Source organism: Oncorhynchus keta, unplaced genomic scaffold (assembly GCF_023373465.1).
Source record: "Oncorhynchus keta strain PuntledgeMale-10-30-2019 unplaced genomic scaffold, Oket_V2 Un_contig_1480_pilon_pilon, whole genome shotgun sequence".
Lineage (NCBI taxonomy): Eukaryota > Metazoa > Chordata > Actinopteri > Salmoniformes > Salmonidae > Oncorhynchus > Oncorhynchus keta.
The window spans coordinates 1-70,000 of record NW_026278963.1 but is presented as its reverse complement, the minus strand read 5'-3'; the positions used below and the strand labels follow the sequence as shown (position 1 = coordinate 70,000).

The window sequence follows — 70,000 nt, the reverse complement described above, 5'->3', positions numbered from 1 at the left end:
GGCCTCTCAGAAAGAACCCTAAACACTGTCCCAAACTGGCCTCTCAGAAAGAACCCTAAACACTGTCCCAAACTGGCCTCTCAGAAAGAACCCTAAACACTGTCCCAAACTGGCCTCTCAGAAAGAACCCTAAACACTGTCCCAAACTGGCCTCAGAAAGAACCCTAAACACTGTCCCAAACTGGCCTCTCAGAAAGAACCCTAAACACTGTCCCAAACTGGCCTCTCAGAAAGAACCCTAAACACTGTCCCAAACTGGCCTCTCAGAAAGAACCCTAAACACTGTCCCAAACTGGCCTCTCAGAAAGAACCCTAAACACTGTCCCAAACTGGCCTCTCAGAAAGAACCCTAAACACTGTCCCAAACTGGCCTCTCAGAAAGAACCCTAAACACTGTCCCAAACTGGCCTCTCAGAAAGAACCCTAAACACTGTCCCAAACTGGCCTCTCAGAAAGAACCCTAAACACTGTCCCAAACTGGCCTCTCAGAAAGAACCCTAAACACTGTCCCAAACTGGCCTCTCAGAAAGAACCCTAAACACTGTCCCAAACTGGCCTCTCAGAAAGAACCCTAAACACTGTCCCAAACTGGCCTCTCAGAAAGAACCCTAAACACTGTCCCAAACTGGCCTCTCAGAAAGAACCCTAAACACTGTCCCAAACTGGCCTCTCAGAAAGAACCCTAAACACTGTCCCAAACTGGCCTCTCAGAAAGAACCCTAAACACTGTCCCAAACTGGCCTCTCAGAAAGAACCCTAAACACTGTCCCAAACTGGCCTCTCAGAAAGAACCCTAAACACTGTCCCAAACTGGCCTCTCAGAAAGAACCCTAAACACTGTCCCAAACTGGCCTCTCAGAAAGAACCCTAAACACTGTCCCAAACTGGCCTCTCAGAAAGAACCCTAAACACTGTCCCAAACTGGCCTCTCAGAAAGAACCCTAAACACTGTCCCAAACTGGCCTCTCAGAAAGAACCCTAAACACTGTCCCAAACTGGCCTCTCAGAAAGAACCCTAAACACTGTCCCAAACTGGCCCCTCAGAAAGAACCCTAAACACTGTCCCAAACTGGCCTCAGAAAGAACCCTAAACACTGTCCCAAACTGGCCTCTCAGAAAGAACCCTAAACACTGTCCCAAACTGGCCTCTCAGAAAGAACCTAAACACTGTCCCAAACTGGCCTCAGAAAGAACCCTAAACACTGTCCCAAACTGGCCTCTCAGAAAGAACCCTAAACACTGTCCCAAACTGGCCTCTCAGAAAGAACCCTAAACACTGTCCCAAACTGGCCTCTCAGAAAGAACCCTAAACACTGTCCCAAACTGGCCTCTCAGAAAGAACCCTAAACACTGTCCCAAACTGGCCTCTCAGAAAGAACCCTAAACACTCTCCCAAACTGGCCCCTCAGAAAGAACCCTAAACACTGTCCCAAACTGGCCTCTCAGAAAGAACCCTAAACACTGTCCCAAACTGGCCTCTCAGAAAGAACCCTAAACACTGTCCCAAACTGGCCTCTCAGAAAGAACCCTAACACTGTCCCAAACTGGCCTCTCAGAAAGAACCCTGAACACTGTCCCAAACTGGCCTCAGAAAGAACCCTAAACACTGTCCCAAACTGGCCTCTCAGAAAGAACCCTAAACACTGTCCCAAACTGGCCTCAGAAAGAACCCTAAACACTGTCCCAAACTGGCCTCTCAGAAAGAACCCTAAACACTGTCCCAAACTGGCCTCTCAGAAAGAACCCTAAACACTGTCCCAAACTGGCCTCTCAGAAAGAACCCTAAACACTGTCCCAAACTGGCCTCTCAGAAAGAACCCTAAACACTGTCCCAAACTGGCCTCTCAGAAAGAACCCTAAACACTGTCCCAAACTGGCCTCTCAGAAAGAACCCTAAACACTGTCCCAAACTGGCCTCAGAAAGAACCCTAAACACTGTCCCAAACTGGCCTCTCAGAAAGAACCCTAAACACTGTCCCAAACTGGCCTCTCAGAAAGAACCCTAAACACTGTCCCAAACTGGCCCCTCAGAAAGAACCCTAAACACTGTCCCAAACTGGCCTCTCAGAAAGAACCCTAAACACTGTCCCAAACTGGCCTCTCAGAAAGAACCCTAAACACTGTCCCAAACTGGCCTCTCAGAAAGAACCCTAAACACTGTCCCAAACTGGCCTCTCAGAAAGAACCCTGAACACTGTCCCAAACTGGCCTCAGGGAGAACCCTAAACACTGTCCCAAACTGGCCTCTCAGAAAGAACCCTAAACACTGTCCCAAACTGGCCTCAGAAAGAACCCTAAACACTGTCCCAAACTGGCCTCTCAGAAAGAACCCTAAACACTGTCCCAAACTGGCCTCTCAGAAAGAACCCTAAACACTGTCCCAAACTGGCCTCTCAGAAAGAACCCTAAACACTGTCCCAAACTGGCCTCTCAGAAAGAACCCTAAACACTGTCCCAAACTGGCCTCTCAGAAAGAACCCTAAACACTGTCCCAAACTGGCCTCTCAGAAAGAACCCTAAACACTGTCCCAAACTGGCCCCTCAGAAAGAACCCTAAACACTGTCCCAAACTGGCCTCTCAGAAAGAACCCTAAACACTGTCCCAAACTGGCCTCTCAGAAAGAACCCTAAACACTGTCCCAAACTGGCCTCAGGGAGAACCCTAAACACTGTCCCAAACTGGCCTCTCAGAAAGAACCCTAAACACTGTCCCAAACTGGCCTCAGAAAGAACCCTAAACACTGTCCCAAACTGGCCTCTCAGAAAGAACCCTAAACACTGTCCCAAACTGGCCTCAGAAAGAACCCTAAACACTGTCCCAAACTGGCCTCTCAGAAAGAACCCTAAACACTGTCCCAAACTGGCCTCTCAGAAAGAACCCTAAACACTGTCCCAAACTGGCCTCTCAGAAAGAACCCTAAACACTGTCCCAAACTGGCCTCTCAAAAGAACCCTAAACACTGTCCCAAACTGGCCTCTCAGAAAGAACCCTAAACACTGTCCCAAACTGGCCTCTCAGAAAGAACCCTAAACACTGTCCCAAACTGGCCTCTCAGAAAGAACCCTAAACACTGTCCCAAACTGGCCTCTCAGAAAGAACCCTAAACACTGTCCCAAACTGGCCTCTCAGAAAGAACCCTAAACACTGTCCCAAACTGGCCTCTCAGAAAGAACCCTAAACACTGTCCCAAACTGGCCTCTCAGAAAGAACCCTGAACACTGTCCCAAACTGGCCTCTCAGAAAGAACCCTGAACACTGTCCCAAACTGGCCTCAGGGAGAACCCTAAACACTGTCCCAAACTGGCCTCTCAGAAAGAACCCTAAACACTGTCCCAAACTGGCCTCAGAAAGAACCCTAAACACTGTCCCAAACTGGCCTCTCAGAAAGAACCCTAAACACTGTCCCAAACTGGCCTCAGAAAGAACCCTAAACACTGTCCCAAACTGGCCTCTCAGAAAGAACCCTAAACACTGTCCCAAACTGGCCTCTCAGGAAGAACCCTAAACACTGTCCCAAACTGGCCTCAGGAAGAACCCTAAACACTGTTTCCTGATGGATAATGTAGTGTCTGTCTGTCTGTCGGTTTCCTGATGGATAATGTAGTGTCTGTCTGTCTGTCGGTTTCCTGATGGATAATGTAGTGTCTGTCTGTCTGTCTTTTTCCTGATGGATAATGTAGTGTCTGTCTATCTTTCTGTTTCCTGATGGATAATGTAGTGTCTGTCTGTCTGTCTGTCTGTTTCCTGATGGATAATAAACTATTTTATTATATTCTTCTCTCTCTAATGTCCATGATTTGGTATCATTCAATAGAGGTGTAATAGAAAAGGATGGACAGTTGAAGTCAGAAGTTTACATACACTTAGGTTGGAGTCTTTAAAACTTGTTTTTCAACCACTGCACACATGTCTTGTTGACAAGCTACAGTTTTGGCAAGTCGGTTAGGACATCTATTTTGTGCATGACACAAGTAATTTTTCCAACAATTGTTTACAGAAAGATTATTTCACTAATAATTCACTGTATCGCTATTCCATGGGGGTCAGAAGTTTACATACACTAAGTTGACTGTGTCTTTAAATGGCTTGGAAAATTACAGAAAATTATGTCATGGTTTTAGAAGCTTCTGATAGGCTAATTGACATCATTTGAGTCAATTGGAGGTGGACTTGTGGGTGTATTTCAAGGCTTACCTTCAAACTCAGTGTCTCTTTGCTTGACATCATGGGAAAATCAAAAGAAATCAGCAAAGACCTCAGAAACAAAATTGTAGACCTCCACAAGTCTGGTTCATCCTTGGGAGCAATTTCCAAATGCCTGAAGGTACCACATTCATCTGTACAAACAATAGTACGCAAGTATAAACACCATGGGACCACGCAGCCATCATACCACTCAGGAAGCAGACACGTTCTGTCTCCTAGAGATGAACATACTTAGTCGCAGCTATTTGTCGTCCTTAACGTAGGAGACTCTGCTAGCTAGCCAACAGCTAGCCAACAGCTAGCCAACAGCTAGCCGACAGCTAGCCAACGTCTACCGAATAGGACCCAACAACCTAACGTCTACCGAATAGGACTCAACAACCCGGTCGCATTCACAGGTAGTATCACATTTTCATTTCATTTCATTACAGTACAACGGTTTGATTTGTTTGATCGTAGCTAGCTACACAGCTAGCTACATAGCCGTCTTTGTATCAAAGATAATTGTGTAGTCTAGAGCGATTTTCTAGGTTAGCTAGCCAGCTATTGTCGTTCTTTTAACGCAACGTAACGTAAACAACACTGCTAGCTAGCCAGCTAGCCCCCGAATAGCAGCACTGCAGAAACTATTACACTCAACGGAACGACTTGATTAGTGTAGTGTAAACAACGCAGCCACTGCCAGCTAGCCTACAAAGTCAACAACGCAGCCACTGCCAGCTAGCCTACTTCAGCAATACTGTATCATTTGAATCATTTTAGTCAATAAGATTCTTGCTACGTAAGCTTAACTTTCTGAACATTCGAGACGTGTAGTCCACTTGTCATTCCAATCTCCTTTGCATTAGCGTAGCCTCTTCTGTAGCCTGTCAACTATGTGTCTGTCTATCCCTGTTCTCTCCTCTCTGCACAGACCATACAAACGCTCCACACCGCGTGGCCGCGGCCACCCTAATCTGGTGGTCCCAGCGCGCACGACCCACGTGGAGTTCCAGGTCTCCGGTAGCCTCTGGAACTGCCGATCTGCGGCCAACAAGGCAGAGTTCATCTCAGCCTATGCCTCCCTCCAGTCCCTCGACTTCTTGGCACTGACGGAAACATGGATCACCACAGACAACACTGCTACTCCTACTGCTCTCTCTTCGTCCGCCCACGTGTTCTCGCACACCCGAGAGCTTCTGGTCAGCGGGGTGGTGGCACCGGGATCCTCATCTCTCCCAAGTGGTCATTCTCTCTTTCTCCCCTTACCCATCTGTCTATCGCCTCCTTTGAATTCCATGCTGTCACAGTTACCAGCCCTTTCAAGCTTAACATCCTTATCATTTATCGCCCTCCAGGTTCCCTCGGAGAGTTCATCAATGAGCTTGATACCTTGATAAGCTCCTTTCCTGAGGACGGCTCACCTCTCACAGTGCTGGGCGACTTTAACCTCCCCACGTCTACCTTTGACTCATTCCTCTCTGCCTCCTTCTTTCCACTCCTCTCCTCTTTTGACCTCACCCTCTCACCTTCCCCCCCTACTCACAAGGCAGGCAATACGCTCGACCTCATCTTTACTAGATGCTGTTCTTCCACTAACCTCATTGCAACTCCCCTCCAAGTCTCCGACCACTACCTTGTATCCTTTTCCCTCTCGCTCTCATCCAACACCTCCCACACTGCCCCTACTCGGATGGTATCGCGCCGTCCCAACCTTCGCTCTCTCTCCCCCACTACTCTCTCCTCTTCCATCCTATCATCTCTTCCCTCTGCTCAAACCTTCTCCAACCTATCTCCTGATTCTGCCTCCTCAACCCTCCTCTCCTCCCTTTCTGCATCCTTTGACTCTCTATGTCCCCTATCCTCCAGGCCGGCTCGGTCCTCCCCTCCCGCCCCGTGGCTCGACGACTCATTGCGAGCTCACAGAACAGGGCTCCGGGCAGCCGAGCGGAAATGGAGGAAAACTCGCCTCCCTGCGGACCTGGCATCCTTTCACTCCCTCCTCTCTACATTTTCCTCCTCTGTCTCTGCTGCTAAAGCCATTTTCTACCACTCTAAATTCCAAGCATCTGCCTCTAACCCTAGGAAGCTCTTTGCCACCTTCTCCTCCCTCCTGAAGCCTCCTCCCCCCCCCCCTCCTCCCTCTCTGCAGATGACTTCGTCAACCATTTTGAAAAGAAGGTCGACGACATCCGATCCTCATTTGCTAAGTCAAACGGCACCGCTGGTTCTGCTCACACTGCCCTACCCTGTGCTCTGACCTCTTTCTCCCCTCTCTCTCCAGATGAAATCTCGCGTCTTGTGACGGCCGTCCGCCCAACAACCTGCCCGCTTGACCCTATCCCCTCCTCTCTTCTCCAGACCATTTCCGGAGACCTTCTCCCTTACCTCACCTCGCTCATCAACTCATCCCTGACCGCTGGCTACGTCCCTTCCGTCTTCAAGAGAGCGAGAGTTGCACCCCTTCTGAAAAAACCTACACTCGATCCCTCCGATGTCAACAACTACAGACCAGTATCCCTTCTTTCTTTTCTCTCCAAAACTCTTGAACGTGCCGTCCTTGGCCAGCTCTCCCGCTATCTCTCTCTGAATGACCTTCTTGATCCAAATCAGTCAGGTTTCAAGACTAGTCATTCAACTGAGACTGCTCTTCTCTGTATCACGGAGGCGCTCCGCACTGCTAAAGCTAACTCTCTCTCCTCTGCTCTCATCCTTCTAGACCTATCGGCTGCCTTCGATACTGTGAACCATCAGATCCTCCTCTCCACCCTCTCCGAGTTGGGCATCTCCGGCGCGGCCCACGCTTGGATTGCGTCCTACCTGACAGGTCGCTCCTACCAGGTGGCGTGGCGAGAATCTGTCTCCTCACCACGCGCTCTCACCACTGGTGTCCCCCAGGGCTCTGTTCTAGGCCCTCTCCTATTCTCGCTATACACCAAGTCACTTGGCTCTGTCATAACCTCACATGGTCTCTCCTATCATTGCTATGCAGACGACACACAATTAATCTTCTCCTTTCCCCCTTCTGATGACCAGGTGGCGAATCGCATCTCTGCATGTCTGGCAGACATATCAGTGTGGATGACGGATCACCACCTCAAGCTGAACCTCGGCAAGACGGAGCTGCTCTTCCTCCCGGGGAAGGACTGCCCGTTCCATGATCTCGCCATCACGGTTGACAACTCCATTGTGTCCTCCTCCCAGAGCGCTAAGAACCTTGGCGTGATCCTGGACAACACCCTGTCGTTCTCAACTAACATCAAGGCGGTGGCCCGTTCCTGTAGGTTCATGCTCTACAACATCTTCTCACCCCCTTTAAGATTTAGATGCACTATTGTAAAGTGACTGTTCTACTGGATGTCATAAGGTGAATGCACCAATTTGTAAGTCGCTCTGGATAAGAGCGTCTGCTAAATGACTTAAATGTAAATGTAAATGTAATCAATCCCAGAACAACAGCAAAGGACCTTGTGAAGATACTGGAGGAAACAGGTACAAAACTATCTATATCCACAGTAAAACGAGTCCTATATCGATATAACCTGAAAGGCCGCTCAGCAAGGAAGAAGCCACTGCTCCAAAACCACCATAAAATAGCCAGACTACAGTTTGCAACTGCACATGGGGACAAAGATCGTACTTTTTGGAGAAATGTCCTCTGGTCTGATGAAACAAAAATAGAACTGTTTGGCCCTAATGACCATTGTTATGTTTGGAGGAAAAGGGGAGGCTTGCAAGCCGAAGAACACCATCCCAACCGTGAAGCACGGGGGTGGTAGCATCATGTTGTGGCGGTGCTTTGCTGCAGGAGGGACTGGTGCACTTCACAAAATAGATGGCATCATGAGGATGGAAAATTATGTGGATATACTGAAGCAACATCTCAAGATATTAGTTAGGAAGTTAAAGCTTAGTCGCAAATGGGTCTTCCAAATGGTCAGAGAAGTAGTTGGTAAACCAGGCAAGGCAATCATTTGAGAAACCAAGGCTGTCGAGTCTGCCAATAAGAATGTTGTGATTGACAGAGTGGGCCTTCCAAATGGACAATGACCCCAAGCATACTTCCAAAGTTGTGGCAAAATGGCTTCAACAAAGTCAAGGTATTGGAGTGGCCATCACAAAGCTCTGACCTCAATCCTATAGAACATTTGTGGGCAGAACTGAAAAAGTGTTTGCGAGTAAGGAGGCCTACAAACCTGACTCAGTTACACCAGCTCTGCCAGGAGGAATGGGCCAAAATTCACCCAACTTATTGTGGGAAGCTGGTTGATGGCTACCTGAAATGTTTGACCTAAATTAAACAATTTAAAGGCAATGCTACCAAATATTAATTGAGTGTATGTAAACTTCTGACCCACTGGGAATGTGATGAAAGAAACCAAAGCTGAAATTAATCATTCTCTCTACTATTATTCTGACATTTCACATTCTTTAAATAAAGTGGTGATCCTAACTGACCTAAGACAGGGAATTTTCTAGGATTAAATGTCAGGAATTGTGAAAAAACTGAGTTTAAATGTATTTGGCTAAGGTGTATGTAAACTTCCCACTTCAACTGTATGTGACGATGTAAATTCGATGTTGGTTAATCCGAAATACCACTATTGTGTTTTAACCTGCCTTGTGTCTCTGAGGAGGCTGCAATACTGTTGATGACCACTAGGTGGTACCAATACCCTGTATCTATCTGAGTCTGTAGTACTGTTGATCACCTCTAGGTGGTTCCAATACCCTGTATCTGTCTGAGTCTGTAGTACTGTTGATCACCCCTACCTAGGTGGTTCCAATACCCTGTATCTATCTGAGTCTGTAGTACTGTTGATCACCTCTAGGTGGTTCCAATACCCTGTATCTATCTGAGTCTGTAGTACTGTTGATCACCTCTAGGTGGTTCCAATACCCTGTATCTGTCTGAGTCTGTAGTACTGTTGATCACCTCTAGGTGGTTCCAATACCCTGTATCTATCTGAGTCTGTAGTACTGTTGATCACCCCTAGGTGGTTCCAATACCCTGTATCTGTCTGAGTCTGTAGTACTGTTGATCACCCCTAGGTGGTTCCAATGCCCTGTATCTATCTGAGTCTGTAGTACTGTTGATCACCCCTAGGTGATTCCAATACCCTGTATCTATCTGAGTCTGTAGTACTGTTGGTGTCCACTAGGTGGTTCCAATACCCTGTATCTATCTGAGTCTGTAGTACTGTTGATCACCCCTAGGTGGTTCCAATACCCTGTATCTATCTGAGTCTGTAGTACTGTTGATCACCTCTAGGTGGTTCCAATACCCTGTATCTATCTGAGTCTGTAGTACTGTTGATCACCTCTAGGTGGTTCCAATACCCTGTATCTATCTGAGTCTGTAGTACTGTTGATCACCTCTAGGTGGTTCCAATACCCTGTATCTGTCTGAGTCTGTAGTACTGTTGATCACCCCTAGGTGGTACCAATACCCTGTATCTTTCTGGGGGTGTAGTAGTGTTGATGACCACTAGGTGGTACCAATACCCTGTATCTTTCTGGGGGTGTAGTACTGTTGATGACCACTAGGTGGTACCAATACCCTGTATCTAGCTGAAACTGTAGTACTGTTGATGACCACTAGGTGGTGCCAATACCCTGTGTCTCTCTGGGACTGTAGTGCTGTTGATGACCACTAGGTGGTACCATAATATAATAATAATAATAATATATGCCATTTAGCAGACGCTTTTATCCAAAGCGACTTACAGTCATGTGTGCATACATTCTACGTATGGGTGGTCCCGGGGATCGAACCCACTACCCTGGCGTTACAAGCGCCATGCTCTACCAACTGAGCTACAGAAGGACCAATAGGGTACCAATACCCTGTATCTCTCTGAGACTGTAATACTGTTGATGACCACTAGGTGGTAACAACACCCTGTATCTCTCTGGGGGTGTAGTAGTGTTGATGACCACTAGGTGGTACCAATACCCTGTATCTCTCTGGGGGTGTAGTAGTGTTGATGACCACTAGGTGGTGCCAATACCCTGTATCTCTCTGAGGAGACTGTAATACTGTTGATGACCACTAGGTGGTACCAATACCCTGTATCTCTCTGAGGAGACTGTAATACTGTTGATGACCACTAGGTGGTACCAATACCCTGTATCTCTCTGAGGAGACTGTAATACTGTTGATGCCCACTAGGTGGTACCAATACCCTGTATCTCTCTGAGGAGACTGTAATACTGTTGATGCCCACTAGGTGGAACCAATACCCTGTATCTCTCTGGGGGTGTAGTAGTGTTGATGACCACTAGGTGGTACCAATACCCTGTATCTCTCTGGGGGTGTAGTAGTGTTGATGACCACTAGGTGGTACCAATACCCTGTATCTCTCTGAGGAGACTGTAATACTGTTAATGACCACTAGGTACCAATATCTGTCTGGGGGTGTAGTAGTGTTGATGACCACTAGGTGGTACCAATACCCTGTATCTCTCTGGGGGTGTAGTAGTGTTGATGACCACTAGGTGGTACCAATACCCTGTATCTTTCTGGGGGTGTAGTAGTGTTGATGACCACTAGGTGGTACCAATACCCTGTATCTCTCTGGGGGTGTAGTAGTGTTGATGACCACTAGGTGGTACCAATACCCTGTATCTTTCTGGGGGTGTAGTAGTGTTGATGACCACTAGGTGGTACCAATACCCTGTATCTCTCTGGGGGTGTAGTAGTGTTGATGACCACTAGGTGGTACCAATACCCTGTACCTCTCTGAGGAGACTGTAATGCTGTTGATGACCACTAGGTGGTACCAATACCCTGTATCTTTCTGGGGGTGTAGTAGTGTTGATGACCACTAGGTGGTACCAATACCCTGTATCTCTCTGGGGGTGTAGTACTGTTGATGACCACTAGGTGGTACCAATACCCTGTATCTCTCTGGGGGTGTAGTACTGTTGATGACCACTAGGTGGTACCAATACCCTGTATCTCTCTGGGGGTGTAGTAGTGTTGATGACCACTAGGTGGTACCAATACCCTGTATCTCTCTGAGGAGACTGTAATGCTGTTGATGACCACTAGGTGGTACCAATACCCTGTATCTCTCTGGGGGTGTAGTAGTGTTGATGACCACTAGGTGGTGCCAATACCCTGTATCTCTCTGAGGAGACTGTAATACTGTTGATGACCACTAGGTGGTACCAATACCCTGTATCTCTCTGGGGGTGTAGTAGTGTTGATGACCACTAGGTGGTGCCAATACCCTGTATCTCTCTGGGGGTGTAGTAGTGTTGATGACCACTAGGTGGTGCCAATACCCTGTATCTCTCTGAGGAGACTGTAATACTGTTGATGACCACTAGGTGGTACCAATACCCTGTATTTCTCTAGGGGTGTAGTAGTGTTGATGACCACTAGGTGGTACCAATACCCTGTATTTCTCTGGGGGTGTAGTAGTGTTGATGACCACTAGGTGGAACCAATACCCTGTATCTCTGGGGTGTAGTAGTGTTGATGACCACTAGGTGGTGCCAATACCCTGTATCTCTCTGAGGAGACTGTAATACTGTTGATGACCACTAGGTGGTACCAATACCCTGTATCTCTCTGGGGGTGTAGTAGTGTTGATGACCACTAGGTGGAACCAATACCCTGTATATCTCTGGGGGTGTAGTACTGTTGATGACCACTAGGTGGTACCAATACCCTGTATATCTCTGGGGGTGTAGTACTGTTGATGACCACTAGGTGGTACCAATACCCTGTCACCGATTTGAGATCATAACAATTAACAGCCTCCTAATCACAAAAGGTAGATTTTTTTTCTAAATAAAAACAGTTGGCAATGTTAAGAATCAATAACATCTTTTAATGTACAATCAACAATGTCTGTTAAAATAAAATAAAAATATTATTTCACAAATATCGACTTGACAATATCACTTACTTTTTATAACTAATTGTTGATCCTTGTGTCTTGTGGTACTTTTACAGCGATTTAACGTTTAAATAGTAAATAATGTGACATTGATATGATTATTATATCATTATATATATATTTTATATTTTATATTTTATATATATTTATATATATACGCACATTCAATACGTACAGACACACAGACACATACAGACTCGATACACACAGTCTGAGATTTCATACCAACTATATAGTAATATATATATATACCTGACCACTGTGACTGACCCAAATTTAAGGAAGGCTTTGACTATGTACAGACTCAGTGAGCATAGCCTTGCTATTGAGAAAGGCCGCCGTAGGCATGCCGTTTAGTGGACAGACATGACTCTCAATGAATCGAACCCACTACCCTGACAGGCTATGTGCTCACTGCCCACAAAATGAGGTGGAACTGAGCTGCACTTCCTAACCTCCTGCCCAATGTATATATATATATATTACTATATAGTTGGTATGAAATCTCAGACTGTGTGTATCGAGTCTGTATGTGTCTGTGTGTCTGTACGTATTGAATGTGCGTCTATTGGTTTCTGTATTGGCCAATCAGAGATGAAGGGTCTTAAGACTCATTAGCCTGACTAGGCCCCTTGACAATAGTTAGGACTGACGCCCTTGTTGGCAGGACAACAGCAGCACTCTGAGCCTAATGATGGGGAATCGGACTGGCCCATCTGACCACAATCAACACACACACACACACACACACACACACACACACACACACACACACACACACACACACACACACACACACACACACACACACACACACACACACACACACACACACACACACACACACACACACACAGGAGTTAGCTGACAGACAGCGTTCTCTAAGGCTCACACACAATCTGACTGGCTGAGTAGGTTAGAAACTAAAGAGGGGTCAAAGGGCAGGTGTGGGGGTCAGAGCTGTGTGTGTGTGTGTTCTGCAGCCGTGGGGAGTGTTTGAGAAGTCAGAGTAATCCCTGTAAGGATGTCTAATCCCTTCGGAGAGCAAACATTACAACACACACACAATCTCTATACGTGTATAGAGGGAGGGAGGGAGGGAGGGAGGGAGAAGGGAAGAGAGCGAGGGAGGGAGGGAGGGAGGGAGGGAGAAGGGAAGAGAGCGAGGGAGAGAGGGAGGGAAAGAAAGGAAGGAGAAGGGAGGAGAGAGAGGGAGGAAGAGAGAGAGGGAGAGAGAGAGGAAGAAGAAGGGAAGAGAGAGAGGGAGAGAGAGCCCATTGCGCTTTATGGTTGTGAGGTCTGGGGTCCGCTCACCAACTAAGAATTCACAAAATTGGACAAACACCAAATTGAGACTCTGGATACAGAAATCTGCAAAAATATCCTCAGTGTACAACGTAAAACACCAAATAATGCAGAGCAGAAAAGAGCCATTAAATTCTATAACTAAAAGGAAGCGATTCCCAAACCTTCCATAACAAAGAGATGACTGAGAGATGAACGTGGAAAATAGTGCCTAAGCAAGCTGGTCCTGGGGCTCTGTTCACAAACAGACCCCACAGAGCCCCAGGACAGCAACACAATTAGACCCAACCAAATCATGAGAAAACAAACAGATAATTACTTGACACATTGGAAAGAATTAACAAAAAAAACAGAGCAAACTAGAATGCTATTTGTCCCTAAACAGAGAGTACACAGCGGCAGAATACCTGACCACTGTGACTGACCCAAATTCAAGGAAAGCTTTGACTATGTACAGACTCAGTAACCATAGCCTTGCTATTGAGAAAGGCCGCTGTAGGCAGAGATGGCTCTCAAGAGAAGACAGGCTATGTGCTCACTGGCCACAAAATGAGGTGGAACTGAGCTGCACTTCCTAACCTCCTGCCCAATGTATATTAGAGACACATATTTCCCTCAGATTACTCAGAACCACAAAGAATTCCAAAACAAATCCAATTTTGATAAACTACCATATCTACTGGGTGAAACTCCACAGTGTGACATCACAGCAGCAAGATGTGTGACCTGTTGCCACGAGAAAAGGGCAACCAGTGAACAACAACCCATATTTATGTTTATTTATTTTACCTTTTGTAATTTAACTATTTGCACATCATTACAACACTGTATAGAGAGAGAGAGAGAGAGAGAGAGAGAGAGAGAGGAGACAGGGACACAGAGAGAGAAAAAGAGAGAGAGAGACAGGGACACAGAGAGAGAGAGAGAGAGAGAGAGAGAGAGAGAGAGAGAGAGAGAGAGAGAGGGACACACACACAGAGAGAGAGAGAGAGACAGAGACACACAGAGAGAGAGAGAGAGAGGAGAGAGAGAGAGAGAGAGAGAGAGAGAGAGAAAGAGAGAGAGAGAGAGAGAGAGAAAAAGAGAGAGAGAAAGAGAGAGAGAGGAGAGAAACATTTGGCAATGTTAACACGTTTCTCATGCCAATAAAGCCCTTGAATTGAATTGAGAGAGAGAAAGAGAGAAAGAGAGAGAGAGAGAGCGAGAGAGAGACACACAGAGAAAGAGAGATTACCAGTGAGGTCCTCATTGATACCAGGTGGTTCTGAATTACAAAGATGTCTCATTAACATATGCAAATTAGGGAATATAAACGTTTTCAAGACAAAAGCTTCTCTGTAGCACAGCCTCAGTGTGTGTGTGTGTGTGTGTGTGTGTGTGTGTGTGTGTGTGTGTGTGTGTGTGTTCAGTTCCATGAGGAATGTGTGGCAGTCAGAGCAACATTTTTGCAAACATCATCAAGTAATAAAAATGCCAATCTCCTTGGGAAACATTCCCTCTAGGTGATCTACCATAGGTGACTCCCTCCCTCTAGGTGATCTACCATAGGTGACTCCCTCCCTCTAGGAGATCTACCATAGGTGACTCCCTCCCTCTAGGTGATCTACCATAGGTGACTCCCTCCCTCTAGGTGATCTACCATAGGTGACTCCCTCCCTCTAGGTGATCTACCATAGGTGACTCCTCCTCTAGGTGATCTACCATAGGTGACTCCCTCCCTCCCTCTAGGTGATCTATCATAGGTGACTCCCTCCCTCCCTCTAGGTGATCTACCATAGGTGACTCCCTCCCTCTAGGTGATCTACCATAGGTGACTCCCTCCCTCTAGGTGATCTACCATAGGCGACTCCCTCCCTCTAGGTGATCTACCATAGGTGACTCCCTCCCTCTAGGTGATCTATCATAGGTGACTCCCTCCCTCTAGGTGATCTACCATAGGTGACTCCCTCCCTCTAGGTGATCTATCATAGGTGACTCCCTCCCTCTAGGTGATCTATCATAGGTGACTCCCTCCCTCTAGGTGATCTACCATAGGTGACTCCCTCCCTCTAGGTGATCTACCATAGGTGACTCCCTCCCTCCCTCTAGGTGATCTACCATAGGTGACTCCCTCCCTCCCTCTAGGTGATCTATCATAGGTGACTCCCTCCCTCTAGGTGATCTACCATAGGTGACTCCCTCCCTCTAGGTGATCTACCATAGGTGACTCCCTCCCTCTAGGTGATCTACCATAGGTGACTCCCTCCCTCTAGGTGATCTACCATAGGTGACTCCCTCCCTCTAGGTGATCTACCATAGGTGACTCCCTCCCTCTAGGTGATCTATCATAGGTGACTCCCTCCCTCTAGGTGATCTACCATAGGTGACTCCCTCCCTCTAGGTGATCTACCATAGGTGACTCCCTCCTCCCTCTAGGTGATCTACCATAGGTGACTCCCTCCCTCCCTCTAGGTGATCTACCATAGATGACTCCCTCCCTCTAGGTGATCTACCATAGGTGACTCCCTCCCTCTAGGTGATCTACCATAGGTGACTCCCTCCCTCCCTCTAGGTGATCTACCATAGGTGACTCCCTCCAACCCTCTAGGTGATCTACCATAGGTGACTCCCTCCCTCTAGGTGATCTACCATAGGTGACTCCTCCCTCTAGGTGATCTACCATAGGTGACTCCCTCCCTCTAGGTGATCTACCATAGGTGACTCCGTCCTTCTAGGTGATCTACCATAGGTGACTCCCTCCCTCTAGGTGATCTACCATAGGTGACTCCCTCCCTCTAGGTGATCTACCATAGGTGACTCCCTCCCTCTAGGTGATCTACCATAGGTGACTCCCTCCCTCTAGGTGATCTACCATAGGTGACTCCCTCCCTATAGGTGATCTATCATAGGTGACTCCCTCCCTCTAGGTGATCTACCATAGGTGACTCCCTCCCTCTAGGTGATCTACCATAGGTGACTCCCTCCCTCTAGGTGATCTACCATAGGTGACTCCCTCTAGGTGATCTATCATAGGTGACTCCCTCCCTCTAGGTGATCTACCATAGGTGACTCCCTCTCTAGGTGATCTATCATAGGTGACTCCCTCCCTCTAGGTGATCTATCATAGGTGACTCCCTCCCTCTAGGTGATCTACCATAGGTGACTATCATAGGTGACTCCCTCTAGGTGATCTATCATAGGTGACTCCCTCCCTCTAGGTGATCTACCATAGGTGACTCCCTCCCTCTAGGTGATCTACCATAGGTGACTCCCTCCCTCTAGGTGATCTACCATAGGTGACTCCCTCCCTCCCTCTAGGTGATCTACCATAGGTGACTCCCTCCCCTCTAGGTGATCTACCATAGGTGACTCCCTCCCTCCCTCTAGGTGATCTACCATAGGTGACTCCCTCCCTCCCTCTAGGTGATCTACCATAGGTGACTCCCTCCCTCCCTCTAGGTGATCTAACATAGGTGACTCCCTCCCTCTAGGTGATCTACCATAGGTGACTCCCTCCCTCCCTCTAGGTGATCTACCATAGGTGACTCCCTCCCTCTAGGTGATCTACCATAGGTGACTCCCTCCCTCTAGGTGATCTACCATAGGTGACTCCCTCCCTCTAGGTGATCTACCATAGGTGACTCCCTCCCTCTAGGTGATCTACCAAAGGTGACTCCCTCCCTCTAGGTGATCTACCATAGGTGACTCCTCCCTCTAGGTGATCTACCATAGGTGACTCCCTCCCTCTAGGTGATCTACCATAGGTGACTCCCTCCCTCTAGGTGATCTACCATAGGTGACTCCCTCCCTCTAGGTGATCTACCATAGGTGACTCCTCCCTCCCTCTAGGTGATCTACCATAGATGACTCCCTCCCTCTAGGTGATCTACCATAGGTGACTCCCTCCCTCTAGGTGATCTACCATAGGTGACTCCCTCCCTCCCTCTAGGTGATCTACCATAGGTGACTCCCTCCCTCCCTCTAGGTGATCTACCATAGGTGACTCCCTCCCTCCCTCTAGGTGATCTACCATAGATGACTCCCTCCCTCCCTCTAGGTGATCTACCATAGGTGACTCCCTCCCTCCCTCTAGGTGATCTACCATAGATGACTCCCTCCCTATAGGTGATCTACCATAGGTGACTCCCTCCCTCTAGGTGATCTACCATAGGTGACTCCCTCCCTCTAGGTGATCTACCATAGGTGACTCCCTCCCTATAGGTGATCTACCATAGGTGACTCCCTCCCTCTAGGTGATCTACCAGGGGTTGATGGTAGGTGACTCCCTCCCTCTAGGTGATCTACCATAGGTGACTCCTCCCTCTAGGTGATCTACCATAGGTGACTCCCTCCTCTAGGTGATCTACCATAGGTGACTCCCTCCCTCTAGGTGATCTACCATAGGTGACTCCCTCCCTATAGGTGATCTACCATAGGTGACTCCTCCCTCTAGGTGATCTACCATTGGTGACTCCTCCCTATAGGTGATCTACCATAGATGACTCCCTCCCTCTAGGTGATCTACCATAGGTGACTCCCTCCCTCTAGGTGATCTACCATAGGTGACTCCCTCCCTCCCTCTAGGTGATCTACCATAGGTGACTCCTCCCTCTAGGTGATCTACCATAGGTGACTCCCTCCCTCTAGGTGATCTACCATAGGTGACTCCCTCCCTCTAGGTGATCTACCATAGGTGACTCCCTCCCTCTAGGTGATCTACCATAGGTGACTCCCTCCCTCTAGGTGATCTACCATAGGTGACTCCCTCCCTCCCTCTAGGTGATCTACCATAGGTGACTCCCTCCCTCCCTCTAGGGTGTATTGATGGTACAGGGTGTATTGATAGTACAGGGTGTATTGATAGTACAGGGTGTATTGATGGTACAGGGTGTATTGATGGTACAGGGTTTATTGATGGTACAGGGTTAAGGGTGTATTGATGGTACAGGGTGTATTGATGGTACAGGGTGTATTGATGGTACAGGGTATATTGATAGTACAGGGTGTATTGATGCTACAGGGTGTATTGATGGTACAGGGTGTATTGGTGGTACAGGGTGTATTGATGGTACAGGGTTAAGGGTGTATTGTTAGTACAGGGTGTATTGATGGTACAGGGTGTATTGATGGTACAGGGTATATTGATGGTACAGGGTTAAGGGTGTATTGATGGTACAGGGTTATGGGTGTATTGATAGTACAGGGTGTATTGATGGTACAAACGCTCCACACCGCGTGGCCGCGACCACCCTATCCTGGTGGTCCCAGCGCGTATTGACCCACGTGGAGTTCCAGGTCTCCGGTAGCCTCTGGAACTGCCAATCTGATGGCCAACAAGGCAGAGTTCATCTCAGCCTATGCCTCCCTCCAGTCCCTTGACTTCTTGGCACTGACGGAAACATGGATCACCACAGATAACACTGCTACTCCTACTGCTCTCTCCTCGTCCGCCCACGTGTTCTCGCACACCCCGAGAGCTTCTGGTCAGCGGGGTGGTGGCACCGGGATCCTCATCTCTCCCAAGTGGTCTTTCTCTCTTTCTCCCCTTACCCATCTGTCTATTGCCTCCTTTGAATTCCATGCTGTCACAGTTACCAGCCCTTTCAAGCTTAACATCCTTATCATTTATCGCCCTCCAGGTTCCCTTGGAGAGTTCATCAATGAGCTTGATGCCTTGATAAGCTCCTTTCCTGAGGACGGCTCACCTCTCACAGTTCTGGGCGACTTTAACCTCCCCACGTCTACCTTTGACTCATTCCTCTCTGCCTCCTTCTTTCCACTCCTCTCCTCTTTTGACCTCACCCTCTCACCTTCCCCCTACTCACAAGGCAGGCAATACGCTTGACCTCATCTTTACTAGATGCTGTTCTTCCACTAACCTCATTGCAACTCCCCTCCAAGTCTCCGACCACTACCTTGTATCCTTTTCCCTCTCGCTCTCATCCAACACTTCCCACACTGCCCCTACTCGGATGGTATCGCGCCGTCCCAACCTTCGCTCTCTCTCCCCCGCTACTCTCTCCTCTTCCATCCTATCTTCTCTTCCCTCTGCTCAAACTTTCTCCAACCTATCTCCTGATTCTGCCTCCTCAACCCTCCTCTCCTCCCTTACTGCATCCTTTGACTCCCTATGTCCCCTATCCTCCAGGCCGGCTCGGTCCTCCCCTCCCGCTCCGTGGCTCGACGACTCATTGCGAGCTCACAGAACAGGGCTCCGGGCAGCCGAGCGGAAATGGAGGAAAACTCGCCTCCCTGCGGACCTGGCATCCTTTCACTCCCTCCTCTCTACATTTTCCTCCTCTGTCTCTGCTGCTAAAGCCACTTTCTACCATTCTAAGTTCCAAGCATCTGCCTCTAACCCTAGGAAGCTCTTTGCCACCTTCTCCTCCCTCCTGAATCCTCCCCCCTCCCTCCTCCCTCTCTGCAGATGACTTCGTCAACCATTTTGAAAAGAAGGTCGATGACATCCGATCCTCGTTTGCTAAGTCAAACGACACCGCTGTTCTGCTCACACTGCCCTACCCTATGCTCTGACCTCTTTCTCCCCTCTCTCTCCAGATGAAATCTCGCGTCTTGATGACGGGGTGCCCAACAACCTGCCCGCTTGACCCTATCCCCTCCTCTCTTCTCCAGACCATTTCCGGAGACCTTCTCCCTTACCTCACCTCGCTCATCAACTCATCCCTGACCGCTGGCTACGTCCCTCCCGTCTTCAAGAGAGCGAGAGTTGCACCCCTTCTGAAAAACCTACACTCGATCCCTCCGATGTCAACAACTACAGACCAGTATCCCTTCTCTCTTTTCTCTCCAAAACTCTTGAGCGTGCCGTCCTTGGCCAGCTCTACCGCTATCTCTCTCAGAATGACCTTCTTGATCCAAACCAGTCAGGTTTCAAGACTAGTCATTCAACTGAGACTGTCTTCTCTGTATCACGGAGGCGCTCCGCACTGCTAAAGCTAACTCTCTCTCCTCTGCTCTCATCCTTCTAGACCTATCGGCTGCCTTGATACTGTGAACCATCAGATCCTCCTCTCCACCCTCTCCGAGTTGGGCATCTCCGGCGCGGATGGTACGCTTGGATTGATTGCGTCCTACCTGACAGGTCGCTCCTACCAGGTGGCGTGGCGAGAATCTGTCTCCTCACCACGCGCTCTCACCACTGGTGTCCCCCAGGGCTCTGTTCTAGGCCCTCTCTTATTCTCGCTATACACCAAGTCACTTGGCTCTGTCATAACCTCACATGGTCTCTCCTATCATTGCTATGCAGACGACACACAATTAATCTTCTCCTTTCCCCCTTCTGATGACCAGGTGGCGAATCGCATCTCTGCATGTCTGGCAGACATATCAGTGTGGATGACGGATCACCACCTCAAGCTGAACCTCAGCAAGACGGAGCTCCTCTTCCTCCCGGGTGAAGGACTGCCCGTTCCATGATCTCGCCATCACGGTTGACAACTCCATTGTGTCCTCCTCCCAGAGCGCTAAGAACCTTGGCGTGATCTGGACAACACCCTGACGTTCTCAACTAACATCAAGGCGGTGTCCCGTTCCTGTAGGTTCATGCTCTACAACATCCGCAGATGGTACGACCCTGCCTCACACAGGAAGCGGCGCAGGTCCTAATCCAGGCACTTGTCATCTCCCGTCTTGATTACTGCAACTCGCTGTTGGCTGGGCTCCCTGCCTGTGCCATTAAACCCCTACAACTCATCCAGAACGCCGCAGCCCGTCTGGTGTTCAACCTTCCCAAGTTCTCTCACGTCACCCCGCTCCTCCGCTCTCTCCACTGGCTTCCAGTTGAAGCTCGCATCCGCTGGACCATGGTGCTCGCCTACGGGCTGTGAGGGGAACGGCACCTCAGTACCTCCAGGCTCTGATCAGGCCCTACACCCAAACAAGGGCACTGCGTTCATCCACCTCTGGCCTGCTCGCCTCCCTACCACTGAGGAAGTACAGTTCCCGCTCAGCCCAGTCAAAACTGTTCGCTGCTCTGGCCCCCAATGGTGGAACAAACTCCCTCACGACGCCAGGACAGCGGAGTCAATCACCACCTTCCGGAGACACCTGAAACCCCACCTCTTCAAGGAATACCTAGGATAGGGTAAGTAAGGGTAGGTAATCCTTCTCCCCCCCAACAAGATTTAGATGCAAGTGGCTGTTCCACTGGTTGTCATAAGGTGTATGCACCAATTTGTAAGTCGCTCTGGATAAGAGCGTCTGCTAAATGACTTAAATGTAAATGTAAATGTACAGGGTGTATTGATGGTACAGGGTGTATTGATGGTACAGGGTGTATTGATGGTACAGGGTGTATTGATGGTACAGGGTTAAGGGTATATTGATGGTACAGGGTTAAGGGTGTATTGATAGTACAGGGTGTATTGATGGTACAGGGTGTATTGATGGTACAGGGTTAAGGGTGTATTGATGCTACAGGGTGTATTGATGGTACAGGGTGTATTGATGGTACAGGGTGTATTGATGGTACAGGGTGTATTGATGGTACAGGGTTAAGGGTGTATTGATGGTACAGGGTGTATTGATGGTACAGGGTGTATTGATGGTACAGGGTGTATTGATAGTACAGGGTGTATTGATGGTACAGGGTGTATTGATGGTACAGGGTGTATTGATGGTACAGGGTGTATTGATAGTACAGGGTGTATTGATGGTACAGGGTGTATTGATGGTACAGGGTGTATTGATGGTACAGGGTGTATTGATGGTACAGGGTGTATTGATGGTACAGGGTGTATTGATAGTACAGGGTTAATGGTGTATTGATAGTACAGGGTGTATTGATAGTACAGGGTTAATGGTGTATTGATGGTACAGGGTGTATTGATGGTACAGGGTGTATTGATAGTACAGGGTTAATGGTGTATTGATGGTACAGGGTGTATTGATAGTACAGGGTTAATGGTGTATTGATGGTACTGGGTGTATTGATGGTACAGGGTGTATTGATGGTACAGGGTTAAGGGTGTATTGATGGTACAGGGTGTATTGATAGTACAGGGTTAGGGGTGTATTGATGGTACAGGGTGTATTGATGGTACAGGGTGTATTGATGGTACAGGGTGTATTGATGGTACAGGGTGTATTGATGGTACAGGGTGTATTGATGGTACAGGGTGTATTGATGGTACAGGGTGTATTGATGGTACAGGGTGTATTGATGGTACAGGGTGTATTGATGGTACAGGGTGTATTGATGGTACAGGGTTAAGGGTGTATTGATGGTACAGGGTGTATTGATGGTACAGGGTGTATTGATGGTACAGGGTGTATTGATGGTACAGGGTTAAGGGTGTATTGATGGTACAGGGTGTATTGATGGTACAGGGTGTATTGATGGTACAGGGTTAAGGGTGTATTGATGGTACAGGGTGTATTGATGGTACAGGGTGTATTGATGGTACAGGGTGTATTGATGGTACAGGGTGTATTGATGGTACAGGGTGTATTGATGGTACAGGGTTAAGGGTGTATTGATGGTACAGGGTTAAGGGTGTATTGATGGTACAGGGTTAAGGGTGTATTGATGGTACAGGGTGTATTGATGGTACAGGGTGTATTGATGGTACAGGGTTAAGGGTGTATTGATGGTACAGGGTTAAGGGTGTATTGATGGTACAGGGTGTATTGATGGTACAGGGTTAAGGGTGTATTGATGGTACAGGGTTAAGGGTGTATTGATGGTACAGGGTGTATTGATGGTACAGGGTTAAGGGTGTATTGATGGTACAGGGTGTATTGATGGTACAGGGTGTATTGATGGTACAGGGTGTATTGATGGTACAGGGTTAAGGGTGTATTGATGGTACAGGGTGTATTGATGGTACAGGGTTAAGGGTGTATTGATGGTACAGGGTGTATTGATGGTACAGGGTGTATTGATGGTACAGGGTGTATTGATGGTACAGGGTGTATTGATGGTACAGGGTGTATTGATGGTACAGGGTGTATTGATGGTACAGGGTGTATTGATGGTACAGGGTGTATTGATGGTACAGGGTTAAGGGTGTATTGATGGTACAGGGTTAAGGGTGTATTGATGGTACAGGGTGTATTGATGGTACAGGGTGTATTGATGGTACAGGGTGTATTGATAGTACAGGGTGTATTGATGGTACAGGGTGTATTGATGGTACAGGGTATATTGATGGTACAGGGTGTATTGATGGTACAGGGTTAAGGGTGTATTGATGGTACAGGGTGTATTGATGGTACAGGGTGTATTGATGGTACAGGGTGTATTGATGGTACAGGGTGTGTATTGATAGTACAGGGTGTATTGATGGTACAGGGTGTATTGATGGTACAGGGTGTATTGATGGTACAGGGTGTATTGATGGTACAGGGTGTATTGATGGTACAGGGTGTATTGATGGTACAGGGTGTATTGATGGTACAGGGTTAAGGGTGTATTGATGGTACAGGGTGTATTGATGGTACAGGGTATATTGATGGTACAGGGTTAAGGGTGTATTGATGGTACAGGGTGTATTGATGGTACAGGGTGTATTGATGGTACAGGGTGTATTGATGGTACAGGGTGTATTGATGGTACAGGGTGTATTGATGGTACAGGGTATATTGATGGTACAGGGTGTATTGATGGTACAGGGTTAAGGGTGTATTGATGGTACAGGGTATATTGATGGTACAGGGTGTATTGATGGTACAGGGTGTATTGATGGTACAGGGTGTATTGATGGTACAGGGTGTATTGATGGTACAGGGTGTATTGATGGTACAGGGTTAAGGGTGTATTGATGGTACAGGGTTAAGGGTGTATTGATGGTACAGGGTGTATTGATGGTACAGGGTTAATGGTGTATTGATTTTGTAGAGCGGTCTAATGGTTCCAGGTATTTGTTCAAAGTCTTGTCGGGCATCTTGTGTCTGAGATCCATTAGTGTCCTGCGGTTTCTCTAATCCTCATTCACATGTAATGGGACATATAGCATGTGAATGGACAGCCACAAACTGCAGAGCCGGCCGTTAGCACACACGCTAATGAACCCTCACTTTGCATAGGTATTAATATGGCTAGCACTAGGCTTTAACACCACAAAATGATGAAAAAGTCAAGGGGTGTGAAAACTTTCTGAAGGCACATGTGGGGGTGGGGGCTTCCTGTCAGCATCACCTACTACATGTGGTGTCAATAGAAGGAACAGTCGGGGGCAGGGCAGGCTGTATAAGAGGCAGAGGGGTGGAGGGAGCTTTGTCACTTTGCTCTCATTCACAGAGACAATCACTCTCTGGACAAACACCCACGACGGACACACACACTGAAGACACACATTCATTAACAGAGAAGAGATCCTGAGAGGGACCCACAGCATCCTGCCCAGAGAGAGAGAGACTGATTCCTGGGTAGAGAGAGGAGCTCCAGACCCTTCCTATCCTGAGAGGGACCCACAGCACCACAGCATCCTGCCCAGAGAAAGAGAGACTGATTCCTGGGTAGAGAGAGGAGCTCCAGACCCTTCCTATCCTGAGAGGGACCCACAGCACCACAGCATCCTGCCCAGAGAGAGAGAGACTGATTCCTGGGTAGAGAGAGGAGTTCCAGACCCTTCCTATTCAGCCATGAGGATCATCAGCCTACTGTACCTGCTGCTGCTAGTAACTGTTCTAGGATCAATTTCTGCAGTGAGACCAGGTAGGACAGCACAAAGACATTACAATACACTCCACTATAGAACTATATTACACTATAGAACTATATTACACTATAGAACTATATTACATCACACTATAGAACTCTATTACATCACACTATAGAACTATATTACACTATAGAACTATATTACACTATAGACCTCTATTACATCACACTATAGAACTATATTACACTATAGAACTATATTACATCACACTATAGAACTATATTACATCACACTATAGAACTATATTACACTATAGACCTCTATTACATCACACTATAGAACTATATTACACTATAGACCTCTATTACATCACACTATAGAACTATATTACACTATAGAACTATATTACATCACACTATATTACACTATAGAACTATATTACATCACACTATATTACATTCCACTATAGACCTATATTACATCACACTATAGAACTATATTACACTATAGAACTATATTACATCACACTATAGAACTATATTACACTATAGAACTCTATTACATCACACTATATTACACTATAGAACTATATTACATCACACTATATTACATTCCACTATAGACCTATATTACATCACACTATAGAACTATATTACACTATAGACCTCTATTACATCACACTATAGAACTATATTACACTATAGACCTCTATTACATCACACTATAGAACTATATTACACTATAGACCTATATTACATCACACTATAGAACTATATTACACTATAGACCTATATTACATCACACTATATTACACTCTGCTATAGAACTATATTACACTATAGACCTATATTACATCACACTATAGAACTATATTACACTATAGACCTATATTACATCACACTATAGAACTATATTACACTATAGACCTATATTACATCACACTATAGAACTATATTACATCACACTATAGAACTATATTACACTATAGAACTATATTACATCACACTATATTACACTATAGAACTATATTACATCACACTATATTACATTCCACTATAGACCTATATTACATCACACTATAGAACTATATTACACTATAGACCTATATTACATCACACTATATATACATACACTCTGCTATAGAACTATATTACACTATAGACCTATATTACATCACACTATATTACATTCCACTATAGACCTATATTACATCACACTATATTACATTCCACTATAGACCTATATTACATCACACTATATTACATTCCACTATAGACCTATATTACATCACACTATAGAACTATATTACACTATAGACCTATATTACATCACACTATAGAACTATATTCCACTATAGACCTATATTACATCACACTATATTACATTCCACTATAGACCTATATTACATCACACTATATTACATTCCACTCTAGACCTATATTACATCACACTATATTACACTCTGCTATAGAACTATATTACACTATAGACCTATATTACATCACACTATATTACACTCTGCTATAGAACTATATTACACTATAGACCTATATTACATCACACTATATTACATTCCACTATAGACCTATATTACATCACACTATATTACATTCCACTCTAGACCTATATTACATCACACTATAGAACTATATTACATCACACTATATTACATTCCACTATAGACCTATATTACATCACACTATAGAACTATATTACACTATAGAGCCTATACAACATCATCTGGTCTTCTGATTGGATGGATTTCAATCTAAAGTTTACATAACACAACAATAATTGGAGCGTAGGCCTATAGAATTAGGGCCGAGTGATGGAAACACAGCTGCAGCGTGCGCTATACCGCCACGGGTTTACGACCTCGGGTGATTTAGTGCGTGCAGTCACTGCAGTAATGAGTCGAGATTTGGCTGAAGTGCGTTAATTCACCAGAACACTCTGCGACCCGATACTTTACAGGGCCTTTATGACTGGGTGGGGGTGAGTGAGAGAGACCGGGGCTCAGCCGCAGGTCCACCGGTCTATTGTCTGGTCGGCGGAGTTCCCGCGCGCTGCGATATTGTTAATCACGGTGTATAACGGAATGCTAATGCGCGAGCCTGATTAACACGGAGCGCCTGGAAAGGAGAATAATCCGGGGAGGGGTACGGGGGTGGGGTGGGGGGAGAAGGGAAGAGAGGGAGGGAGGGAGGAGAAGGGAAGAGAGGGAGGGGTACGGGGGGTGGGGTGGGGGTGGGGGGGGGTAGAAGGGAAGAGAGGGAGGGAGGGAGGGAGGGAGGAGAAGGGAAGAGAGGGGAGGGGTACGGGGGTGGGGTGGGGGGGTAGAAGGGAAGAGATGGAGGGAGGGAGGAGAAGGGAAGAGAGGGGAGGGGTACGGGGGTGGGGGGGGTAGAAGGGAAGAGAGGGAGGGAGGGAGGAGAAGGGAAGAGAGGGGAGGGGTACAGGGGGTGGGGTGGGGGTGGGGAAGGAAGGAAGGAAAAGGGAAGAGGGGGAGGAAGAGAGGAAGGGAGGGAGGGAGGGAGGGAGGGAGAGAGGGAGGGAGAGAGAGCCCATTGGGGGGGAAGAAGAAGGAAGAGAGGGAGGGAGAGAGAGCCCATTGGGGGGGAGGAAGAAGAAGGGAAGAGAGGGAGGGAGAGAGAGCCCATTGGGGGGGGGAAGAAGAAGGGAAGAGAGAGAGGGAGAGAGAGCCCATTGCGGGGGGTCCATTGAGTTTTTATCTCTTCCTGCCGGTCTGTCCTCGGAACAGGCGGTAGAAAGGCGCTTTATGGCAGCGGGAGGTTTAAAGTCATCATTAAAACGGTGGTTTATTAGAGAAAGAGACCGCTGGTTATCTTCAGAGGTCAATGGGCTTATAGCCTACACTATAGTAGCTATATCCTAATAGGGGAATACAGGTGGTCCACCGGGCAGGTACAATTACCCTACAGAGGTTCCCTGCAGGTGAGGCAGGATGTGGAAGGAAGGATACAAAGGAACTAAGAGGTTTATGGGCAGGTAGACTGAACCTGGCTGATAAATTAACAACAGGCAGGTAGACTGAACCTGGCTGATAAATTAACAACAGGCAGGTAGACTGAACCTGGCTGATAAATTAACAACAGGCAGGTAGACTGAACCTGGCTGATAAATTAACAACAGGCAGGTAGACTGAACCTGGCTGATAAATTAACAACAGGCAGGTAGACTGAACCTGGCTGATAAATTAACAACAGGCAGGTAGACTGAACCTGGCTGGTAAATTAACAACAGGCAGGTAGACTGAACCTGGCTGATAAATTAACAACAGGCAGGTAGACTGAACCTGGCTGATAAATTAACAACAGGCAGGTAGACTGAACCTGGCTGATAAATTAACAACAGGCAGGTAGACTGAACCTGGCTGATAAATTAACAACAGGCAGGTAGACTGAACCTGGCTGATAAATTAACAACAGGCAGGTAGACTGAACCTGGCTGATAAATTAACAACAGGCAGGTAGACTGAACCTGGCTGGTAAATTAACAACAGGCAGGTAGACTGAACCTGGCTGATAAATTAACAACAGGCAGGTAGACTGAACCTGGCTGATAAATTTACAACAGGCAGGTAGACTGAACCTGGCTGATAAATTAACAACAGGCAGGTAGACTGAACCTGGCTGATAAATTAACAACAGGCAGGTAGACTGAACCTGGCTGGTAAATGAACAACAGGCAGGTAGACTGAACCTGGCTGATAAATTAACAACAGGCAGGTAGACTGAACCTGGCTGGTAAATTAACAACAGGCAGGTAGACTGAACCTGGCTGGTAAATTAACAACAGGCAGGTAGACTGAACCTGGCTGATAAATTAACAACAGGCAGGTAGACTGAACCTGGCTGATAAATTAACAACAGGCAGGTAGACTGAACCTGGCTGATAAATTAACAACAGGCAGGTAGACTGAACCTGGCTGATAAATCAACAACAGGCAGGTAGACTGAACCTGGGTGGTAAATTAACAACAGGCAGGTAGACTGAACCTGGCTGATAAATTAACAACAGGCAGGTAGACTGAACCTGGCTGATAAATTAACAACAGGCAGGTAGACTGAACCTGGCTGATAAATTAACAACAGGCAGGTAGACTGAACCTGGCTGATAAATTAACAACAGGCAGGTAGACTGAACCTGGCTGATAACAGGTAGACTGAACCTGGCTGATAAATTAACAACAGGCAGGTAGACTGAACCTGGCTGATAAATTAACAACAGGCAGGTAGACTGAACCTGGCTGATAAATTAACAACAGGCAGGTAGACTGAACCTGGCTGATAAATTAACAACAGGCAGGTAGACTGAACCTGGCTGATAAATTAACAACAGGCAGGTAGACTGAACCTGGCTGATAAATTAACAACAGGCAGGTAGACTGAACCTGGCTGATAAATTAACAACAGGCAGGTAGACTGATAAACTAAGACTAGTTGTAGTAGCCTAGCTATAACTGGAGAACTTACAACAGCTCAGTGACCAACCTGTCTCTGGCCTTAACCATCAAATCAAATGTATTTATATAGCCCTTCGTACATCAGCTGATATCTCAAAGTGCTGTACAGAAACCCAGCCTCAAACCCCAAACAGCAAGCAATGCAGGTGTAGAAGCACGGTGGCTAGGAAAAACTCCCTAGAAAGGCCAAAACCTAGGAAGAAACCTAGAGAGGAACCAAGCTATGTGGGGTGGCCAGTCCTCTTCTGGCTGTGCCGGGTGGAGATTATAACAGAACATGGCCAAGATGTTCAAATGTTCATAAATGACCAGCATGGTCAAATAGTAATAAGGCAGAACAGTTGAAACTGGAGCAGCAGCACAGTCAGGTGGACTGGGGACAGCAAGGAGTCATCATGTCAGGTAGTCCTGGGGCATGGTCGTAGGGCTCAGGTCCTCCGAGAGAGAGAAAGAAAGAGAGGAGGAGAGAATTAGAGAACGCACACTTAGATTCACACAGGAGAAGTACTCCAGATATAACAAACTGACCCTAGCCCCCCGACACATAAACTACTGCAGCATAAATACTGGAGGCTGAGACAGGAGGGGTCAGGAGACACTGTGGCCCCATCCGAGGACACCCCCAGACAGGGCCAAACAGGAAGGATATAACCCCACCCACTTTGCCAAAGCACAGCCCCCACACCACTAGAGGGATATCTTCAACCACCAACTTACCATCCTGAGACAAGGCTGAGTATAGCCCACAAAGATCTCTGCCATGGCACAACCCAAGGGGGGGCGCCAACCTAGACAGGATGACCACATCAGTGACTCACCCCTTCCAGGGACGGCATGAGAGAGCCCCAGTAAGCCAGTGACTCAGCCCCTGTAATAGGGTTAGAGGCAGAGAATCCCAGTGGAAAGAGGGGAACCGGCCAGGCAGAGACAGCAAGGGCGGTTCGTTGCTCCAGAGCCTTTCCGTTCACCTTCCCACTCCTGGGCCAGACTACACTCAATCATATGACCCACTGAAGAGATGAGTCTTCAGTAAAGACTTAAAGGTTGACAACAGGCAGGTAGCGTCTCTTACATGGGTAGGCAGATCATTCCATAAAAATGGAGCTCTTTAGGAGAAAGCCCTGCCTCCAGCTGTTTGCTTAGAAATTCTAGGGACAATTAGGAGGCCTGCGTCTTGTGACCGTAGCGTACGTGTAGGTATGTACGGCAGGACCAAATCAGAGAGGTAGGTAGGAGCAAGCCCATGTCATGCTTTGCAGGTTAGCAGTAAAACCCTGAAATCAGCCCTTGCTTTGACAGGAAGCCAGTGTAGAGAGGCTAGCACTGGAGTAATATGATCACATTTTTTGGTTCTAGTCAGGATTCTAGCAGCCGTATTTAGCACTAACTGAAGTTTATTTAGTGCTTTATCCGGGTAGCCGGAAAGTAGAGCATTGCAGTAGTCTAACCTAGAAGTGACAAAAGCATGGATTAATTTTTCTGCATCATTTTTGGACAGAAAGTTTCTGATTTTTGCAATGTTACGTAGATGGAAAAAAAGCTGTTGACATGCTCAAATGGACTACAGAAGGTAGAGTGCAGGCCAGGCAGCGACTACGTGGTATTTCTGACCTTTAGTCCTAATTCAAATGGACCCTTAATCTCTCTCTCTCTCCAGACATGTTGAACATACGCAGAAGGTACCACAGACACCACTGCCCCCACCGACGCTGCATGCCCCTGCACTCCAGAGTACCATTCCCCTGAGGTAAGAACCACGTCATCACCAACGCCACCTGTGGGCGTGTCCAGGGATGTCAGGGGTCAAAGGGTGAAACACCCGCTGCGGCTGCAGTGTGTGATTAAGACCAGAGGTTTGTGTTCACACAGTCCTGTAGAAGACGGGGTGGCAGGTAACCTAGTGGTTAGAGTGTAGAGGAGGCAGGTAACCTAGTGGTTAGAGTGTAGAGGAGGCAGGTAACCTAGTGGTTAGAGTGTAGAGGAGGCAGGTAACCTAGTGGTTAGAGTGTAGAGGAGGCAGGTAACCTAGTGGTTAGAGTGTAGAGGAGGCAGGTAACCTAGTGGTTAGAGTGTAGAGGAGGCAGGTAACCTAGTGGTTAGAGTGTAGAGGAGGCAGGTAACCTAGTGGTTAGAGTGTAGAGGAGGCAGGTAGTCTAGTGGTTAGAGTGTAGAGGAGGCAGGTAGTCTAGTGGTTAGAGTGTAGAGGAGGCGGTCCTTCTGTAGCTCAGTTGGTAGAGCATGGCGCTTGTAACGCCAGGGTAGTGGTTAGACCACCCATACGTGAATGTAGCAGACTGTAGTCGCTTTGGATAAAAGCGTCTGCTAAATGTGGTTAGAGTGTAGAGTTGGTATGGGCGCTTGTAACGCCAGGGTAGTGGGGTTCGAGGGACCACCCATACGTAGAATGTATGCACACATGACTGTAAGTCGCTTTGCAGGTAGCCTAGTGGTTAGAGTGTAGAGGAGGTAGGTAGTCTAGTGGTTAGAGTGTAGAGGAGGCAGGTAACCTAGTGGTTAGAGTGTAGAGGAGGCAGGTAACCTAGTGGTTAGAGTGTAGAGGAGGCAGGTAACCTAGTGGTTAGAGTGTAGAGGAGGCAGGTAACCTAGTGGTTAGAGTGTAGAGGAGGCAGGTAACCTAGTGGTTAGAGTGTAGAGGAGGCAGGTAACCTAGTGGTTAGAGTGTAGAGGAGGCAGGTAGTCTAGTGGTTAGAGTGTAGAGGTGGCAGGTAACCTAGTGGTTAGAGTGTAGAGGAGGCAGGTAGCCTAGTGGTTAGAGTGTAGAGGAGGCAGGTAACCTAGTGGTTAGAGTGTAGAGGAGACAGGTAACCTAGTGGTTAGAGTGTAGAGGAGGCAGGTAACCTAGTGGTTAGAGTGTAGAGGAGGCAGGTAACCTAGTGGTTAGAGTGTAGAGGAGGCAGGTAACCTAGTGGTTAGAGTGTAGAGGAGGCAGGTAACCTAGTGGTTAGAGTGTAGAGGAGGCAGGTAACCTAGTGGTTAGATCGTTGGGCCAGTAACCGAAAGGTTTCTGGACCGAATCCCAGAGCTGACAAGGTAAACATCTGTCGTTCTGCCCCTGAACAAGGCAGTTAACCCACTGTTCCCCTGAACAAGGCAGTTAACCCACTGTTCCCCTGAACAAGGCAGTTAACCCCACTGTTCCCCTGAACAAGGCAGTTAACCCACTGTTCCCCTGAACAAGGCAGTTAACCCACTGTTCCCCTGAACAAGGCAGTTAACCCACTGTTCCCCTGAACAAGGCAGTTAACCCACTGTTCCCCTGAACAAGGCAGTTAACCCACTGTTCCCCTGAACAAGGCAGTTAACCCACTGTTCCCCTGAACAAGGCAGTTAACCCACTGTTCCCCTGCACAAGGCAGTTAACCCACTGTTCCCCTGAACAAGGCAGTTAACCCACTGTTCCCCTGAACAAGGCAGTTAACCCACTGTTCCCCTGAACAAGGCAGTTAACCCACTGTTCCCCTGAACAAGGCAGTTAACCCACTGTTCCCCTGAACAAGGCAGTTAACCCACTGTTCCCCTGAACAAGGCAGTTAACCTGTTCCCTGGTAGGCCGTCATTGTAATTAAGAATTTGTTCTTAACTGACGAGAGAGAGAGAATCATTCTCAAACAACATTATTTAAACTGAGGAGGGCCACTGGCCCCTCTTTCTCACATGCACACTGCTAAAATGTTCCTGCCCCATGACACTGTCTATATTCTCTCTGCCTGACCCACTGTCTATATTCTCTCTGCCTGACCCACTGTCTATATTCTCTCTGCCTGACCCATAACACTGTCTATATTCTCTCTGCCTGACCCATAACACTGTCTATATTCTCTCTGCCTGACCCATAACACTGTCTATATTCTCTCTGCCTGACCCATAACACTGTCTATATTCTCTCTGCCTGACCCACTGTCTATATTCTCTCTGCCTGACCCACTGTCTATATTCTCTCTGCCTGACCCACTGTCTATATTCTCTCTGCCTGACCCACTGTCTATATTCTCTCTGCCTGACCCACTGTCTATATTCTCTCTACCTGACCCACTGTCTATATTCTCTCTACCTGACCCATAACACTGTCTATATTCTCTCTGCCTGACCCATAACACTGTCTATATTCTCTCTACCTGACCCATAACACTGTCTATATTCTCTCTACCTGACCCACTGTCTATATTCTCTCTACCTGACCCATAACACTGTCTATATTCTCTCTGCCTGACCCACTGTCTATATTCTCTCTGCCTGACCCATAACACTGTCTATATTCTCTCTGCCTGACCCATAACACTGTCTATATTCTCTCTACCTGACCCATAACACTGTCTATATTCTCTCTACCTGACCCACTGTCTATATTCTCTCTACCTGACCCACTGTCTATATTCTCTCTGCCTGACCCATAACACTGTCTATATTCTCTCTACCTGACCCATAACACTGTCTATATTCTCTCTGCCTGACCCACTGTCTATATTCTCTCTGCCTGACCCATAACACTGTCTATATTCTCTCTACCTGACCCACTGTCTATATTCTCTCTACCTGACCCATAACACTGTCTATATTCTCTCTGCCTGACCCACTGTCTATATTCTCTCTACCTGACCCATAACACTGTCTATATTCTCTCTACCTGACCCACTGTCTATATTCTCTCTACCTGACCCATAACACTGTCTATATTCTCTCTGCCTGACCCACTGTCTATATTCTCTCTACCTGACCCATAACACTGTCTATATTCTCTCTGCCTGACCCACTGTCTATATTCTCTCTGCCTGACCCATAACACTGTCTATATTCTCTCTACCTGACCCACTGTCTATATTCTCTCTGCCTGACCCACTGTCTATATTCTCTCTACCTGACCCATAACACTGTCTATATTCTCTCTACCTGACCCACTGTCTATATTCTCTCTACCTGACCCATAACACTGTCTATATTCTCTCTACCTGACCCACTGTCTATATTCTCTCTGCCTGACCCATAACACTGTCTATATTCTCTCTTCCTGACCCATAACACTGTCTATATTCTCTCTGCCTGACCCACTGTCTATATTCTCTCTTCCTGACCCATAACACTGTCTATATTCTCTCTACCTGACCCACTGTCTATATTCTCTCTGCCTGACCCACTGTCTATATTCTCTCTGCCTGACCCATAACACTGTCTATATTCTCTCTGCCTGACCCATAACACTGTCTATATTCTCTCTGCCTGACCCATAACACTGTCTATATTCTCTCTGCCTGACCCACTGTCTATATTCTCTCTGCCTGACCCATAACACTGTCTATATTCTCTCTACCTGACCCATAACACTGTCTATATTCTCTCTACCTGACCCATAACACTGTCTATATTCTCTCTACCTGACCCATAACACTGTCTATATTCTCTCTGCCTGACCCATAACACTGTCTATATTCTCTCTGCCTGACCCATAACACTGTCTATATTCTCTCTGCCTGACCCATAACACTGTCTATATTCTCTCTACCTGACCCATAACACTGTCTATATTCTCTCTACCTGACCCATAACACTGTCTATATTCTCTCTACCTGACCCACTGTCTATATTCTCTCTACCTGACCCACTGTCTATATTCTCTCTGCCTGACCCATAACACTGTCTATATTCTCTCTACCTGACCCATAACACTGTCTATATTCTCTCTGCCTGACCCATAACACTGTCTATATTCTCTCTGCCTGACCCATAACACTGTCTATATTCTCTCTACCTGACCCATAACACTGTCTATATTCTCTCTGCCTGACCCATAACACTGTCTATATTCTCTCTGCCTGACCCACTGTCTATATTCTCTCTACCTGACCCACTGTCTATATTCTCTCTACCTGACCCACTGTCTATATTCTCTCTACCTGACCCACTGTCTATATTCTCTCTGCCTGACCCATAACACTGTCTATATTCTCTCTCCCTGACCCATAACACTGTCTATATTCTCTCTGCCTGACCCATAACACTGTCTATATTCTCTCTCCCTGACCCATAACACTGTCTATATTCTCTCTGCCTGACCCATAACACTGACTATATTCTCTCTACCTGACCCATAACACTGTCTATATTCTCTCTACCTGACCCACAACACTGACTATATTCTCTCTACCTGACCCACTGTCTATATTCTCTCTGCCTGACCCATAACACTGACTATATTCTCTCTACCTGACCCACTGTCTATATTCTCTCTACCTGACCCATAACACTGTCTATATTCTCTCTACCTGACCCACTGTCTATATTCTCTCTGCCTGACCCATAACACTGACTATATTCTCTCTACCTGACCCACTGTCTATATTCTCTCTACCTGACCCATAACACTGTCTATATTCTCTCTACCTGACCCACTGTCTATATTCTCTCTGCCTGACCCATAACACTGTCTATATTCTCTCTACCTGACCCACTGTCTATATTCTCTCTACCTGACCCATAACACTGTCTATATTCTCTCTACCTGACCCATAACACTGTCTATATTCTCTCTACCTGACCCACAACACTGTCTATATTCTCTCTACCTGACCCACTGTCTATATTCTCTCTACCTGACCCATAACACTGTCTATATTCTCTCTACCTGACCCACTGTCTATATTCTCTCTGCCTGACCCATAACACTGTCTATATTCTCTCTGCCTGACCCATAACACTGTCTATATTCTCTCTGCCTGACCCATAACACTGTCTATATTCTCTCTACCTGACCCATAACACTGTCTATATTCTCTCTACCTGACCCATAACACTGTCTATATTCTCTCTGCCTGACCCACTGTCTATATTCTCTCTACCTGACCCATAACACTGTCTATATTCTCTCTGCCTGACCCACTGTCTATATTCTCTCTGCCTGACCCACTGTCTATATTCTCTCTACCTGACCCATAACACTGTCTATATTCTCTCTACCTGACCCACTGTCTATATTCTCTCTACCTGACCCATAACACTGTCTATATTCTCTCTGCCTGACCCATAACACTGTCTATATTCTCTCTACCTGACCCACTGTCTATATTCTCTCTACCTGACCCACAACACTGTCTATATTCTCTCTACCTGACCCACTGTCTATATTCTCTCTACCTGACCCATAACACTGTCTATATTCTCTCTACCTGACCCACTGTCTATATTCTCTCTGCCTGACCCACTGTCTATATTCTCTCTACCTGACCCATAACACTGTCTATATTCTCTCTACCTGACCCACTGTCTATATTCTCTCTGCCTGACCCATAACACTGTCTATATTCTCTCTACCTGACCCACTGTCTATATTCTCTCTACCTGACCCACTGTCTATATTCTCTCTACCTGACCCACTGTCTATATTCTCTCTACCTGACCCACTGTCTATATTCTCTCTGCCTGACCCATAACACTGTCTATATTCTCTCTACCTGACCCACTGTCTATATTCTCTCTACCTGACCCACTGTCTATATTCTCTCTACCTGACCCACTGTCTATATTCTCTCTACCTGACCCACTGTCTATATTCTCTCTGCCTGACCCACTGTCTATATTCTCTCTACCTGACCCATAACACTGTCTATATTCTCTCTACCTGACCCACTGTCTATATTCTCTCTGCCTGACCCACTGTCTATATTCTCTCTGCCTGACCCATAACACTGTCTATATTCTCTCTGCCTGACCCATAACACTGTCTATATTCTCTCTACCTGACCCATAACACTGTCTATATTCTCTCTACCTGACCCACTGTCTATATTCTCTCTACCTGACCCACTGTCTATATTCTCTCTACCTGACCCACTGTCTATATTCTCTCTGCCTGACCCACTGTCTATATTCTCTCTGCCTGACCCATAACACTGTCTATATTCTCTCTGCCTGACCCATAACACTGTCTATATTCTCTCTACCTGACCCATAACACTGTCTATATTCTCTCTGCCTGACCCATAACACTGTCTATATTCTCTCTGCCTGACCCATAACACTGTCTATATTCTCTCTACCTGACCCACTGTCTATATTCTCTCTACCTGACCCACTGTCTATATTCTCTCTACCTGACCCACTGTCTATATTCTCTCTGCCTGACCCATAACACTGTCTATATTCTCTCTGCCTGACCCATAACACTGTCTATATTCTCTCTGCCTGACCCACTGTCTATATTCTCTCTGCCTGACCCACTGTCTATATTCTCTCTACCTGACCCATAACACTGTCTATATTCTCTCTGCCTGACCCACTGTCTATATTCTCTCTGCCTGACCCACTGTCTATATTCTCTCTGCCTGACCCATAACACTGTCTATATTCTCTCTGCCTGACCCACTGTCTATATTCTCTCTACCTGACCCACTGTCTATATTCTCTCTACCTGACCCACTGTCTATATTCTCTCTACCTGACCCATAACACTGTCTATATTCTCTCTGTTTAGGTGTAACAGAGTGAACATGGAGGTAAGAGAGAAGAGGAGAATATCTGTGACATCCTCCCCCACAGGACACCACACACACCTGTGGGGACACACCTGTGGGGACACACCTGTGGGCACACACCTGTGGGGACACACCTGTGGGGACACACCTGTGGGGACACACCTGTGGACAAGAGACACGGAGTGAGGAAACACGGCGCTGAAAGACTGAACACTGAGCGAGAGACATCAGCCTGCGCTGAGACTGGGAGTTTGGGTAGAGAGGAGAGAGAGGACTACTGCTGCTGCTGTCGAACAGACATAGATCTGAACTGGAGTCACTAGACTACCTGCCTTCCTGCTCACATCACTAGACTACCTGCCTTCCTGCTCACATCACTAGACTACCTGCCTTCCTGCTCACATCACTAGACTACCTGCCTTCCTGCTCACATCACTAGACTACCTGCCTTCCTGCTCACATCACTAGACTACCTGCCTTCCTGCTCACATCACTAGACTACCTGCCTTCCTGCTCACATCACTAGACTACCTGCCTTCCTGCTCACATCACTAGACTACCTGCCTTCCTGCTCACATCACTAGACTACCTGCCTTCCTGCTCACATCACTAGACTACCTGCCTTCCTGCTCACATCACTAGACTACCTGCCTTCCTGCTCACATCACTAGACTACCTGCCTTCCTGCTCACATCACTAGACTACCTGCCTTCCTGCTCACATCACTAGACTACCTGCCTTCCTGACTCACATCTAGCCTTTCCTGCTCACATCACTAGACTACCTGCCTTCCTGCTCACATCACTAGACTACCTGCCTTCCTGCTCACATCACTAGACTACCTGCCTTCCTGCTCACATCACTAGACTACCTGCCTTCCTGCTCACATCACTAGACTACCTGCCTTCCTGCTCACATCACTAGACTACCTGCCTTCCTGCTCACATCACTAGACTACCTGCCTTCCTGCTCACATCACTAGACTACCTGCCTTCCTGCTCACATCACTAGACTACCTGCCTTCCTGCTCACATCACTAGACTACCTGCCTTCCTGCTCACATCACTAGACTACCTGCCTTCCTGCTCACATCACTAGACTACCTGCCTTCCTGCTCACATCACTAGACTACCTGCCTTCCTGCTCATCATCTACCTGCCTTCCTAGACATCACCTGCCTTCCTGCTCACATCACTAGACTACCTGCCTTCCTGCTCACATCACTAGACTACCTGCCTTCCTGCTCACATCACTAGACTACCTGCCTTCCTGCTCACATCACTAGACTACCTGCCTTCCTGCTCACATCACTAGACTACCTGCCTTCCTGCTCACATCACTAGACTACCTGCCTTCCTGCTCACATCACTAGACTACCTGCCTTCCTGCTCACATCACTAGACTACCTGCCTTCCTGCTCACATCACTAGACTACCTGCCTTCCTGCTCACATCACTAGACTACCTGCCTTCCTGCTCACATCACTAGACTACCTGCCTTCCTGCTCACATCACTAGACTACCTGCCTTCCTGCTCACATCACTAGACTACCTGCCTTCCTGCTCACATCACTAGACTACCTGCCTTCCTGCTCACATCACTAGACTACCTGCCTTCCTGCTCACATCACTAGACTACCTGCCTTCCTGCTCACATCACTAGACTACCTTCCTGCTCACCACTAGACTACCTTTCCTGCTCACATCACTAGACTACCTGCCTTCCTGCTCACATCACTAGACTACCTGCCTTCCTGCTCACATCACTAGACTACCTGCCTTCCTGCTCACATCACTAGACTACCTGCCTTCCTGCTCACATCACTAGACTACCTGCCTTCCTGCTCACATCACTAGACTACCTGCCTTCCTGCTCACATCACTAGACTACCTGCCTTCCTGCTCACATCACTAGACTACCTGCCTTCCTGCTCACATCACTAGACTACCTGCCTTCCTGCTCACATCACTAGACTACCTGCCTTCCTGCTCACATCACTAGACTACCTGCCTTCCTGCTCACATCACTTCATGTACCACCGCCATCTATCTGGGTACTGAGACATTTATACTATATACCACAGTACCAAAACATTTATACTATATACCACAGTACCAAAACATGTATACTATATAACACAGTACCAAAACATTTATACTGTATACCACAGTACCAAAACATTTGTACTATATACCACAGTACCAAAACATGTATACTATATAACACAGTACCAAAACATTTATACTATATACCACAGTACCAAAACATTTATACTATATACCACAGTACCAAAACATTTATACTATATACCACAGTACCAAAACATGTATACTATATAACACAGTACCAAAACATTTATACTATATACCACAGTACCAAAACATTTATACTATATACCACAGTACCAAAACATTTATACTATATACCACAGTACCAAAACATGTATACTATATACCACAGTACCAAAACATTTATACTATATACCACAGTACCAAGACATTTATACTATATACCACAGTACCATAAAAACTACAGCTCAGACTAATACAATATACAGAATAAGTGTTTTTATGGGAGAAATGCACTTCAAATGTACAGTATGTTCCAGTTAATGACCTTTTAATAATAAAACAATCTGTTTATACTCTTTTCAGTCTGGTGTAATGCTTGACCATCTCAGTCCATCCCATTAGGAATGGTAGGGGTCTCAGTCCAGCCCATTAGGAATGGTAGGAGTCTCAGTCCAGCCCATTAGGAATGGTAGGAGTCTCAGTCCAGCCCATTAGGAATGGTAGGAGTCTCAGTCCATCCCATTAGGAATGGTAGGAGTCTCAGTCCAGCCCATTAGGAATGGTAGGGGTCTCAGTCCAGCCCATTAGGAATGGTAGGGGTCTCAGTCCATCCCATTAGGAATGGTAGGGGTCTCAGTCCATCCCATTAGGAATGGTAGGAGTCTCAGTCCATCCCATTAGGAATGGTAGGAGTCTCAGTCCAGCCCATTAGGAATGGTAGGAGTCTCAGTCCATCCCATTAGGAATGGTAGGAGTCTCAGTCCAGCCCATTAGGAATGGTAGGGGTCTCAGTCCAGCCCATTAGGAATGGTAGGAGTCTCAGTCCATCCCATTAGGAATGGTAGGAGTCTCAGTCCAGCCCATTAGGAATGGTAGGAGTCTCAGTCCAGCCCATTAGGAATGGTAGGAGTCTCAGTCCATCCCATTAGGAATGGTAGGAGTCTCAGTCCATCCCATTAGGAATGGTAGGAGTCTCAGTCCATCCCATTAGGAATGGTAGGAGTCTCAGTCCATCCCATTAGGAATGGTAGGAGTCTCAGTCCATCCCATTAGGAATGGTAGGAGTCTCAGTCCATCCCATTAGGAATGGTAGGAGTCTCAGTCCATCCCATTAGGAATGGTAGGGGTCTCAGTCCATCCCATTAGGAATGGTAGGAGTCTCAGTCCATCCCATTAGGAATGGTAGGAGTCTCAGTCCATCCCATTAGGAATGGTAGGAGTCTCAGTCCATCCCATTAGGAATGGTAGGAGTCTCAGTCCATCCCATTAGGAATGGTAGGAGTCTCAGTCCATCCCATTAGGAATGGTAGGAGTCTCAGTCCATCCCATTAGGAATGGTAGGAGTCTCAGTCCATCCCATTAGGAATGGTAGGAGTCTCAGTCCATCCCATTAGGAATGGTAGGAGTCTCAGTCCAGCCCATTAGGAATGGTAGGAGTCTCAGTCCAGCCCATTAGGAATGGTAGGAGTCTCAGTCCATCCCATTAGGAATGGTAGGAGTCTCAGTCCATCCCATTAGGAATGGTAGGAGTCTCAGTCCATCCCATTAGGAATGGTAGGAGTCTCAGTCCAGCCCATTAGGAATGGTAGGAGTCTTAGTCCAGCCCATTAGGAATGGTAGGAGTCTCAGTCAATCCCATTAGGAATGGTAGGAGTCTCAGTCCATCCCATTAGGAATGGTAGGAGTCTCAGTGGCCGTTACAACATGGTACAGTTAGAGATATCATGTTGTCTAGGCAACTACAGAAGGTAACTACAGAAGACAACACAGCTGTTTTCATTTACACTTCCATTTATTAACCTCAGTTACACATTAAGTCACGAGGACTAAACTCAGCAAAAAAGAAACGTCCCCTTTTCAGGACCCTGTCTTTCAAAGACAATTTGTAAAAATCCAAATAACTTCACAGATCTTCATTGTAAAGGGTTTAAACACTGTTTCCCATGCTTGTTCAATGAACCATAAACAGTTCATGAACATGCACCTGTGGAACGGTCGTTAAGACACTAACAGCTTACAGACGGTAGGCAATTAAGGTCACAGTTATGAACAACTAGTACACTAAAGAGGCCTTTCTACTGACTCTGAAAAACACCAAAAGAAAGATGCCCAGTGTCCCTGCTCATCTGTTTAAATGTGCCTTAGGCATGCTGCAAGGAGGCATGAGGACTGCAGATGTGGCCAGGGCAATAAATTGCAATGTCCGTACTGTGAGATGCCTGAGACAGCGCTACAGGGAGACAGGACGGACAGCTGATCGTCCTCGCAGTGGCAGACCACGTGTAACAACACCTGCACAGGATCGGTACATCCGAACATCATACCTGCGGGACAGGTACAGGATGGCAACAACAACTGCCTGAGTTACACCAGGAACACACAATCCCTCCATCAGTACTCAGACTGTCCGCAAAAGGCTGAGAGAGGCTGGACTGAGGGCTTGTAGGCCTGTTGTAAGGCAGGTCCTCACCAGACATCATGGTCAACAACGTCGCTGGACCAGACAGGAGAGGCAAGAAGGTCTCTTCACTGACGAGTGTCGGTTTGGTCTCACCAGGGGTGATGGTCGGATTCACGTTTATCGTCAAAGGAATGAGCGTTACGACGAGGCCTGTACTCTGGAGCGGGATCGATTTGGAGGTGGAGGGTCCGTCATGGTCTGGGGTGTCACAGTATCGGACTGAGCTTGTTGTTGAGATTGCCCTCAATGACGCTGTGCGTAACAGGGAAGACATCCTCCTCCCTCATGTGGTACCCTTCCTGCAGGCTCATCCTGACATGACCCTCCAGCATGACAATGCCACCAGCCATACTGCTCATTCTGTGCGTGATTTCCTACAAGACACACACCATGGCCAGCGAAGAGCCCGGATCTCAATCCCATTTAGCACATCTGGGACCTGTTGGATCGGAGGGTGAGGGCTAGGGCCATTCCTCCCAGAAATGTCCGGGAACTTGCAGGTGCCTTGGTGGAAGAGTGGGGTAACATCTCACAGCAAGAACATCTGGTGTCCATGAGTCCATGAGGAGGAGATGCACTGCAGTACTTAATGCAGCTGGTGGCCACACCAGATACTGACTGTTACTTTTTACTTTGACCCCCCTTTGTTCAGGGACACATTATTCCATTTCTGTTAGTCACATGTCTGCGGAACTTGTTCAGTTTATGTCTCAGTTGAAGAATCTTATGTTCATACAAATATTTCCACGGTAAGTTTGCTGAAAATAAATGCAGTTGACAGTGAGAGAACGTTTCATTTTCTGCTGAGTTTATATAAAATCACACTGCAGGGAGAAAACACACGTAAAACATTTCTGTGGAACACACACACACACACACACACACACACACACACACACACACACACACACACACACACACACACACACACACACACACACACACACACACACACACACACACACACACACACACATCAGCCCCCTGATAACATGGTTCCCCATCATCTCTCCCTCGTCTCATCTCTCCTCTTTTCTCATCTCTCCCTTCTCCCTCCATCATCTCTCCTCCCATTCTTCCTCCATCATCTCTCCTCCCTCCATCTCCCTCCATCATCTCTCCTCCTCCCTTCTCCCTCCATCATCTCTCCTCCCCATCATCTCTCCTCCCTCTCCCTCCATCATCTCCCTCCCTTCTCCCTCCATCATCTCTCCTCCCTCTCTCCCTCCATCATCATCTCCTCCCTTCTCCCCTCATCATCATATCATCTCTAATGACTACCCTTTTCACACACAATCATCTATCATCACAGACACACAATCTCTACACAGACACACAATCTCTACACAGACACACAATCTCTACACAGACACACAATCTCTACACAGACACACAATCTCTACACAGACACACAATCTCTACACAGACACACAATCTCTACACAGACACACAATCTCTACACAGACACACAATCTCTACACAGACACACAATCTCTACACAGACACACAATCTCTACACAGACACACAATCTCTACACAGACACAGACACACAATCTCTACACAGACGCACACACACACACCCAGAGGTCACTTCTACACAGTGGTCACAGAGAAATAAAACTCGAGGCCTCTAATCTGTGACACTCTTCTCTTCTTCCATCCTCCTCTCTCTGTCTCTTGTGGTTGTGGTTGTATCTGTGGTCAGTGCTGAACAGTCATGTTGAGCAGTCTCTTGCTCAGTAAGGTGTTGTGTTGCTTCAGGTAGTCGATGAGATCAGCTTGTTTCTCCACTACCTCCTCCAGACTGGAGCCCTCTCTGGAGAGGAACAGGACAACAAGGACAGGACAACGTTAGAACAATGAAAAGGCAACATTAGGACACACAATTAACATAAGGGTCAGGGTTAGGTGTGTGTATATATACCAGAAGTCAGTCCAGGGTTAGGTGTGTATATATACCTGAACAGACCAGTCCAGGGTTAGGTGTGTATATATACCTGAAGTCAGTCCAGGGTTAGGTGTATATATATATATATATATACCTGAAGTCAGTCCAGGGTTAGGTGTGTATATATATATACCTGAAGTCAGTCCAGGGTTAGGTGTGTATATATATACCTGAAGTCAGTCCAGGGTTAGGTGTGTATATAGACCTGAAGCCAGTCCAGGGTTAGGTGTGTATATATACCTGAAGCCAGTCCAGGGTTAGGTGTGTATATATACCTGAAGTCAGTCCAGGGTTAGGTGTATATATATATATATACCTGAAGCCAGTCCAGGGTTAGGTCAGTGTATATGTATATATACCTGAAGCCAGTCCAGGGTTAGGTGTGTATATATACCTGAAGCCAGTCCAGGGTTAGGTGTGTATATATACCTGAAGCCAGTCCAGGGTTAGGTGTGTATATATACCTGAAGCCAGTCCAGGGTTAGGTGTGTATATATACCTGAAGCCAGTCCAGGGTTAGGTGTGTATATATACCTGAAGCCAGTCCAGGGTTAGGTGTGTATATATACCTGAAGTCAGTCCAGGGTTAGGTGTGTATATATACCTGAAGCCAGTCCAGGGTTAGGTGTGTATATATATATATAAGCCAGTCCAGGGTTATATACCTGAAGTCAGTCCAGGGTTAGGTGTGTATATATACCTGAAGCCAGTCCAGGGTTAGGTGTGTATATATACCTGAAGCCAGTCCAGGGTTAGGTGTGTATATATACCTGAAGCCAGTCCAGGGTTAGGTGTGTATATATACCTGAAGTCAGTCCAGGGTTAGGTGTGTATATATACCTGAAGCCAGTCCAGGGTTAGGTGTGTATATATACCTGAAGCCAGTCCAGGGTTAGGTGTGTATATATACCTGAAGTCAGTCCAGGGTTAGGTGTGTATATATACCTGAAGCCAGTCCAGGGTTAGGTGTGTATATATATATATATATATATATATATACCTGAAGTCAGTCCAGGGTTAGGTGTGTGTATATATATATATATATACCTGAAGTCAGTCCAGGGTTAGGTGTGTATATATATATATATATACCTGAAGTCAGTCCATGGTTAGGTGTGTATATATACCTGAAGCCAGTCCAGGGTTAGGTGTGTATATATATATATACCTGAAGCCAGTCCAGGGTTAGGTGTGTATATATACCTGAAGTCAGTCCAGGGTTAGGTGTGTATATATACCTGAAGTCAGTCCAGGGTTAGGTGTGTATATATACCTGAAGCCAGTCCAGGGTTAGGTGTGTATATATATCTGAAGTCAGTCCAGGGTTAGGTGTGTATATATACCTGAAGTCAGTCCAGGGTTAGGTGTGTATATATATCTGAAGTCAGTCCAGGGTTAGGTGTGTATATATACCTGAAGCCAGTCCAGGGTTAGGTGTGTATATATACCTGAAGCCAGTCCAGGGTTAGGTGTGTATATATATATACCTGAAGTCAGTCCAGGGTTAGGTGTGTATATATACCTGAAGCCAGTCCAGGGTTAGGTGTGTATATATATATATACCTGAAGTCAGTCCAGGGTTAGGTGTGTATATATACCTGAAGTCAGTCCAGGGTTAGGTGTGTATATATACCTGAAGTCAGTCCAGGGTTAGGTGTGTATATATACCTGAAGTCAGTCCAGGGTTAGGTGTGTATATATACCTGAAGCCAGTCCAGGGTTAGGTGTGTATATATACCTGAAGCCAGTCCAGGGTTAGGTGTGTATATATATATATACCTGAAGTCAGTCCAGGGTTAGGTGTGTATATATACCTGAAGCCAGTCCAGGGTTAGGTGTGTATATATATCTGAAGTCAGTCCAGGGTTAGGTGTGTATATATATATATACCTGAAGTCAGTCCAGGGTTAGGTGTGTATATATACCTGAAGTCAGTCCAGGGTTAGGTGTGTATATATATATATACCTGAAGTCAGTCCAGGGTTAGGTGTGTATATATATACCTGAAGTCAGTCCAGGGTTAGGTGTATATATATATATATATATATACCTGAAGTCAGTCCAGGGTTATGTGTGTATATATACCTGAAGCCAGTCTAGGGTTAGGTGTGTATATATATATATACCTGAAGCCAGTCCAGGGTTAGGTGTATATATATATACCTGAAGTCAGTCCAGGGTTATGTGTGTATATATACCTGAAGCCAGTCCAGGGTTAGGTGTGTATATATATATATACCTGAAGTCAGTCCAGGGTTAGGTGTGTATATATACCTGAAGTCAGTCCAGGGTTAGGTGTGTATATATACCTGAAGTCAGTCCAGGGTTAGGTGTGTATATATACCTGAAGCCAGTCCAGGGTTAGGTGTGTATATATATATACCTGAAGCCAGTCCAGGGTTAGGTGTGTATATATATATATACCTGAAGCCAGTCCAGGGTTAGGTGTGTATATATACCTGAAGCCAGTCCAGGGTTAGGTGTGTATATATACCTGAAGCCAGTCCAGGGTTAGGTGTGTATATATATATACCTGAAGTCAGTCCAGGGTTAGGTGTGTATATATATATACCTGAAGTCAGTCCAGGGTTAGGTGTGTATATATACCTGAAGTCAGTCCAGGGTTAGGTGTGTATATATACCTGAAGCCAGTCCAGGGTTAGGTGTGTATATATACCTGAAGCCAGTCCAGGGTTAGGTGTGTATATATACCTGAAGTCAGTCCAGGGTTAGGTGTGTATATATATATATACCTGAAGCCAGTCCAGGGTTAGGTGTGTATATATATATATACCTGAAGCCAGTCCAGGGTTAGGTGTGTATATATACCTGAAGCCAGTCCAGGGTTAGGTGTGTATATATACCTGAAGCCAGTCCAGGGTTAGGTGTGTATATATACCTGAAGCCAGTCCAGGGTTAGGTGTGTATATATACCTGAAGCCAGTCCAGGGTTAGGTGTGTATATATACCTGAAGCCAGTCCAGGGTTAGGTGTGTATATATACCTGAAGCCAGTCCAGGGTTAGGTGTGTATATATACCTGAAGCCAGTCCAGGGTTAGGTGTGTATATATACCTGAAGCCAGTCCAGGGTTAGGTGTGTATATATACCTGAAGCCAGTCCAGGGTTAGGTGTGTATATATACCTGAAGTCAGTCCAGGGTTAGGTGTGTATATATACCTGAAGCCAGTCCAGGGTTAGGTGTGTATATATACCTGAAGCCAGTCCAGGGTTAGGTGTGTATATATACCTGAAGTCAGTCCAGGGTTAGGTGTGTATATATACCTGAAGCCAGTCCAGGGTTAGGTGTGTATATATATATATATATACCTGAAGTCAGTCCAGGGTTAGGTGTGTGTATATATATATATATATACCTGAAGTCAGTCCAGGGTTAGGTGTGTATATATATATATATATACCTGAAGTCAGTCCATGGTTAGGTGTGTATATATACCTGAAGCCAGTCCAGGGTTAGGTGTGTATATATATATATACCTGAAGCCAGTCCAGGGTTAGGTGTGTATATATACCTGAAGTCAGTCCAGGGTTAGGTGTGTATATATACCTGAAGCCAGTCCAGGGTTAGGTGTGTATATATATCTGAAGTCAGTCCAGGGTTAGGTGTGTATATATACCTGAAGTCAGTCCAGGGTTAGGTGTGTATATATATCTGAAGTCAGTCCAGGGTTAGGTGTGTATATATACCTGAAGCCAGTCCAGGGTTAGGTGTGTATATATACCTGAAGCCAGTCCAGGGTTAGGTGTGTATATATATATATACCTGAAGTCAGTCCAGGGTTAGGTGTGTATATATACCTGAAGCCAGTCCAGGGTTAGGTGTGTATATATATATATATATACCTGAAGTCAGTCCAGGGTTAGGTGTGTATATATACCTGAAGTCAGTCCAGGGTTAGGTGTGTATATATACCTGAAGTCAGTCCAGGGTTAGGTGTGTATATATACCTGAAGTCAGTCCAGGGTTAGGTGTGTATATATACCTGAAGCCAGTCCAGGGTTAGGTGTGTATATATACCTGAAGCCAGTCCAGGGTTAGGTGTGTATATATATATATACCTGAAGTCAGTCCAGGGTTAGGTGTGTATATATACCTGAAGCCAGTCCAGGGTTAGGTGTGTATATATACCTGAAGTCAGTCCAGGGTTAGGTGTGTATATATATATATACCTGAAGTCAGTCCAGGGTTAGGTGTGTATATATACCTGAAGTCAGTCCAGGGTTAGGTGTGTATATATATATATACCTGAAGTCAGTCCAGGGTTAGGTGTGTATATATACCTGAAGCCAGTCCAGGGTTAGGTGTGTATATATATACCTGAAGTCAGTCCAGGGTTAGGTGTATATATATATATATATATATATATATACCTGAAGTCAGTCCAGGGTTATGTGTGTATATATACCTGAAGCCAGTCTAGGGTTAGGTGTGTATATATATATATACCTGAAGCCAGTCCAGGGTTAGGTGTATATATATATATATACCTGAAGTCAGTCCAGGGTTATGTGTGTATATATACCTGAAGCCAGTCCAGGGTTAGGTGTGTATATATATATATATATATACCTGAAGTCAGTCCAGGGTTAGGTGTGTATATATACCTGAAGTCAGTCCAGGGTTAGGTGTGTATATATACCTGAAGTCAGTCCAGGGTTAGGTGTGTATATATACCTGAAGTCAGTCCAGGGTTAGGTGTGTATATATACCTGAAGCCAGTCCAGGGTTAGGTGTGTATATATACCTGAAGTCAGTCCAGGGTTAGGTGTGTATATATACCTGAAGCCAGTCCAGGGTTAGGTGTGTATATATACCTGAAGTCAGTCCAGGGTTAGGTGTGTATATATACCTGAAGTCAGTCCAGGGTTAGGTGTGTATATATACCTGAAGCCAGTCCAGGGTTAGGTGTGTATATATACCTGAAGCCAGTCCAGGGTTAGGTGTGTATATATATATATACCTGAAGTCAGTCCAGGGTTAGGTGTGTATATATACCTGAAGCCAGTCCAGGGTTAGGTGTGTATATATATATATACCTGAAGTCAGTCCAGGGTTAGGTGTGTATATATACCTGAAGCCAGTCCAGGGTTAGGTGTGTATATATATATATATACCTGAAGCCAGTCCAGGGTTAGGTGTGTATATATATATATACCTGAAGTCAGTCCAGGGTTAGGTGTGTATATATACCTGAAGCCAGTCCAGGGTTAGGTGTGTATATATATATATATATATATATATATATATACCTGAAGTCAGTCCAGGGTTAGGTGTGTATATATACCTGAAGTCAGTCCAGGGTTAGGTGTGTATATATACCTGAAGCCAGTCCAGGGTTAGGTGTGTATATATACCTGAAGCCAGTCCAGGGTTAGGTGTGTATATATACCTGAAGCCAGTCCAGGGTTAGGTGTGTATATATACCTGAAGCCAGTCCAGGGTTAGGTGTGTATATATACCTGAAGCCAGTCCAGGGTTAGGTGTGTATATATATATATACCTGAAGCCAGTCCAGGGTTAGGTGTGTATATATACCTGAAGTCAGTCCAGGGTTAGGTGTGTATATATACCTGAAGTCAGTCCAGGGTTAGGTGTGTATATATACCTGAAGTCAGTCCAGGGTTAGGTGTGTATATATACCTGAAGCCAGTCCAGGGTTAGGTGTATATATATATATACCTGAAGTCAGTCAGGGTTAGGTGTGTATATATATATACCTGAAGTCAGTCCAGGGTTAGGTGTGTATATATATATACCTGAAGCCAGTCCAGGGTTAGGTGTGTATATATACCTGAAGCCAGTCCAGGGTTAGGTGTGTATATATATATATACCTGAAGTCAGTCCAGGGTTAGGTGTGTATATATACCTGAAGCCAGTCCAGGGTTAGGTGTGTATATATACCTGAAGTCAGTCCAGGGTTAGGTGTGTATATATATATATATATACCTGAAGTCAGTCCAGGGTTAGGTGTGTATATATACCTGAAGCCAGTCCAGGGTTAGGTGTGTATATATACACCTGAAGTCAGTCCAGGGTTAGGTGTATATATATATATATACCTGAAGTCAGTCCAGGGTTATGTGTGTATATATACCTGAAGCCAGTCCAGGGTTAGGTGTGTATATATATATATACCTGAAGCCAGTCCAGGGTTAGGTGTGTATATATATATATATATATACCTGAAGTCAGTCCAGGGTTATGTGTGTATATATACCTGAAGCCAGTCCAGGGTTAGGTGTGTATATATATATACCTGAAGCCAGTCCAGGGTTAGGTGTGTATATATATATATACCTGAAGTCAGTCCAGGGTTAGGTGTGTATATATACCTGAAGTCAGTCCAGGGTTAGGTGTGTATATATACCTGAAGTCAGTCCAGGGTTAGGTGTGTATATATACCTGAAGCCAGTCCAGGGTTAGGTGTGTATATATACCTGAAGCCAGTCCAGGGTTAGGTGTGTATATATATATATATACCTGAAGTCAGTCCAGGGTTAGGTGTGTATATATATATATACCTGAAGTCAGTCCAGGGTTAGGTGTGTATATATACCTGAAGTCAGTCCAGGGTTAGGTGTGTATATATACCTGAAGTCAGTCCAGGGTTAGGTGTGTATATATACCTGAAGCCAGTCCAGGGTTAGGTGTGTATATATACCTGAAGCCAGTCCAGGGTTAGGTGTGTATATATACCTGAAGTCAGTCCAGGGTTATGTGTGTATATATACCTGAAGCCAGTCCAGGGTTAGGTGTGTATATATATATATACCTGAAGCCAGTCCAGGGTTAGGTGTATATATATATATATACCTGAAGTCAGTCCAGGGTTATGTGTGTATATATACCTGAAGCCAGTCCAGGGTTAGGTGTGTATATATATATATACTGAAGTCAGTCCAGGGTTAGGTGTGTATATATACCTGAAGTCAGTCCAGGGTTAGGTGTGTATATATACCTGAAGCCAGTCCAGGGTTAGGTGTGTATATATACCTGAAGCCAGTCCAGGGTTAGGTGTGTATATATACCTGAAGTCAGTCCAGGGTTAGGTGTGTATATATACCTGAAGCCAGTCCAGGGTTAGGTGTGTATATATACCTGAAGTCAGTCCAGGGTTAGGTGTGTATATATACCTGAAGTCAGTCCAGGGTTAGGTGTGTATATATACCTGAAGCCAGTCCAGGGTTAGGTGTGTATATATATATATACCTGAAGTCAGTCCAGGGTTAGGTGTGTATATATACCTGAAGCCAGTCCAGGGTTAGGTGTGTATATATACCTGAAGCCAGTCCAGGGTTAGGTGTGTATATATACCTGAAGCCAGTCCAGGGTTAGGTGTGTATATATACCTGAAGCCAGTCCAGGGTTAGGTGTGTATATATACCTGAAGCCAGTCCAGGGTTAGGTGTGTATATATACCTGAAGCCAGTCCAGGGTTAGGTGTGTATATATACCTGAAGTCAGTCCAGGGTTAGGTGTGTATATATACCTGAAGCCAGTCCAGGGTTAGGTGTGTATATATACCTGAAGCCAGTCCAGGGTTAGGTGTGTATATATACCTGAAGTCAGTCCAGGGTTAGGTGTGTATATATACCTGAAGCCAGTCCAGGGTTAGGTGTGTATATATATATATATATATACCTGAAGTCAGTCCAGGGTTAGGTGTGTGTATATATATATATATATACCTGAAGTCAGTCCAGGGTTAGGTGTGTATATATATATATATATACCTGAAGTCAGTCAGGTTAGGTGTGTATATATACCTGAAGCCAGTCCAGGGTTAGGTGTGTATATATATATATACCTGAAGCCAGTCCAGGGTTAGGTGTGTATATATACCTGAAGTCAGTCCAGGGTTAGGTGTGTATATATACCTGAAGCCAGTCCAGGGTTAGGTGTGTATATATATATACCTGAAGTCAGTCCAGGGTTAGGTGTGTATATATACCTGAAGCCAGTCCAGGGTTAGGTGTGTATATATACCTGAAGCCAGTCCAGGGTTAGGTGTGTATATATACCTGAAGTCAGTCCAGGGTTAGGTGTGTATATATACCTGAAGTCAGTCCAGGGTTAGGTGTGTATATATACCTGAAGCCAGTCCAGGGTTAGGTGTGTATATATACCTGAAGCCAGTCCAGGGTTAGGTGTCTATATATATATATACCTGAAGTCAGTCCAGGGTTAGGTGTGTATATATACCTGAAGCCAGTCCAGGGTTAGGTGTGTATATATATATATACCTGAAGTCAGTCCAGGGTTAGGTGTGTATATATACCTGAAGCCAGTCCAGGGTTAGGTGTGTATATATATATATATACCTGAAGCCAGTCCAGGGTTAGGTGTGTATATATATATATACCTGAAGTCAGTCCAGGGTTAGGTGTGTATATATACCTGAAGCCAGTCCAGGGTTAGGTGTGTATGTATATATACCTGAAGCCAGTCCAGGGTTAGGTGTGTATATATATATATACCCTGAAGTCAGTCCAGGGTTAGGTGTGTATATATACCTGAAGCCAGTCCAGGGTTAGGGTGTATATATACCTGAAGCCAGTCCAGGGTTAGGTGTGTATATATACCTGAAGCCAGTCCAGGGTTAGGTGTGTATATATACCTGAAGCCAGTCCAGGGTTAGGTGTGTATATATACCTGAAGCCAGTCCAGGGTTAGGTGTGTATATATACCTGAAGCCAGTCCAGGGTTAGGTGTGTATATATACCTGAAGCCAGTCCAGGGTTAGGTGTGTATATATATATATACCTGAAGCCAGTCCAGGGTTAGGTGTGTATATATACCTGAAGTCAGTCCAGGGTTAGGTGTGTATATATACCTGAAGTCAGTCCAGGGTTAGGTGTGTATATATACCTGAAGTCAGTCCAGGGTTAGGTGTGTATATATACCTGAAGCCAGTCCAGGGTTAGGTGTGTATATATATATACCTGAAGTCAGTCCAGGGTTAGGTGTGTATATATACCTGAAGCCAGTCCAGGGTTAGGTGTGTATATATACCTGAAGCCAGTCCAGGGTTAGGTGTGTATATACCTGAAGCCAGTCCAGGGTTAGGTGTGTATATATATATATACCTGAAGTCAGTCCAGGGTTAGGTGTGTATATATACCTGAAGCCAGTCCAGGGTTAGGTGTGTATATATACCTGAAGTCAGTCCAGGGTTAGGTGTGTATATATATATATATATACCTGAAGTCAGTCCAGGGTTAGGTGTGTATATATACCTGAAGCCAGTCCAGGGTTAGGTGTGTATATATATATATACACCTGAAGCCAGTCCAGGGTTAGGTGTGTATATATATATATATATATACCTGAAGTCAGTCCAGGGTTATGTGTGTATATATACCTGAAGCCAGTCCAGGGTTAGGTGTGTATATATATATATACCTGAAGCCAGTCCAGGGTTAGGTGTGTATATATATATATACCTGAAGTCAGTCCAGGGTTAGGTGTGTATATATACCTGAAGTCAGTCCAGGGTTAGGTGTGTATATATACCTGAAGTCAGTCCAGGGTTAGGTGTGTATATATACCTGAAGCCAGTCCAGGGTTAGGTGTGTATATATACCTGAAGCCAGTCCAGGGTTAGGTGTGTATATATATATATATACCTGAAGTCAGTCCAGGGTTAGGTGTGTATATATATATATACCTGAAGTCAGTCCAGGGTTAGGTGTGTATATATACCTGAAGTCAGTCCAGGGTTAGGTGTGTATATATACCTGAAGTCAGTCCAGGGTTAGGTGTGTATATATACCTGAAGCCAGTCCAGGGTTAGGTGTGTATATATACCTGAAGCAAGTCCAGGGTTAGGTGTGTATATATACCTGAAGTCAGTCCAGGGTTATGTGTGTATATATACCTGAAGCCAGTCCAGGGTTAGGTGTGTATATATATATATACCTGAAGCCAGTCCAGGGTTAGGTGTATATATATATATATACCTGAAGTCAGTCCAGGGTTATGTGTGTATATATACCTGAAGCCAGTCCAGGGTTAGGTGTGTATATATATATATACCTGAAGTCAGTCCAGGGTTAGGTGTGTATATATACCTGAAGTCAGTCCAGGGTTAGGTGTGTATATATACCTGAAGCCAGTCCAGGGTTAGGTGTGTATATATACCTGAAGCCAGTCCAGGGTTAGGTGTGTATATATACCTGAAGTCAGTCCAGGGTTAGGTGTGTATATATACCTGAAGCCAGTCCAGGGTTAGGTGTGTATATATACCTGAAGTCAGTCCAGGGTTAGGTGTGTATATATACCTGAAGTCAGTCCAGGGTTAGGTGTGTATATATACCTGAAGCCAGTCCAGGGTTAGGTGTGTATATATATATATACCTGAAGTCAGTCCAGGGTTAGGTGTGTATATATATACCTGAAGCCAGTCCAGGGTTAGGTGTGTATATATATATATACCTGAAGCCAGTCCAGGGTTAGGTGTGTATATATACCTGAAGTCAGTCCAGGGTTAGGTGTGTATATATACCTGAAGTCAGTCCAGGGTTAGGTGTGTATATATATATATATATATATATATATATATATATACCTGAAGTCAGTCCAGGGTTAGGTGTGTATATATACCTGAAGCCAGTCCAGGGTTAGGTGTGTATATATATATATATATATATATATATATACCTGAAGTCAGTCCAGGGTTAGGTGTGTATATATACCTGAAGTCAGTCCAGGGTTAGGTGTGTATATATACCTGAAGCCAGTCCAGGGTTAGGTGTGTATATATATATACCTGAAGTCAGTCCAGGGTTAGGTGTGTATATACCTGAAGTCAGTCCAGGGTTAGGTGTGTATATATACACCTGAAGCCAGTCCAGGGTTAGGTGTGTATATATACCTGAAGCCAGTCCAGGGTTAGGTGTGTATATATACCTGAAGCCAGTCCAGGGTTAGGTGTGTATATATACCTGAAGCCAGTCCAGGGTTAGGTGTGTATATATACCTGAAGCCAGTCCAGGGTTAGGTGTGTATATATACCTGAAGCCAGTCCAGGGTTAGGTGTGTATATATACCTGAAGTCAGTCCAGGGTTAGGTGTATATATATATATATACCTGAAGTCAGTCCAGGGTTATGTGTGTATATATACCTGAAGCCAGTCCAGGGTTAGGTGTGTATATATATATATACCTGAAGCCAGTCCAGGGTTAGGTGTATATATATATATATACCTGAAGTCAGTCCAGGGTTATGTGTGTATATATACCTGAAGCCAGTCCAGGGTTAGGTGTGTATATATATATATACCTGAAGCCAGTCCAGGGTTAGGTGTGTATATATATATATATACCTGAAGTCAGTCCAGGGTTAGGTGTGTATATATACCTGAAGTCAGTCCAGGGTTAGGTGTGTATATATACCAGAAGTCAGTCCAGGGTTAGGTGTGTATATATACCTGAAGCCAGTCCAGGGTTAGGTGTGTATATATACCTGAAGCCAGTCCAGGGTTAGGTGTGTATATATACCTGAAGTCAGTCCAGGGTTAGGTGTGTATATATACCTGAAGCCAGTCCAGGGTTAGGTGTGTATATATACCTGAAGTCAGTCCAGGGTTAGGTGTGTATATATACCTGAAGTCAGTCCAGGGTTAGGTGTGTATATATACCTGAAGCCAGTCCAGGGTTAGGTGTGTATATATACCTGAAGTCAGTCCAGGGTTAGGTGTGTATATATACCTGAAGCCAGTCCAGGGTTAGGTGTGTATATATATATATATACCTGAAGCCAGTCCAGGGTTAGGTGTGTATATATATATATACCTGAAGCCAGTCCAGGGTTAGGTGTGTATATATATATATATATACCTGAAGTCAGTCCAGGGTTAGGTGTGTATATATACCTGAAGTCAGTCCAGGGTTAGGTGTGTATATATATATATACCTGAAGCCAGTCCAGGGTTAGGTGTGTATATATACCTGAAGTCAGTCCAGGGTTAGGTGTGTATATATACCTGAAGCCAGTCCAGGGTTAGGTGTGTGTATATATACCTGAAGTCAGTCCAGGGTTAGGTGTGTATATATACCTGAAGCCAGTCCAGGGTTAGGTGTGTATATATACCTGAAGTCAGTCCAGGGTTAGGTGTGTATATATACCTGAAGTCAGTCCAGGGTTAGGTGTGTATATATATACCTGAAGTCAGTCCAGGGTTAGGTGTGTATATATACCTGAAGCCAGTCCAGGGTTAGGTGTGTATATATATATATATATATATACTGAAGTCAGTCCAGGGTTAGGTGTGTATATATACCTGAAGCCAGTCCAGGGTTAGGTGTGTATATATACCTGAAGTCAGTCCAGGGTTAGGTGTGTATATATACCTGAAGTCAGTCCAGGGTTAGGTGTGTGTATATATACCTGAAGTCAGTCCAGGGTTAGGTGTGTATATATACCTGAAGCCAGTCCAGGGTTAGGTGTGTATATATACCTGAAGCCAGTCCAGGGTTAGGTGTGTATATATACCTGAAGCCAGTCCAGGGTTAGGTGTGTATATATACCTGAAGCCAGTCCAGGGTTAGGTGTGTATATATACCTGAAGCCAGTCCAGGGTTAGGTGTGTATATATACCTGAAGCCAGTCCAGGGTTAGGTGTGTATATATACCTGAAGCCAGTCCAGGGTTAGGTGTGTATATATACCTGAAGTCAGTCCAGGGTTAGGTGTGTATATATACCTGAAGTCAGTCCAGGGTTAGGTGTGTATATATACCTGAAGCCAGTCCAGGGTTAGGTGTGTATATATACCTGAAGCCAGTCCAGGGTTAGGTGTGTATATATACCTGAAGCCAGTCCAGGGTTAGGTGTGTATATATACCTGAAGTCAGTCCAGGGTTAGGTGTGTATATATACCTGAAGTCAGTCCAGGGTTAGGTGTGTATATATACCTGAAGCCAGTCCAGGGTTAGGTGTGTATATATACCTGAAGTCAGTCCAGGGTTAGGTGTGTATATATACCTGAAGCCAGTCCAGGGTTAGGTGTGTATATATATATATACCTGAAGTCAGTCCAGGGTTAGGTGTGTATATATACCTGAAGCCAGTCCAGGGTTAGGTGTGTATATATACCTGAAGTCAGTCCAGGGTTAGGTGTGTATATATACCTGAAGTCAGTCCAGGGTTAGGTGTGTATATATACCTGAAGCCAGTCCAGGGTTAGGTGTGTATATATACCTGAAGCCAGTCCAGGGTTAGGTGTGTATATATATATATACCTGAAGCCAGTCCAGGGTTAGGTGTGTATATATACCTGAAGCCAGTCCAGGGTTAGGTGTGTATATATATACCTGAAGTCAGTCCAGGGTTAGGTGTGTATATATATATATATACCTGAAGCCAGTCCAGGGTTAGGTGTGTATATATACCTGAAGTCAGTCCAGGGTTAGGTGTGTATATATACCTGAAGCCAGTCCAGGGTTAGGTGTGTATATATACCTGAAGTCAGTCCAGGGTTAGGTGTGTATATATACCTGAAGCCAGTCCAGGGTTAGGTGTGTATATATATATATACCTGAAGTCAGTCCAGGGTTAGGTGTGTATATATACCTGAAGTCAGTCCAGGGTTAGGTGTGTATATATACCTGAAGCCAGTCCAGGGTTAGGTGTGTATATATACCTGAAGTCAGTCCAGGGTTAGGTGTGTATATATACCTGAAGCCAGTCCAGGGTTAGGTGTGTATATATATATATACCTGAAGTCAGTCCAGGGTTAGGTGTGTATATATACCTGAAGTCAGTCCAGGGTTAGGTGTGTATATATACCTGAAGCCAGTCCAGGGTTAGGTGTGTATATATACCTGAAGTCAGTCCAGGGTTAGGTGTGTATATATACCTGAAGCCAGTCCAGGGTTAGGTGTGTATATATACCTGAAGTCAGTCCAGGGTTAGGTGTGTATATATACCTGAAGCCAGTCCAGGGTTAGGTGTGTATATATACCTGAAGCCAGTCCAGGGTTAGGTGTGTATATATATATATATACCTGAAGCCAGTCCAGGGTTAGGTGTGTATATATACCTGAAGCCAGTCCAGGGTTAGGTGTGTATATATATATACCTGAAGCCAGTCCAGGGTTAGGTGTGTATATATATATATACCTGAAGTCAGTCCAGGGTTAGGTGTGTATATACCTGAAGCCAGTCCAGGGTTAGGTGTGTATATATACCTGAAGCCAGTCCAGGGTTAGGTGTGTATATATATATATATACTGAAGCCAGTCCAGGGTTAGGTGTGTATATATACCTGAAGCCAGTCCAGGGTTAGGTGTGTATATATACCTGAAGTCAGTCCAGGGTTAGGTGTGTATATATACCTGAAGCCAGTCCAGGGTTAGGTGTGTATATATACCTGAAGCCAGTCCAGGGTTAGGTGTGTATATATACCTGAAGCCAGTCCAGGGTTAGGTGTGTATATATATATATAGGGTTAGGTGAAGTCAGTCCAGGGTTAGGTGTGTATATATACCTGAAGCCAGTCCAGGGTTAGGTGTGTATATATACCTGAAGTCAGTCCAGGGTTAGGTGTGTATATATACCTGAAGTCAGTCCAGGGTTAGGTGTGTATATATACCTGAAGCCAGTCCAGGGTTAGGTGTGTATATATACCTGAAGCCAGTCCAGGGTTAGGTGTGTATATATACCTGAAGCCAGTCCAGGGTTAGGTGTGTATATATACCTGAAGTCAGTCCAGGGTTAGGTGTGTATATATACCTGAAGTCAGTCCAGGGTTAGGTGTGTATATATACCTGAAGCCAGTCCAGGGTTAGGTGTGTATATATACCTGAAGCCAGTCCAGGGTTAGGTGTGTATATATACCTGAAGCCAGTCCAGGGTTAGGTGTGTATATATATATACCTGAAGTCAGTCCAGGGTTAGGTGTGTATATATACCTGAAGCCAGTCCAGGGTTAGGTGTGTATATATACCTGAAGTCAGTCCAGGGTTAGGTGTGTATATATACCTGAAGTCAGTCCAGGGTTAGGTGTGTATATATACCTGAAGCCAGTCCAGGGTTAGGTGTGTATATATACCTGAAGCCAGTCCAGGGTTAGGTGTGTATATATATATATACCTGAAGCCAGTCCAGGGTTAGGTGTGTATATATACCTGAAGCCAGTCCAGGGTTAGGTGTGTATATATATATACCTGAAGTCAGTCCAGGGTTAGGTGTGTATATATATATACCTGAAGTCAGTCCAGGGTTAGGTGTGTATATATACCTGAAGTCAGTCCAGGTTAGTGTATATATACCTGAAGCCAGTCCAGGGTTAGGTGTGTATATATACCTGAAGTCAGTCCAGGGTTAGGTGTGTATATATACCTGAAGCCAGTCCAGGGTTAGGTGTGTATATATATATATACCTGAAGTCAGTCCAGGGTTAGGTGTGTATATATACCTGAAGTCAGTCCAGGGTTAGGTGTGTATATATACCTGAAGCCAGTCCAGGGTTAGGTGTGTATATATACCTGAAGTCAGTCCAGGGTTAGGTGTGTATATATACCTGAAGCCAGTCCAGGGTTAGGTGTGTATATATATATACCTGAAGTCAGTCCAGGGTTAGGTGTGTATATATACCTGAAGTCAGTCCAGGGTTAGGTGTGTATATATACCTGAAGCCAGTCCAGGGTTAGGTGTGTATATATACCTGAAGTCAGTCCAGGGTTAGGTGTGTATATATACCTGAAGCCAGTCCAGGGTTAGGTGTGTATATATACCTGAAGTCAGTCCAGGGTTAGGTGTGTATATATACCTGAAGCCAGTCCAGGGTTAGGTGTGTATATATACCTGAAGCCAGTCCAGGGTTAGGTGTGTATATATATATATATACCTGAAGTCAGTCCAGGGTTAGGTGTGTATATATACCTGAAGCCAGTCCAGGGTTAGGTGTGTATATATATATATACCTGAAGCCAGTCCAGGGTTAGGTGTGTATATATATATACCTGAAGTCAGTCCAGGGTTAGGTGTGTATATATACCTGAAGCCAGTCCAGGGTTAGGTGTGTATATATACCTGAAGCCAGTCCAGGGTTAGGTGTGTATATATATATATATACCTGAAGCCAGTCCAGGGTTAGGTGTGTATATATACCTGAAGTCAGTCCAGGGTTAGGTGTGTATATATACCTGAAGTCAGTCCAGGGTTAGGTGTGTATATATACCTGAAGCCAGTCCAGGGTTAGGTGTGTATATATACCTGAAGCCAGTCCAGGGTTAGGTGTGTATATATACCTGAAGCCAGTCCAGGGTTAGGTGTGTATATATATATATACTGAAGTCAGTCCAGGGTTAGGTGTGTATATATACCTGAAGCCAGTCCAGGGTTAGGTGTGTATATATACCTGAAGTCAGTCCAGGGTTAGGTGTGTATATATACCTGAAGTCAGTCCAGGGTTAGGTGTGTATATATACCTGAAGCCAGTCCAGGGTTAGGTGTGTATATATACCTGAAGCCAGTCCAGGGTTAGGTGTGTATATATATATATACCTGAAGCCAGTCCAGGGTTAGGTGTGTATATATACCTGAAGCCAGTCCAGGGTTAGGTGTGTATATATATATATACCTGAAGTCAGTCCAGGGTTAGGTGTGTATATATATATATATACCTGAAGTCAGTCCAGGGTTAGGTGTGTATATATACCTGAAGTCAGTCCAGGGTTAGGTGTGTATATATACCTGAAGCCAGTCCAGGGTTAGGTGTGTATATATACCTGAAGTCAGTCCAGGGTTAGGTGTGTATATATACCTGAAGCCAGTCCAGGGTTAGGTGTGTATATATATATATACCTGAAGTCAGTCCAGGGTTAGGTGTGTATATATACCTGAAGTCAGTCCAGGGTTAGGTGTGTATATATACCTGAAGCCAGTCCAGGGTTAGGTGTGTATATATACCTGAAGTCAGTCCAGGGTTAGGTGTGTATATATACCTGAAGCCAGTCCAGGGTTAGGTGTGTATATATACCTGAAGTCAGTCCAGGGTTAGGTGTGTATATATACCTGAAGTCAGTCCAGGGTTAGGTGTGTATATATACCTGAAGCCAGTCCAGGGTTAGGTGTGTATATATACCTGAAGTCAGTCCAGGGTTAGGTGTGTATATATACCTGAAGCCAGTCCAGGGTTAGGTGTGTATATATACCTGAAGTCAGTCCAGGGTTAGGTGTGTATATATACCTGAAGCCAGTCCAGGGTTAGGTGTGTATATATACCTGAAGCCAGTCCAGGGTTAGGTGTGTATATATATATATATACCTGAAGTCAGTCCAGGGTTAGGTGTGTATATATACCTGAAGCCAGTCCAGGGTTAGGTGTGTATATATATATATACCTGAAGCCAGTCCAGGGTTAGGTGTGTATATATATATATACCTGAAGTCAGTCCAGGGTTAGGTGTGTATATATACCTGAAGCCAGTCCAGGGTTAGGTGTGTATATATACCTGAAGCCAGTCCAGGGTTAGGTGTGTATATATATATATATACCTGAAGCCAGTCCAGGGTTAGGTGTGTATATATACCTGAAGCCAGTCCAGGGTTAGGTGTGTATATATACCTGAAGTCAGTCCAGGGTTAGGTGTGTATATATATATATATATACCTGAAGCCAGTCCAGGGTTAGGTGTGTATATATACCTGAAGCCAGTCCAGGGTTAGGTGTGTATATATACCTGAAGCCAGTCCAGGGTTAGGTGTGTATATATATACCTGAAGTCAGTCCAGGGTTAGGTGTGTATATATACCTGAAGTCAGTCCAGGGTTAGGTGTGTATATATATATATATATATACCTGAAGCCAGTCCAGGGTTAGGTGTGTATATATACCTGAAGCCAGTCCAGGGTTAGGTGTGTATATATATATATATACCTGAAGTCAGTCCAGGGTTAGGTGTGTATATATACCTGAAGCCAGTCCAGGGTTAGGTGTGTATATATACCTGAAGCCAGTCCAGGGTTAGGTGTGTATATATACCTGAAGTCAGTCCAGGGTTAGGTGTGTATATATACCTGAAGTCAGTCCAGGGTTAGGTGTGTATATATACCTGAAGTCAGTCCAGGGTTAGGTGTGTATATATACCTGAAGCCAGTCCAGGGTTAGGTGTGTATATATACCTGAAGCCAGTCCAGGGTTAGGTGTGTATATATACCTGAAGTCAGTCCAGGGTTAGGTGTGTATATATACCTGAAGCCAGTCCAGGGTTAGGTGTGTATATATACCTGAAGTCAGTCCAGGGTTAGGTGTGTATATATACCTGAAGTCAGTCCAGGGTTAGGTGTGTATATATACCTGAAGCCAGTCCAGGGTTAGGTGTGTATATATATATATATACCTGAAGTCAGTCCAGGGTTAGGTGTGTATATATACCTGAAGCCAGTCCAGGGTTAGGTGTGTATATATACCTGAAGCCAGTCCAGGGTTAGGTGTGTATATATACCTGAAGTCAGTCCAGGGTTAGGTGTGTATATATACCTGAAGTCAGTCCAGGGTTAGGTGTGTATATATATATATATATGTATATATATATATATATACCTGAAGTCAGTCCAGGGTTAGGTGTGTATATATACCTGAAGCCAGTCAGGGTTAGGTGTGTATATATATATATATATCCATATATATATATATATATATATATATATATACCTGAAGTCAGTCCAGGGTTAGGTGTGTATATATACCTGAAGTCAGTCCAGGGTTAGGTGTGTATATATACCTGAAGCCAGTCCAGGGTTAGGTGTGTATATATATATACCTGAAGTCAGTCCAGGGTTAGGTGTGTATATATATATACCTGAAGTCAGTCCAGGGTTAGGTGTGTATATATACCTGAAGCCAGTCCAGGGTTAGGTGTGTATATATACCTGAAGCCAGTCCAGGGTTAGGTGTGTATATATACCTGAAGCCAGTCCAGGGTTAGGTGTGTATATATACCTGAAGTCAGTCCAGGGTTAGGTGTGTATATATATATATACCTGAAGTCAGTCCAGGGTTATGTGTGTATATATACCTGAAGCCAGTCCAGGGTTAGGTGTGTATATATACCTGAAGTCAGTCCAGGGTTAGGTGTGTATATATATATATACCTGAAGTCAGTCAGGGTTATGTGTGTATATATACCTGAAGCCAGTCCAGGGTTAGGTGTGTATATATATATATACCTGAAGCCAGTCCAGGGTTAGGTGTATATATATATATATACCTGAAGTCAGTCAGGGTTATGTGTGTATATATACCTGAAGCCAGTCAGGGTTAGGTGTGTATATATATATACCTGAAGCCAGTCCAGGGTTAGGTGTGTATATATATATATATACCTGAAGTCAGTCCAGGGTTAGGTGTGTATATATACCTGAAGTCAGTCCAGGGTTAGGTGTGTATATATACCTGAAGTCAGTCCAGGGTTAGGTGTGTATATATACCTGAAGCCAGTCCAGGGTTAGGTGTGTATATATACCTGAAGCCAGTCCAGGGTTAGGTGTGTATATATACCTGAAGTCAGTCCAGGGTTAGGTGTGTATATATACCTGAAGCCAGTCCAGGGTTAGGTGTGTATATATACCTGAAGTCAGTCCAGGGTTAGGTGTGTATATATACCTGAAGTCAGTCCAGGGTTAGGTGTGTATATATACCTGAAGCCAGTCCAGGGTTAGGTGTGTATATATACCTGAAGTCAGTCCAGGGTTAGGTGTGTATATATACCTGAAGCCAGTCCAGGGTTAGGTGTGTATATATATATATACCTGAAGTCAGTCCAGGGTTAGGTGTGTATATATATATATACCTGAAGCCAGTCCAGGGTTAGGTGTGTATATATATATATACCTGAAGTCAGTCCAGGGTTAGGTGTGTATATATACCTGAAGTCAGTCCAGGGTTAGGTGTGTATATATATATATATACCTGAAGCCAGTCCAGGGTTAGGTGTGTATATATACCTGAAGTCAGTCCAGGGTTAGGTGTGTATATATACCTGAAGCCAGTCCAGGGTTAGGTGTGTGTATATATACCTGAAGTCAGTCCAGGGTTAGGTGTGTATATATACCTGAAGCCAGTCCAGGGTTAGGTGTGTATATATACCTGAAGTCAGTCCAGGGTTAGGTGTGTATATATACCTGAAGTCAGTCCAGGGTTAGGTGTGTATATATACCTGAAGTCAGTCCAGGGTTAGGTGTGTATATATACCTGAAGCCAGTCCAGGGTTAGGTGTGTATATATATATATATATATATACCTGAAGTCAGTCCAGGGTTAGGTGTGTATATATACCTGAAGCCAGTCCAGGGTTAGGTGTGTATATATACCTGAAGTCAGTCCAGGGTTAGGTGTGTATATATACCTGAAGTCAGTCCAGGGTTAGGTGTGTGTATATATACCTGAAGTCAGTCCAGGGTTAGGTGTGTATATATACCTGAAGCCAGTCCAGGGTTAGGTGTGTATATATACCTGAAGCCAGTCCAGGGTTAGGTGTGTATATATACCTGAAGCCAGTCAGGGTTAGGTGTGTATATATACCTGAAGCCAGTCCAGGGTTAGGTGTGTATATATACCTGAAGCCAGTCCAGGGTTAGGTGTGTATATATACCTGAAGCCAGTCCAGGGTTAGGTGTGTATATATACCTGAAGCCAGTCCAGGGTTAGGTGTGTATATATACCTGAAGTCAGTCCAGGGTTAGGTGTGTATATATACCTGAAGTCAGTCCAGGGTTAGGTGTGTATATATACCTGAAGCCAGTCCAGGGTTAGGTGTGTATATATACCTGAAGCCAGTCCAGGGTTAGGTGTGTATATATACCTGAAGCCAGTCAGGGTTAGGTGTGTATATATACCTGAAGTCAGTCCAGGGTTAGGTGTGTATATATACCTGAAGTCAGTCCAGGGTTAGGTGTGTATATATACCTGAAGCCAGTCCAGGGTTAGGTGTGTATATATACCTGAAGCCAGTCCAGGGTTAGGTGTGTATATATACCTGAAGCCAGTCCAGGGTTAGGTGTGTATATATACCTGAAGTCAGTCCAGGGTTAGGTGTGTATATATACCTGAAGCCAGTCCAGGGTTAGGTGTGTATATATACCTGAAGCCAGTCCAGGGTTAGGTGTGTGTATATATACCTGAAGTCAGTCCAGGGTTAGGTGTGTATATATACCTGAAGCCAGTCCAGGGTTAGGTGTGTATATATACCTGAAGCCAGTCCAGGGTTAGGTGTGTATATATATATATACCTGAAGCCAGTCCAGGGTTAGGTGTGTATATATACCTGAAGCCAGTCCAGGGTTAGGTGTGTATATATATATACCTGAAGTCAGTCCAGGGTTAGGTGTGTATATATATATATACCTGAAGTCAGTCAGGGTTAGGTGTGTATATATACCTGAAGTCAGTCCAGGGTTAGGTGTGTATATATACCTGAAGCCAGTCCAGGGTTAGGTGTGTATATATACCTGAAGTCAGTCCAGGGTTAGGTGTGTATATATACCTGAAGCCAGTCCAGGGTTAGGTGTGTATATATATATATACCTGAAGTCAGTCCAGGGTTAGGTGTGTATATATACCTGAAGTCAGTCCAGGGTTAGGTGTGTATATATACCTGAAGCCAGTCCAGGGTTAGGTGTGTATATATACCTGAAGCCAGTCAGGGTTAGGTGTGTATATATACCTGAAGCCAGTCCAGGGTTAGGTGTGTATATATATATATACCTGAAGCCAGTCAGGGTTAGGTGTGTATATATACCTGAAGTCAGTCCAGGGTTAGGTGTGTATATATACCTGAAGCCAGTCAGGGTTAGGTGTGTATATATACCTGAAGTCAGTCAGGGTTAGGTGTGTATATATACCTGAAGCCAGTCAGGGTTAGGTGTGTATATATACCTGAAGTCAGTCCAGGGTTAGGTGTGTATATATACCTGAAGCCAGTCCAGGGTTAGGTGTGTATATATACCTGAAGCCAGTCCAGGGTTAGGTGTGTATATATATATATATACCTGAAGTCAGTCCAGGGTTAGGTGTGTATATATACCTGAAGCCAGTCCAGGGTTAGGTGTGTATATATATATATACCTGAAGCCAGTCAGGGTTAGGTGTGTATATATATATATACCTGAAGTCAGTCCAGGGTTAGGTGTGTATATATACCTGAAGTCAGTCCAGGGTTAGGTGTGTATATATACCTGAAGCCAGTCCAGGGTTAGGTGTGTATATATACCTGAAGCCAGTCCAGGGTTAGGTTTGTATATATACCTGAAGTCAGTCCAGGGTTAGGTGTGTATATATATATATACCTGAAGTCAGTCCAGGGTTAGGTGTGTATATATACCTGAAGTCAGTCCAGGGTTAGGTGTGTATATATACCTGAAGCCAGTCCAGGGTTAGGTGTGTATATATACCTGAAGTCAGTCCAGGGTTAGGTGTGTATATATACCTGAAGCCAGTCCAGGGTTAGGTGTGTATATATATATATACCTGAAGTCAGTCAGGGTTAGGTGTGTATATATACCTGAAGTCAGTCCAGGGTTAGGTGTGTATATATACCTGAAGCCAGTCAGGGTTAGGTGTGTATATATACCTGAAGTCAGTCCAGGGTTAGGTGTGTATATATACCTGAAGCCAGTCCAGGGTTAGGTGTGTATATATACCTGAAGTCAGTCCAGGGTTAGGTGTGTATATATACCTGAAGCCAGTCCAGGGTTAGGTGTGTATATATACCTGAAGCCAGTCCAGGGTTAGGTGTGTATATATATATATACCTGAAGTCAGTCCAGGGTTAGGTGTGTATATATACCTGAAGCCAGTCCAGGGTTAGGTGTGTATATATATATATACCTGAAGCCAGTCCAGGGTTAGGTGTGTATATATATATATACCTGAAGTCAGTCCAGGGTTAGGTGTGTATATATACCTGAAGCCAGTCCAGGGTTAGGTGTGTATATATACCTGAAGCCAGTCCAGGGTTAGGTGTGTATATATATATATAAGCCAGTCAGGGTCCAAGCCAGTCAGGGTTAGGTGTGTATATATACCTGAAGCCAGTCCAGGGTTAGGTGTGTATATATACCTGAAGTCAGTCCAGGGTTAGGTGTGTATATATATATATATATACCTGAAGCCAGTCCAGGGTTAGGTGTGTATATATACCTGAAGCCAGTCCAGGGTTAGGTGTGTATATATACCTGAAGCCAGTCCAGGTTAGGTGTGTATATATACCTGAAGCCAGTCCAGGGTTAGGTGTGTATATATACCTGAAGCCAGTCCAGGGTTAGGTGTGTATATATATATATACCTGAAGTCAGTCCAGGGTTAGGTGTGTATATATACCTGAAGCCAGTCCAGGGTTAGGTGTGTATATATATATATATACCTGAAGTCAGTCAGGGTTAGGTGTGTATATATACCTGAAGCCAGTCCAGGGTTAGGTGTGTATATATACCTGAAGCCAGTCCAGGGTTAGGTGTGTATATATACCTGAAGTCAGTCCAGGGTTAGGTGTGTATATATACCTGAAGTCAGTCCAGGGTTAGGTGTGTATATATACCTGAAGCCAGTCCAGGGTTAGGTGTGTATATATACCTGAAGCCAGTCCAGGGTTAGGTGTGTATATATATGTGTATACCTGAAGCCAGTCCAGGGTTAGGTGTGTATATATACCTGAAGCCAGTCCAGGGTTAGGTGTGTATATATACCTGAAGCCAGTCCAGGGTTAGGTGTGTATATATATATATATATATACCTGAAGTCAGTCCAGGGTTAGGTGTGTATATATACCTGAAGCCAGTCAGGGTTAGGTGTGTATATATACCTGAAGTCAGTCAGGGTTAGGTGTGTATATATACCTGAAGTCAGTCCAGGGTTAGGTGTGTGTATATATACCTGAAGTCAGTCAGGGTTAGGTGTGTATATATACCTGAAGCCAGTCAGGGTTAGGTGTGTATATATATATACCTGAAGCCAGTCCAGGGTTAGGTGTGTATATATACCTGAAGCCAGTCCAGGGTTAGGTGTGTATATATACCTGAAGTCCAGTCCAGGGTTAGGTGTGTATATATACCTGAAGCCAGTCAGGGTTAGGTGTGTATATATACCTGAAGTCAGTCCAGGGTTAGGTGTGTATATATACCTGAAGCCAGTCAGGGTTAGGTGTGTATATATATATATACCTGAAGCCAGTCAGGGTTAGGTGTGTATATATACCTGAAGCCAGTCCAGGGTTAGGTGTGTATATATACCTGAAGCCAGTCAGGGTTAGGTGTGTATATATACCTGAAGCCAGTCAGGGTTAAGTGTGTATATATACCTGAAGTCAGTCAGGGTTAGGTGTGTATATATACCTGAAGTCAGTCCAGGGTTAGGTGTGTATATATACCTGAAGCCAGTCCCAGGGTTAGGTGTGTATATATACCTGAAGCCAGTCCAGGGTTAGGTGTGTATATATATATACCTGAAGTCAGGGTTAGGTGTATACCTGAAGCCAGGTTAGGTGTGTATATATACCTGAAGCAGTCAGGGTTAGGTGTGTATATATACCAGGGTTAGGTGTGTATATATACCTGAAGTCAGTCAGGGTTAGGTGTGTATATATACCTGAAGCCAGTCAGGGGTTAGGTGTGTATATATACCTGAAGTCCAGTCCAGGGTTAGGTGTGTATATATACCTGAGCCAGCCAGGGGTTAGGTGTGTATATATACCAGGGGTTTAGGTGTGTATATATACCTGAAGTCAGTCCAGGGTTAGGTGTGTATATACCTGAAGCCAGGGGTTAGGTGTGTATATATATATATATACCTGAAGCCAGTCAGGGTTGTTGTGTATATATACCTGAAGCCAGTCCAGGGTTAGGTGTGTATATATATATATACCTGAAGTCAGTCCAGGGTTAGGTGTATATATATGTATATCAGGGTTAGGTGTGTATATATACCTGAAGCCAGTCCAGGGTTAGGTGTGTATATATACCTGAAGCCAGTCCAGGGTTAGGTGTGTATATATACCTGAAGTCAGTCCAGGGTTAGGTGTGTATATATACCTGAAGTCAGTCAGGGTTAGGTGTGTATATATACCTGAAGCCAATCAGGATTAGGTGTGTATATATGTGTGTATATATACCTGAAGCCAGTTCAGGGTTAGGTGTGTATATACCTGAAGTCAGTCAGGGTTAGGTGTATATATATATATACAGGGTTAGGAGTGTGTATATATACCTGAAGCCAGTCCAGGGTTAGGTGTGTATATATACCCAGTCCAGGGTTAGGTGTGTATATATACCTGAAGTCAGTCCAGGGTTAGGTGTGTATATAC

General features: G+C 45.2%; 3 long non-coding RNA genes across 3 annotated transcripts; 1 reads left to right on the top strand and 2 right to left on the bottom strand.

Moving 5' to 3' along the window:
- Positions 1–26,197: 26,197 nt before the first annotated feature.
- LOC127918763 (uncharacterized) lies at positions 26,198–27,141 on the bottom strand. Its single transcript, XR_008100751.1, has 3 exons — positions 26,689–27,141; positions 26,496–26,589; positions 26,198–26,322 (listed from the first exon to the last, which is right to left on the bottom strand). It is a non-coding gene; the product is annotated as an uncharacterized LOC127918763 (long non-coding RNA).
- Positions 27,142–35,827: 8,686 nt separating this feature from the next.
- On the bottom strand, positions 35,828–37,121 carry LOC127918764 (uncharacterized). The gene is made up of 3 exons (XR_008100753.1): positions 37,035–37,121; positions 36,669–36,813; positions 35,828–35,945 (listed from the first exon to the last, which is right to left on the bottom strand). It is a non-coding gene; the product is annotated as an uncharacterized LOC127918764 (long non-coding RNA).
- A 9,713-nt stretch (positions 37,122–46,834) lies between these two features.
- LOC127918762 (uncharacterized) lies at positions 46,835–50,724 on the top strand. Its single transcript, XR_008100750.1, has 3 exons — positions 46,835–47,228; positions 47,268–48,024; positions 50,619–50,724. It is a non-coding gene; the product is annotated as an uncharacterized LOC127918762 (long non-coding RNA).
- The last annotated feature ends 19,276 nt before the right edge of the window (positions 50,725–70,000 follow it).